We start from the raw sequence: 59887 nt of genomic DNA on the forward strand, positions 1-59887 counted from the left end.
CGGATATATCTAGTTGGATGTCTCTTAAATGGGATCCAACTTTTCGCTGTTCGATACATCTTCTGTTTGCTCCTTGTCCTGTTTTTATTTTCAATGGTTGATATATCATTATTCCCATGATCCCAGCCTTACTTCCTATCAACTACTGTACTTTGTCAATATTGAAACATGCCTTTTGCTTTATTTTTTTTGTTTCTTGGCTGTGTTGTTATTAGTTTGATTTCTTTTAAGATGTGGAATGCCCGATGTGATATAATTGTTGCTTTAGAAAGATTTGATTAAATAAATTTATTATAAAAATGAATATCATGTGCCTTCTGAATGTTTAAGTCCTTCATTTCTGGTACCCTGAAAAACATTGCTTTCCCCAGACTTAAGTCATGTATCTCCCATAACGCACAATGGTTGATACAGTTACAAGTCTGGAAAATTAACAGAGTCCATCGTTACAGATGTGCTGGCCTTTTTAGTGCTGACATCTGCTCCATTGGGGCTCTACAATATTTACAAGACGTTATTCTTCTTTGGTCATTGATTATATTTAAAATAGTCATTACTTCTCAAGTTTCTGTTAGATCATTGTTTTGGTTTTATCAAATGGGGGGGGGGGTTAAAATACTCAAATTATTGAGGAATATCACAAATCCAATTATCTGTTGGGGCTAGTTAAAATGTTTACAAAGAGAATTCTAATACTTGTTAGCTTACCTACCTAATTTCAATTGGCTCATGATATGTAACATGATTCCCCTGCTCTTCATTTGATTCAAACTGATTATCTTTTTCTTCAGCTACAGGTACAGCCATAACCCGACCAATTGAAGGCCCGGGATTGCTGCAGTCAGTGTAATCATTATGTTAGAGCTCAGCTCAGAATAGCTAGAAAGATTGCCATTTATCAAATGGATCTTGTTGACTTCTCAACTATTTTTTTTCAATATCATAATTTTCCATTCGACGGTTAAGGCAACACAGCTGTCTTCGACTTTTGATTCCGACTACAGAGTTTGGGATTGAATGATGTGAAATATTCTACTTGTTGATTTATCCATTAGCAAAGAAATATTAAATATGACTTGAAATTATTTGATTTCACTTTAATTTATAACTTTTAAAAGTGAATCATGAACTTTACTACCCATCACATTGTAAGTTCAACCGAAATTAACGTTGAGTTACATTTGATTTGTCTAAATTATAATAATTCCTTTCAAGGTTCAAGTGATTTCAGCACGCTGCCAAAGGATTCGAAGCATTCACGAGTATCTGTATTACTTCCTACTCGTTTTTCTATTCCATGTACCCTTCAATGGAGCAGCCAGGATTTTACCCTGTTCGAAAGTTTCAACCAATAAGTCTTGAATGGGTTCATTGGACGATGTATGACTCCTCTGTCAAAAATTTCTAAATCCTGACTATGTTTAGCTTTTAACTTGTTCATTCTTTGGCTATGAGCCACGATCACATTGAATAATACACCGCAAAATAGTCTGTATTTATCTGACGTGCTTGACATGTGAAGTCGCAATTGAGATGACTTGAATACATTTTGCGAAAAACTATATAGCTGATTCCATCAATTACATCAATAAATGTTTTATAAAAGTCTAACAAACTACTTTCCGGTCTTAATTATAAGATCCAATTGACTTATTTGAGGAGGTTAAGGAAGTAAGTTAAATTGGTTATTTATAATAAATAAGTGTTGTCATTCCTAAAATATCCTTGCTAATTAAGTATATTGGCTAAAACTATCATTATTAGAAGGATTATCTTGGAAAAAAATGCATAAATATAAGAGATAAATGGATTGGGGTTTTATAATTAGGACCAATAAAAAGTCAAATGGGGTCTTATAATAAGGACTGGAGGAGTATTATTCTTGCCCGTGATGACATGATTTAAATTAGAAGTATTATAATTATAGACTAAGAATTGAATTGACATTAAGTTCAACTTTAAGGATCAAAACAATTAACCAAAAAATGTGAATCAAAATTATGAAATATATTTAATAAACAATATCAAATCATAAAAAAAAAAAAACTTAACATGTGGATATTTGTCCTATGAATTCAGGAGACAACACCTGGATGTTAGTTGGCATCAATGAAGTGGAATCATGATGGCCATGTCGACGGAGATGCTCCATGAAGCAAGTGAACACATCCTTGTGAATATTGCAATGGTTTCAATAATTAGTCATTTTCTTAGTGGAGATCATGAAAAAGTGGACGGTCTTTGCTGTCGTTCCTTGCTATGTACTTGAAACTACAAACAAAACCAGAACGTGATTCCAATTTCCCAATCGCAGGATTTATTAGACAAATGGAGGCGTACAGTATTCCTGTCAGTTCGTAGCCTGTGACTTTCAGGCATCTCAAACGGTTTAAATCCTTCTGCACTAGGAAAAATATAAAAATGAAAAATAGAACTTTGTTTTTAAGACATGATTGCCTGATTATAATCAATCTAAATTCATCAAGGCCTTTGCCAGCGATGGCAGCATGTGAAGGCGGCGCAGCAAGTCAAGTTTCCAGCAAACCCATGTGAGGTCATGTCTTATGCTGAATCGATGGCAGACATAAATAAGGCTTTCAGTCTCCAATCCATTTAGTTCCTCAAACTGAGTTATTTTCTAAAAATGGGTAAAATTCTTGGGTATTGTTTGGGTTTCTTGTGCCTTTTGATTCCTCTTGCTGCTGCAGATTGGAATATATTGAACCAGAGGACCCGTAATGGGTTGAAGATCAGCTTGAAGAATTATTGTGTGAGTTGGCGAATGAATGTTGAACTGCATAACATTAGAGACTTTGAAGTTGTGCCTGAAGAATGCACATACTTCATTGGGAAATATGTCAGATCCACTCAGTACAGAGTCGATTCAGAAATTGCCACTGAGGAATGCTTGGTTTATCTTAGCACCAGCTGCAATCTGAAGAAAGACTCCAGGGACGCTTGGATTTTTGACATAGATGATACTCTGCTTTCAACAGTTCCTTACTACAAAGAAAACTTATACGGGTAACTTTGATTCAATCTCATCTACTAGTTCTTCTTGGCCACATTACATTAAGTGCTGTTTGTTTGTTGTCATTTTCACTCTAATAGCCTTGGTTTCAAACAGAAAGGCATATACAATAGCATAAACTATGGTATTACACCCCACTTATAAAATGACAATGTGACAGACGGTTCCTTGAGTTCTTAGTCAAGCACTGTGAATGATGGGCTTTCTTGATTAAAAACAGGGGAAATAAATTGAACTTGACATCCCTAGAGGAATGGATGAGCAAAGCCAAGGCTCCCGCTCTTGATCACTCCTTGAAGCTTTTCAATGAACTGAAGTCCAGAGGAGTTCAGATCATTTTGGTTTCTGCAAGGAGAGAGCATCTCAGAGCAGCCACCATTGACAACCTTGTCCGGGTGGTTATCATGGCTGGGCTGGTCTTGTATTGAGGTCAGTACATCCCTTTCCTTCCTTTAGTATATCCCATTGCTACTGTATATGTTCTTACCCTCTTTGATTTCATTTTCTGGCTGGGTGTTTGAATTTTTGCAGAGATTATGCTGATGAATTGGTATCAGTACAGAAATACAAGTCTGATGCGAGGAAAAAACTAATCGGTGAGGGCTATCGCATTTGGGGCATTGTTGGGACCAATACAGCAGCATTGAAGGGCTTCCAAGCGCTGGAGGAAGGACATTTAAACTGCCAAATCCAATGTACTATGTTGCCTAATATGCTACGTAACATAATAGTATTCTTTTCTACCCTTTTCTGAGTCTCATAAAAGCAGCATCTGATGTGAGAAATAAGCTCCCATTTAAAGGAAACAGAAGCCAGCCAGCTGGGTTTCTTTATGCCTCTTCATTGTAGAATTTGTTGTCTCAAATTGCAGAAACTGAATAAAGTAGGTAAGTTTAACATTGTAGTGGCATTTCACTGATATGAAAAAAACTACATTACATGAACCAGTTACAAATTAAAACGAGTGGTAATACAGGACTGTGAAGTGATGGTATTGAACTATCAGAGCTCATGGATGAGTCGATCTCAAAGCTAATGTTCCAAGATTTTCACATCAGATGCCATGAGTTCACCTTTCATTTACAGCATCAATCGCTAATCAGACCAATCAAACCAAACAGCAGAGTCTACCATATACTCCTAATTGCTTCAACCCAAGTTACCTGCCCGCATTTTGGCACAATATTGAAATAAACTCCCATCATAGCAGCGCCTTACTGCTTCTTTAGAAAGTAAACCTTCACTGTCTCTAGCAAGAAGGTACAGATACCCCCATTCCATTTTAGATACAACCTAAAAACACATTCCATTAGTATGTTTCAGACTTGAGAACTTTCAAGGGCCAAGAAGCTTTCATGTGAGGAATGCTGTCATTTTAGTTCCATATTGCCATTTATATAAAGTAAATCAACTATTAACAAAATACCATATGACAAGGCAATTGAAAAAAAGGTATACATATTTACCAGCCAAAGGGATCAAATGCATTTCGATTTCCCTCGGTCATTTCCCAGAGCTCTCCAAGTGTGAGCTTGTCAGGCACTGTGCGAGCATACTTACTAAACATGTGCTCTAGATTTGCTGGTACGTAGCTGCAGTTTCATTAAGCCATATTGTCAAACGCTCGGTAATCAAATTGCGTGCTTGACATATTGTGACAACTAGCTACTCATAATTGCCTACCGTCCTTCCGTATCATAAACTCCTGCGTCACTCCCATGCTTTATTCTGTGAATGTTGTGTATATATATCGGAAACAAAAGAGAAGGTATCCAACTCTGCAAAATTGCATTTTTCTTACTGTTTATATATTCCATAGGCTTATAGCCATTTGTGCACTCCGAAGTTCAAACTTAAATTGTATGGTAAATGCATATATTACTCTTAAACATGATTACAATTGAAGGAACAATGGAACAAAGTAGGCATGAGGAACTAAATCACCAAGGGAACTTACAGAAGATAGATCAAATTTTAGATCACATTTCTCTGTTTTTTTTTTTTTTCCCTTCTTGTTTTCTAAGATGAGTTGGATGAATGACTTACAGGCTGAGTAGGATAGCTCATAGACAAATTGACGCAAACTGCCATAAGGAAAGAGGCAAAGATGTTAAATCCAACTGCTCGCAGCCTGAACATGTCAAAAACAGATTTTTGAGAATCTATTTTTAACAAGTTAAGCATGACGTTTTCTTTTTTTTTTTGGGGCGGGGGGGAGGACGACCGTGCGCTACCCTTGTAAGTTTAGGACAGTTGAAAAATCATAATGGCTATCAGCAAACAACAACAGCTCTTAAATCTTACCCATGTAAGTTTCCCAAGGGTAAACAATTCCATTGTCATCTCGATCAAAAAAGGCACAGTGCTGCTGAAGAACAGTCAAGTTGTGGTGCCTATGTTGTGGAGTACCATGTGGGTGTCTTGTGTCGGGAGCTGTCAATGCTCTGGGCATGTCTGCCAAACATGGACCCATGAAAAACGAAGTGTTATGTTAGTGAAGGCAGTCTGTTTTTTTCCACAAAATTGAAAAACACAAAAAGGTCTACGAGAAAGATGAGCAATGAAATGAAACTACTTACATGGCTTGGGGAGAAAAGTTCCAAGTCATCTCTGACCCTTCTCTGTGCAGTAACGGGTGCATTGTAAGCCTCAGTTATGAGTGATTCCCTTTCTATCTCTCCTTCCATTATGTTTGAAACTCTTCTTCCTCAAGCTTTCTTTGGCTACAATACTCAGGGCTAGTATATATGCGATACTTTTTGAAGAACATGAACGTTCATTTTAGTTGCAGATAATGGGGTTGAGAAGCAGAGAAGAGAAGGTTCATCTAGATGTACACAAAAGGCAAGAGACAGCAAAGCTCCACAGATTTACGTGGCTTGCATGCGTAATTTTATGATGCATATTTGTTGAATCTTTTACAGTGTTCATGCATGTACATGCTGTCTTTGCTGCTTATGCTCTGAATTCTATTCCCATCCTTTTCACATACCTAGCATGAAACTGACGTTTTTGGAGGTGTCACTGGTTCATGTTTAAGCATTATTATTAGGCCTACAAAAGGAATAACTTTCCCAGATTAATACTTCTTTCTATGAAAGAAATTGTTAGATTGATTAATTCTATATTTTAAATTATTAAGTTAGCAAATTATCCTTTCACTTCTTGGAGTAAGAGTTTGTGCATTTTACGAAATCATTAGCAACTGTTGAAAAGTAAAACTGGGAATATATTGGACAAGAGTCAAGAAACACATAATTTCAGAAAATAATAAACAGTGATATTTTTATACATATAAAGATCAATTGTATTTCTTCACTAAATCTAATTTTTATTTTTTTTGACCAGCACTTCACTGAATCTAATTTTACTTTTAGAACCATCGAAATTCAATTAAAAAAGGCCTCTCGATTAGAATAACTTTTTTCATTATAATAGTTATTAAAAGTATCCCTTTAACTCAAAAATAATACTAAGGCAACTAAAATTACAGGTGATATAGCAGCCTTAAGCATAGTATCTCTCTAAACTTGTAATGAGCTAAGGATCAAAACTCAAGTCATGACAACCAATATTACTTTTTTTTTTGTTGCTAAAGTATAGACATCTTTCTATTGAAAGCAATCATATTCGAGGCATTATCTGGCACTAAATATAGACATCTCTTCAGCTGGAATTCAAATCTAGGTTCATTACGTTGTGAAGGACTAGTTTTTTTTACTAGACTCAATCCTAGTACCAATATTACAATTAGTGCTGGGACATGAATCTTTCTTGATGATATTCCTTAACATCTTTGGGCTATATAGTCATATGCCCAATATGAGGGTTTAGTCTTAGACCCATAAAGAGCCCAAAAGCGGGGGAAGAACAATAATATCTGGTCATTAAACCTCAGATTTGTCAGCCTTTGTTCTCCGCGGAAGGGATGGCGAGCGAAGCAGTAGTTGAAAGTGCTGAAGCTGTGGCCGCGTCGACGGAGGCGGTGGCGCCGGAGACAGGTTCCAAGCATACACTGGATAGAAAGTGGACTTTTTGGTTCGATAATCAAACAAAGTCTAAGCAAGGTGCTGCTTGGGGAAACTCGCTTCGCAAGGTTTACACCTTTGACACCGTCGAGGAGTTCTGGTGGTACGTTTTCCTATCGCGTGATTTTTTTTTTTTTTCATTTCTTTTTATATTTTTTGCGGGAGATTTAGCTGGTCGTTATGGATTCGGAGAATTTCAAGGGCCGCTAGACGAAAGTTTGATGAGATCATAGATCTCCTGAGGTTGTTTTGTTGGGAGAGGCTCTGTTGATCCACCGTCTCGAAGTTTCTGTATGTTTGTTTAGAAAAGTTTTTCATATACAAAGCATGGGATCAAATGATGCTATGGGGTTTTAAGAGATTTCTGTTGTTACTCTTTTGCATCAGATTTGCTAATAACAAGACATTTGTAACGTAATATCCTCCTGTAGTTTGTATGACCAGATATTTAAGCCCAGCAAACTGCCTGGCAATGCGGATTTCCACCTGTTCAAAACTGGAATTGAACCGAAATGGGAAGATCCTGAGTGCGCTAGTGGAGGAAAGTGGACTGCGGCCTGCAGCAGAAAGGCTATCTTGGATACCATGTGGCTTGAAACTGTAATGATATTGCTGGCCATTCTGTTCTTTTGGCAAAATACATGAGAATCTTATATACAGTTTTTTTAATTATTTGATTCTTGTTCTATAGTTAATGGCTTTGATTGGGGAGCAATTTGATGAGGGTGAGGACATATGTGGTGTGGTTGCCAGTGTGCGCCAGAGGCAGGACAAAATTTCATTATGGACAAAGACAGCAGCAAACGAGGCTGCGCAGGTCTGGTTTCTTTCTAACTAATACTTGCAACGTCACTTAAAGTAATTTGTTTATAGTATAGCATCCTTTTATGTTGTAAAATCCATCGATAGTTGAGTTTATGTTGAACTTCTCAGAATGGACGATACCTATAGTCATCTCATAGGAAAAGTAAATGATTTTGCCGCTTTCCCAAGCACTGCCCCGTGTTAGAAATTACATAATTGTTTTATATAAGTTCAACATCGCCCCTGGGGGTTGGGGAGCACACTCTTCTGCCATTTTTATTCATCTTTGCATGTTGGTGGGGAAGTTGTTTTTATTTTATTTTATTTTATTTTTCTGGGTGGGGGTGGGGGAGAGGGGAGCATCTCCTCAGATCCGTCTACGACTATATGCTGGCATGTAAAAGCCATCCTGTCTTCTTCATGTAGTTGACTTGTTATTACTAATGATTTGGGCTTAACCATGATGTCCTCATGGTCTAATGTAATTGCATAAATTGAGAGAGAGTCAAAACCTTTGAATATGGAGCTGGTACTATTTCAAAATCATTTGGGATCTCCATTAAAGAAAATGGAAGATTTGTGATTTTGGAAACTGGAAAGGAGCTCACTATATGCCAACGATGATTTTGCTATAACTGGAATTTGATTTGGTTAATGATGCATTAGTTTTATAGCAGCAATCTTTTAACTCCGGGAAAGACATGCAACTGAATGGGAAAGATTGAGAGTCTTGGGTAGACTCGGTCTATCTTGATTAGATTTGTGAATTTCTCATGTCTTAGGCTCTTAGCATCCTTCTTTCAATCTTTCACCAGGAGACAAGTTTAAGGGTATGGATATAGCGTGCTTGTTTAAATTGAATATGAGATAAATGGACGTGAATTATGTATGTATTAGGACTCGAAGTATGTCTAGTTTAGGAGTGGGTCCCTGATTTTTGTTCCATCCCTTTTCTCCTGCCTAGCAAATTTTACTTGTTCTTGAAAGAATCTAAATTCAAGAGTGAATTATTTGTTACAGCTCTTACTCTTCCCTATACTGTCAGGTTGTCTTCTCAAGGGTGTATGTGTCCGATGTCGTATTCCAAATTTTATCAATAACTCTACAGTGCATTTATGATTGAACGGCCTGTTTATATTTGTTTATGTGTCTTTTAATATCAATTGATAACGTAGTGTCCCTGCGGATTCAACGAGTTCCAGAATTGTATTGATTCTGTTCTGACTAGTTACATCTCTTCTTTGCCAAAGTCAGTGATATGTTTTGTTCATCCGATTGTGAAGTTAGTTTACCAAAACTCATCACGTCACTTTTGATGTGAGATTGTTACGGTTTTGAAATGTGTGCAGATGAGCATTGGGAGGAAATGGAAGGAGATCATTGACGTCAATGATAAGATCCATTACAGCGCTCATGTATATTTCTGCTCTACTCTTTTTTTTTTTTTTCCAGATTGACTATCAAATAATATTATCCGTAATTTAATTTTCTCTACATGGTGTAGGATGATTCGAAGAGGGATAGATCAGCAAAGAGTCGATACAGTGTGTGATCTCTTAGTGGATCGTTCCTTGCTTTTATGCCAGTCTTTTAACCTATTTGTGCCATGTGTATTAGAGCATAGATTTTTGGTTCAAACATTAGTTTCCTTTGTTTTTTTTCCCTTGCTCTCTTCTGGATGTATTACCAAAAGAATATTGATTTTTGTAGCACTATAGAATGTTTTGCATCAACATGGACCGCGATTTGTACTGATTCTGTGCAGTTTTTCTTGTTCATCCCCCCCCCCCCCAAACAAAAAGTTTGAAGAATCACTCAAGCTCCTTCTGAACTGATGCAAATGAGTACATCGGTGAAGGGAAACAGAACGGGAGTTCATTTTGAGGCCAAATTCTAGATGCATGGTGTGTTTGGTTTCATATTGAACTATGGTTTTTGGTTATTTTACTCTTAAAATCAGACTAACATATAAATCTGCGTTAGCAATCAAGTCAACCTGATGAGTCAGAAAAACCGTTATATATGTACTAGTTCTGATTTTTAATATAAAAATTAGTTGATTAATTTGAATAAATTAAAAAAATTAATTAAATTAATTATTTGTGATAAATAAGTGTTGTTTTTCTTAAAGTATTTTTATTAATGAAGTATATTTGTTAAAAGTATCATTATTATAAGAATTATCTTGGAAAAAAATTAATAAATATAAGAAACAAAATGGATTGAGGTTTTACATTTAGGATTAAAATAAATATTAAACAAACTCTTATATTAAGGAGTGGAGTTATTTCTTTTATTGCTTGTAATTTTATGTCAATTCAATGAGACGATGAATAAATATCAGAGGGATAAAGGTCAAATAAAGTGGATGCCATTTATTGGATGGCAATAGATGAAGGGCCTTATTAATTTGATCTTTTGTATATAAAGAACAGAATAAGACAAGTATAATTGAAGAATGAAGGTTGCATGAGTGGAGATGAGTTCCTAGTTTACATTCTCATGTGAAAAGGTGACATTTATGAAGTTCAAACTTCAACTCTTCACCCCATGAAGATGATGATTACAATTTGCTAAATCCTTTATGCAAGGAATCCAAGCCTTTCTCCATTCTTCTTGGCCAACCTAATCAGTCCTTGTCTCTGTTTTGCATCTGCTCCTATTGATTTGCAGAACTCCGTTATTACCTGACACACAATTCAAACCATATTAGCAAATTCTGCATCTCGTCTCCTCCCTACCACTCAGTTTTTGCCACCTTCTCTGCCTAAAATTCAGCATGACCAGATTTTAAAAACACTAGCTGCTTCAAACAAAATTGTTGAAAAACCACATTGTTACGTGCTCAAAATCACACTATAGTGCAGCCATGAAAGGATTCTTTGAAGTTGGGGGGCTTTTTACACTTTCTAACGCAGTGGTACCTGAGTTTGCATGCAATTTTAATTAGTTCACTTGTCTTCGTCTAATCATGGACACAGAATTCCCCTCAGACTTCAGAACTAATTAGCTGAACATTTCCCTTCTAAAAGCTTTGTCTATCTCATGCTCAATTTTCCAAACAAAAGCAATAAAGGTTCAAATGAAACTTGAAAATTGTAGTTTCCAGTCAGTCCAAATCAAACGTACTCTCAATATGCATATGATATGAACACAAATCAATACAAAACATATTCCACCAGCTTCTTTTCTCCCAAATTTCAAAATATATCCTTAAAATTTAGAGACCGAGCAACTAAGCAGCAACATGTGAAAGAATTGAGGCATACCTGAGAGTGCAAAGCAATGGCTTTGCCTCGAAGCTGGTTGAATCGCTTCTTGCCAATGATATTGCGGGTGAGGACCACAACAGGGGCAAACAGACCCTTCCCTTCATTGACGTTCTTCATCATGGGCTGGCACCTCACTGCCTTCCCGCCCCCAAATCGAACTTGTGAAGGCACCGATTTCACCAACACGCTGTAATCCTCACCCGCCATTGAAGAAGCTCCCCAACTTCCATAGAAGGAAGACCCAATCGCAGGAATTGCAGAAGCCATTTCGGAAACCAAACCTCTCTCGGTGAAGATGCTAGTTGTTGTTGATTTTAGAGGTGGAGATAGATGGGTGCTTGGTGATGGGTTTTATTAGCTTTGTGTGAAAGATGGGGGTTTTGGGTGTAAATTTTTGTGCCAGTGGTTCATATCTTGGAGGGTAGTGTGGTGGAGAAGAAGGAAACGTTAGGAACCACACAATCTGGTGGCTTTGATTTTTAGCTATGGTTTTTGTTAGTCCAAGATTCTAGAGCAACTCATGAATGCATTGGATTCAACCCAATTTTGTGAGTGTGGTCCCTGTGGCTTACTCTCAGAATATCTTGATCTCGAGTTCTAATGGGTAGTCTGTCGCTCGTGGGCCCAACTTCATCACCACCACCACCGTTGGATGAATCCATCTGGCATCATTCCGACCCTCGCTTTGAAGGATGAAAATTACAGAGAGAAAAATAACCATCAAATTCAATGTCTTTGAATTTGGGGTTAAATATGTGGACTTCTTTCTAGTCCAAATACATTGGAGCGAACCCAAGCACAGGTGGTGATGGTTAAGGGACGGTGGGCAGTGTAGCAACCCTTTTTTTCTTATCCAGGCAAGCATGTATCACCATTCCGCGAGGCATTAGCAACCTTAAATTTGGTGTGCACGTGCTTCTTCCGACCACCAGCAGTCCAACATGTCGGCGTTGCAGTCTCATTTGTCAACCTCGGCTATGTTCTTTCTTTGGTCCTTTTGTCTTGGAGATCATAATTATATCCTACCCTCCCTGGTACTAGTTATAAGACTTATATTAAAAACTATAAATAACGTCATAATTATGATTAAAAGTAGTAGATGGGAGATTGCTAACATTCCGCACGCGTAATGCTTTCTATGCCCCATTCTTGTGTTTTTTATTCTTGCACATTGTGGTATCTGTTTACGTGCACAAGCTCAATAAACCAGTTCAGCGTTTAGACGTAATAGCACTTCGGAAAACACAGACTTGTATTATTAAAAATATGGCTTCACGAACTTTATTATTATTAATATCTTTATTAATTTGTAAAGTTCCAAGTGTTAGGTGTAACTAAGCATGCTTTTTTTAATGTATTGGAGTAAGTTTGAGGATATTTATTTGATATATAAATATAAGAGGAGAATTACGAAGAGATTTTAATAAAAAAATAATTATTAAAAAATCTCAATAACAATCCAAACAAGTTTTAAAATAAAAAAAATAATAATTTCTGAAACTTATTTTGTTTTTTTTTGTAATTCTCAAACTTCATTCTGACGCCGACGTGTCAGTCAGCCACGGTATTCTGTGTGGTCGACGCCGAGTTTTCCTTTTCCTCTGATTCCAGACGGCCACAAGCAAATGTCAACGTGAAGCAGAACGGAACAGAGACGAAGGCTGGCAAGCCTAACTGATGGCATCGGTGGCGACCCATTTCTCAGGTTTCCTCTTCTTATTCCCCGTTGGTATACGCCGCTTGCTATTTTCTTCCTCCCTTTACCTGAAAAGCCCGTCCAATTTCCGATCCAAACTATGGTATTTCTCTCACCCCGCATGGAAGAACATTGATCTCTATTTCCTCCTTGTAGCCCTCCCTATCGCTTCCTTCTCTGAGTTTGTCATCTTCTTATCTTTTTCCGGTCACCCCACCTACCGATTTGCGTTTTCCCTGCAATCCATTGCACTTTTGATATTCTGGGTCCTGATCCTTCTCATTTTAGCTCAGGAGTATTTGGGCTCATCTCTGGTGAATGAGAGTTTTGTTTTCATTTTCGGATCCATTTGCTTTCTCGTGGAGTATTCAGTGTTCGGTAAAGGAATTGGGGGTCTTGGTGGAGTCGTCTACGGATTCTTGGGTGCATTAACTCTCGTTTGCGTAGGTGCTTGCCTGTACTTGTCAGTTAAGCCAACTGCCTTTTTTGCCGATTTTTTGCTCTCTTCGGGATTGATTTTTAAGGGTACATGGCTGCTGCAAGCTGGATTTTCTTTGTACACTGATGCTTTTATGTTGAAGGGGTGTAAAAAGATTTCACTTTCTTCACCATCTCTCGAGAATGTCGATGTTCATTGTGATCTTGATGAGGATAGTCTGAGGGGTATCACATTGATGCATTTCATCTTCACTGTGCATGCCACTGTGGTGCTGGTTTTGAGTCTTGGACTATTTGGGTTGCTAGCAAGTAACCGAAAATTGAGATGTGTGGAGGCAAGGGGACCGTTGCTAACTGAGCTTGAATCGCCACAAATGCTTATGCATGCTCTTCCTGGCCAGGAGATGGAATAAAATTTGTCATTTTTTTTATAAGGAAAAAACTGTGCAGTTTGACTCTATTTACTTTCCTGACTAGTAGGCAATTGGTTACAAGTCTGTTGTTGGCAAATAGCAGGTTTTCAAAGCAATACAGTTTGATAGATATTTAACATTCTTGAATGTTATAGAATTTGTAGTATATTTAGCGGGTTTATCTTTACCTGTATCTTGCACACTGAGTAGTTTATGGCTATGGTTCACAGTTGAGGAAGTTCCATTCAAGAAATCCAAGACAAGAATTCGATACGTCCCTGAACATAAGATGACCTTATAATGCCTTCTGCTTTTGTTGATCGAGATTGTTTCTACCTATTTCTCTGTTCTGAAATAAATGCCTTGCTGGTTTGGTGCGAAGCACATGCATCAATAGCTCTCTTGTACTTCACAGACAAACCAGAACTATAAGTTAGGATGAGTTTTTACATGATCATCGTTGACATGCAATTGTGATGTTTCTCAAAAAAATTTGAGCTCGTTGGCAGAGGAATCTATGTTCTATAATTGTTACAAGGATGCAAGTAATGGTTGTATCTCAGTTTTATGCCTTTATCCATTGAGCGTACTATGCATTTAAGTTATGTGTTTATGTTATCTGCCTAAGAACCTCTGCTGAATTTTTTATTAAAAAGAGCTTGGTAAAATCGAAATTGGAAAGAAACAATCATTAATGCATATGCACATTTTCTTGTATCGGTGCTATCAAGCTAAGAGGCACTCCCTTGCCTCAATAGAAGCAGAACTAATAGGTGTAGTTTTTGTCTTTTGATATCAAATGACAGCACTAACAATATTTTATTGTTAGTCATAGGAGCTGGTAACACATGAATTTAGACTGGCCATAACATTTTCTCTTGCTGGCATGGTGTTATGGCTCATATGTTTAAATTGAACGGCATCATTCTTTATGTGGATATTCTGGTATTGCAGCTTGATTGAAAAAGGCATGCTTAGCGATCTTAAGATGGCAATGGCTGTAACGTACCAAAAGGTGCAAGCTTCGTCTGCACTGGGAAAGTATATTAAAGTTTCTACAAGGTGAACATATTAATGTTATTGCTTTTCTCCCTTGCAAATACACGAGGCATGGAGAAAGCTTTTGCCTTCTGTAGCTGTAGGTTGTTGCATGTTTTGAAATATCTGGAGAATTTAAGCGGGATATTATCAGGGGCTTTGCTTGTTGTCTTTCTCCATAGTGAAGTTATGTTGAGCAATTTATGCAGATTCATTGACAGTGGATGAAATTGAAGAGGCTACTTGTTCCGCTTCGATGCTCTCATCAAGCCAGAGGAATTTATGCTCATTTGTTTATGTGAAATTCATTTATCTTTGGGTGTCTTAGCCCTCACTGTCCAGTGGAACAGATCCTGTTTGAAACTTCATTATGACAACATTAACATAGGATGTGCCTATCAATGGTACTGTTCATGCGCCGATTGAACAGTTTATGAGGCAGGTAATGCAGTTTCTAGTTAAATGGTGGAAGTTGGTGTGGATTAATTGCCAAGCCATTTGAATTAGGTTGAGTATATGATTCTCATTAATAGTTATCCTATTAATTTTGTCTCCTTTAGCTCTCTGCTTGTTCACTTTATATTAGGACGCGGAGAAAGAAAAGGAGAAAAAGGATGAGGGAAGAATCTGAAACCCATTTTGCAGCCAACGCTACTGATTATTAGCCTCCCCTTTGGTGTGTCATAAATTATTACGGGGAACTATTATTAGATGCCAAGAAAAAGATTTAATCACACAAAAATCTGTGAACAACCATAGAGTTTGTAATAATAGGTTTTAGTGTAGGAAATAACATTCACTTGTCGTTAAAACTTTTTAGTAATTAAATTTTTAAAAATTTATAGTAATTTTCCCGATGATTATTACGTACTTTAATTGTTGAGTCACAGAATCTGATAATGAAGTTGAGCCTCAAAGCCAGTTTTTTTTTTTTTGTTTTTGTTTTGGGGAATGACTGGGAAATATAATTAATCAGAGAAAAAAATCATTAATCATATCTGATCCTTTTACCGTATAAAAAATTTAGGAAAAAATCATTATGAAATCCTAAAGAAAGAAGGGTCATCGTGTAAATTTGTATTGAAAGTTTTTACTTAAAAGTGCTAGGAATCTGAAAATAAATTTTTATGTAAATAAGTTTAAAATCGTGACAATAGTTTCAAAGCCAATGTTAATTGTTAATATTTTTAATAATAGAGGATAACATTATCATGATTTTAAATTTTTAAGACAAACTTGCACCTCAAAAAAGCTTTTGAATACTCAATGTTTTTTAGTGTAAATTTTTGTGGCAAATTTACACCTTAAATAAAAAAAATAATCATTAAATTTTAATAACAATTAAGCAAGATGAACTTATTATTTACATGTTGGAGGATTTTTTTTTGTTTTTGTTTTTTGGGAATGTCTGGGAAATATATTTAATCAGAGAAATAATCATTAATCTGATTCTTTTACCGTATAAAAAATTTAGGAAAAAATTCATTATGAAATCCTAAAGGAAGAAGGGTCACCATATAAATTTGTCTTGAAGGTTTTTACTTAAAAGTGCTAGGAATCTGAAGTTTTTTTTTTTTTTTATGTGAATAAGTTTAAAATTGTGACAATATTACCCTCACAGTTAAAAGACTAATGTTAATTGTTAATATTTTTAATAATAGTCATAATTTTAAATTTTTAAGACAACTTGCACCCAAAAAAACTTTTGAATACCCAATGTTTATGAGTGAAAATTTCCATGACAAATTTACACCTTAAATTTTAATAACAATTAAGCAAGATGAACTTATTATTTGCATGTTGGAGGATATTTTTTTTAGTTACACTTCTTTCACAATAGCATATGATGATTTTCCCAAAAATTTACTAACTTTAATGACTACGGAGATGGAATAATTACGGAATGCATTGATGAGGGAGAATACAGAGTGCACTGAATCTGTCCCGCAACGGGGCGTTGGCGTCCACATTCAGTGGATTGGGTTTGGGCTCAGTGGATTCTCTCCTCTCAAGTAAAGACAAAGTCTTTTGTTTTTGTGGAAAAAAATAATATTCATTCGCTTTTTTTTCCCCCCTATCTTTTTCCCTTTAATTTAAACATTCACATCCATTGCACGCGCGCGCACACACAAACATCAATTTTTGTCCGTCTGCGTCAATTATCAATAATTATTATAGTAGATCATAAAAATAAAAAAATATAATTATATTAAATAATTAAAAATAATTAATCAATCATTAAATTACATTCTTTTTTTTTTTTTTTGAAAAAATGCCGTTCTCACGGGGTATTAGTGTTGCCAATGATTCCAGTGTTTAAAAAATACATTGTTGACACATCTGAAACTATTTTAAATTTAAAATATCTTTTAAGAAAAAAAAAATGAGATCCTCAATATAATCAATAGTCTTGTAAATTCCTGGTTGCAATTAATTAATATTAGCTAACAGAATTAAAAAAATGGCTGAAGGAAAATCTAATTTTATATAAGTTACTTGAGTGTTAGATGACTAAGGGTCCGTTTGAAACAATTTATAAGTAGTTTATAAGTTACTTTTTAATAATAATTTACAGAATACGAGATAAATACGTTAAAAAAATTTATTTTGATTTACGTAAAACGTATTTATAGATGGTAAATTAGTTAATGTACGAATAATATAATTGATAGGCGAGCGACCTAAATGGGAGGGCAACAATCACATCAATACCCGCCGTTGTCCGAAGGGAGATTGGTTCAGGCCCAAAAAAGAAGTGAGATTGGCGGCCAAGTGCAATATTTTAATTATGTTATTATATCTTAATTATGGAAATATTTCTTATTTTAAAAGCATATGTTTCTGTTTAGACTATCGACATTATTTTATTTATTTCTTTCAACAAAAAAATCTTACTTATTAATCTAACCTCATCGTATGAAATCTCTAATTTATCTTTTAAATACTATTTCAATATTTATTATAAAAGTCACATATTAAATTAATGTACTCAAAATTATATCATTTTTATAATCTTATAGCATAATTGAATATGTATATATATATATATATTTGCAAGATGTATGACTTTATAATAGGATCAAAATTTAATAATATAACAGAAAATTTGAAAACATATATTAAAATTATTTTTGGCAGAGATAAACAATTAAATGATTGTTAAAATAATAATTAGCATAAAAAGAGACATTTTGATCAAAATAAAATGTTAAAACTATGATTTAGAGATCAATTGATAGTTGAGTAGATAGAAATTAAATCTTTAAGCTGATAAAAATGTTTACGTATCATATATTTTTTATGTAAATTCAGAGTCTCCTTAAATTATTTTAGTCCTGAGATTAATCTCTATAAAGTTGAGAGCGTTAAGTTTAAAATCTCCCTAACAAATGTACTTTTCGGGATTCAAATTTTTGTATTCATCCTTACGAAGTTGATATTGCTTATCATCTCAATCAACAACTCATTAGTTATCTAACATACACTTTGATTTCGAGAAATAATTTTTTTTAAGAATTCTAGTTTTTTTTTTTTTTTAACTTACACTTAGTAAAGGCCTGGTAGTGAAAATGTTGCTCATCACACCCAACAAGTTGAAGATTCTGGCGACCGAGTTGGAGATGTTTGGAGCCTCATTTACTAATCATTAAGTTTTTTTTTCAAATTTATTTCTCAATTTAAAAAATTCTAGAAAAGCTGTAAAAAGTAATTTATGAAGCGGAAAATGTTAAAAAAAATAAATATACAAAAACCCTCAACTTAAAGTGGCTCCAATAATTTATTGATATATTTTAAAAAAATTATAAATAAAAGGCCAAATCTTTTTTTTTGTACACGTAAAAGACCAAATCTTTAATCAACATTTCAAAGTTTTGGGATCTAGATTCAATATCATTTTCTCTTCCTCCATGATTGCCTACAGTGCAACAAGTGGAGGATGTTGGAAGCCTCAATTGGAATTATCTTTACTCAAGTAATTTTTTCACATTTATTTTTCGATCTTTACAAACTTTTAGGAAATTAAGTTAGAAAAATAATGGATAAAGTTGAAAATGTTGAAAAACAGATAAATACCGAACAAATTGCTTATCCGAAAACAACTTTGATGGAGACTTTCAAATTTTTCAATTTAAGTTTAAAGAATGTTCAACTTGCATGCAAATACGGACTTTTTTTTTTTTTTTGTAAATTCAGACTCTCTTTTTTCTTTAGACAAAAAGAAGATATCAATATAAGACCAAAATCATTAATTAGAATTTTAAAATTTGGCCTAATGAATGTTCTCTCCTCTATGCCTGTCTTACACACACCAAAGCCCTAATGAATCGCCATATGCATTCTGAAAATGTTGCTTTTGGAATGCTCCAAAAACGACTTGACCCCACTTATTGCCCCTCCAACAAAAAATCATCAAACTTTACCAATTAATTATCATATGAATTACCAACTACTTTGCTTTAATTATACTACTCTTTGCTACCTTACTATATTTGTACTCAACATGATTGGATATACTTCTATTATATATTCATCTCCTGCCTTGGTATGTATATGAATGATATATTTTTATTGCTCTCAACATTTATGAAAATATTTAAGGTTTTTGAAGACTTTCTCACAAGTCAAATTGTCATGGTTGTAGGATTTATTTAGGTACGATATGAAAAAATCGATGAAAATTCCTATTTAGAAATTTTATTTGTTGGAAGGATCTAAATTTGGCTACCATTAATTTTCATAGATTTAATACTTCCTGTATGTAAAAATTATCAGAAATTTTATTTGTATGCTAATTATCTAGCTTGATTTTGTCACTCTTTATAGCAATTTTTGACTCTGTGATCAATGCCACCTCTGATTTCAGAAAAAGACGAATGGTGAAGGAAGAACAGTTTAGATTCCTCTTCATGTGTGTTGTTAAGAGGTTGCGAGTTTCCTATTAAAAAAAAAATGCCCAAAGGTGTCAATTTTTATTTTGTTGCAACGAGGACATGTCTTCTGGCGTCTGTGACGTGTCAATAATCTGCGGCTTAACGAGATTAACGAACGTGCCCCAATTCCGATTTTTCACACCACCTTATCTTCTCTTCGAATTGCCACCGTTCGATTCGAATAAGGTCTGCCGATTAATTAAATAAATTCTTAATCCTTTAAAGCTCTTCCATTCTTTCATCATTGCCGCCGTCCCTATCTGTTATGCTCTTATTCAATAACCATCACGAGCGTAATTTTTCTTTTTTTTTTTCTGTTAAATGAATAATTCTTTTTTCCCAGCTGGGCGATCGCTTCTGTTCATTTTGCTTTTTTATTAGCTGTTTATGGTTCAATTTCGGTTCTGGTGGGGTGCTACTATGCCATGAAAATATTTTCCCGTCTTTTTCTCCGCAAAAATATAAACTTTTAACTTCCTTTTGACACTCAGTTTTTCTCTCTGAGCTGAAGCCAGTCTGGGATTTTTCTTTTCTTTTTCCCTTTGATGGTTTTCTCCAAGTTCTTCTCTGCTTCAACATACAGCTAAATCATGGGGAAGGCGTTGACCTCTACAAAATGATATCTTTAAACCCCCCCAAACTCTGAATTTCTAGTGATTCAGGATCAGCGACGTGATTTTTAGGCAATTAGGATCTTTCTAAGCCCAAGATTTGCTGATTTGGTCCGCCTTAATCGCGGTGGACCTATCTGGAATAGTGTAGCTGTTAATGGATACGGATGCCAAGGATTCTAACGGCTGCGTCAATAAGCCTGTGGCCTCTGTAGATGCTGAAAGGGTTGAGGATCGAACTAATGGAGAAGATGATAGCGATTCGCATTCATTGTTGCCGCCACGTAGAGGAGGGCTTTCGAGGAAGTCGGATAAAACCCGACGGAAAGTGCAGTGGAACGACAGAAATGGAAACCAACTTGTTGAGGTGTTGGAATTCATACCGAGGTAAATTTCTCCATTAATATGCCCATAAATCAGGTCATAGAGTAACAACAGTTCTTTCGCTGCCACCCCCTCAATTTTGATATCTCCGATTTTATTAGTTCAGTAGCCATAACGTGTCTGTTAATCTGTTGTTTATCGGTTCTTTATCATGGTAGGATGATTTTGATAGCTCTTGCACAGAATAAGCATTTCTCTGCAAAAAAGTTGATCAAGTCTGGAAACTTGTTTGTCATTTCCATGCTCATTGCCGCTGAAGCAAAGTGTGCCTATGGAACATGTTCTGGTTAGAATATAACGTGTGTTCCAAAATGATCATTAGTTATTTGGATTCAAATATTCTAGTTTTAAGAGTACAGGGCATTATCCTCTGGAAAAAAAGAGTGCGAGGCATTACTGCCACTTTTAGTTTGTGTAGGTGTCTGTAAGACTGTAACGGCAAATTGAACTAGGAACAGGAAACTGATTTGGGATGGATTGCCTGATTTAATGCTATCTATTTTGGACAAGATGAGTCACGGTGGCTTTTGATCTGTATCTACTGAATTTGGCTCAGGAAAAGTTCCGTTATCCTTTTCTTCTGTCCCCCCACCCTTTTTCTGTCCCCGCTGCCAATTTCCGTGATACATTACTTTGAACTTGCCTTTTCTTTCCCTCACTCCTTTTTTCTTTAGCTTATTTAGTTATAAACGACTACCATCTGTTTTCTTTTCCTTTTTTAGTATCTACCTCGATTCTCAACTTAGCTATGGCTTACCGTTTGTTTAGATCTCTTGAGAACTACTAGCTTCCCTCTTACCAGCTGCCGTTTATGTCATGTCATACCTTGCCTTGAAAAAAGGAATGATTCTGATCAAGAAAACCTAGAGTCCTCTCACTTCTAACCCCCAAATTTGCGTGGTTAGGATAGTTATCATATGCATAGCATCGTTGTGGTACGTTTGCACTGTCCTTTCTGGTCAGGCTAAAAAAACTTGTACTTTTTGGAGGATACCTTATCATTTGTTAAGTGCGACTTTCTTTTGGGATTTGTGTGATGAGTGCGCCAAAAGAAATTTTAAACGCTTCTCATTTGCTTCTAAGATCTTGAGACTAGTTAAAAAGATACACGGAGTTGGATTGGTTCAGACTTTATGCAGACTTGTAAGGCGTTACCTGGACTTTTAAGCCCAAGGCCTACAGGATTTGCTGCAGATTAATTTCTTGGTGCCTGCACCATTTTGTTCTCAGCTTTTGGAGGCCTTTTTAAGCTCCTTTGTTCTTGTATTTTAGCTCTCAAATATGGTGCTGTTCATGAGTAGGGCCACTTATATTGAGCAATTATCTGACGATTCATTAGCTAACTGAAGCGCTTTTTTTTTTTTTTTTAATGACTACTGAGTCCTGTGCTCTAATAGTAGGAAACCTCGTGTTCAGTGTTTCTTCTCTGAAGAGTCCAACACCATGATGAATCACTGAATTATATATTGTTCTCACTTTTCTTTAATTTTAGGAATGCATGATTGAGGGAAATCCTCTTACTTAGGCCCTGCTATCAAGGAAGCAAAGAAAATAAATTATGTTAAAATAAAACAAAAATGTGAGTTTCATGTCTTGACATGGAAGAGTGCGTGGAAATGTGCTAATTGGCTCAAGTACACTAGAATATGCAGACAACTACAGGTCCGGAGGGTTAATTGGTTTAGGACCTGTTTGGAATAGCATTCAAAAGCACTTATAAGCACGTTTTATTCAAGTCCAGAAAAAACTCCTGTCATATCTTTACCTCGTATTCTGCAAATCATAATTGAAAAGCTACTTATAAGTTATTTTAAACGGGCTCTTAATGTTTGTACCCTAGCTGCCCACTTGTAAGGGAGACGATAGGGTAGAAAAGCTTTATGTCGTGATAGGGTTCCAAAGTATAGCCAAAACCTAAATCACAAAGGATTTAGGGTTGATTTATCTGCCTAATGAGGCATGGAAGAGGACATTTGGATAAAACGCACTTGGGTGCCGTGTTCTGGTCATTCTTTAGTGCTTTTTTATGAAAAAAAGGGGTTACAAGCTGCAGCTGTCAACATCCAGAAACTCACATTCTGTAGAAATTAGAGGAGAAAGTGTTAGTAATTGTAGAGAGAAGTTTTGGTATGAACGTTGGACCCACTTTATATCGTCTTTTCATTGAATCACATAACTATTGGAAGTAGATGATGTACAGTTAAGAGTTCGGACAAAGGTCTTTACACTTTAGGCAGGTTTCAGAAGTTATGGGAGCTGCTCTTAAATACGCTGGTGGAATTAAATGCGTTGAAGCTGTAGTTCTCTTGTATACTGTAACTTGTGCTCAAATAACTTCTCCAAGAAAAAAAAGTAAAACAGAAAAATAAAAGGATAAAGGAATTATAGTATATGAAGTTTTCTTGCTCACCTGGGATGCAACTTTAAAGTATTTGATAATACAGGTTCAACGTGCTAAACAAAATTGAGTATAATTAATAGACCTGAATCTGTGATGTGTTCAAATCTATCTCATATCTGGTCTCCTAATTGTGTCTGCAGTGATGATAGCGACTCAGAGGATGAGGAGTCAGATTCTTGTATTTGTACAATAATGTAGAGATCCTCTGGATAAACTGCCTCGAACATTCTGCTGGTTAATCAAGAAATCATTCTTGCCGCCTCTATTGTTGAAATACACGTGACAGCCACCGGTTCAATGACCAAGATTGGAGGCTTCTCATTCTCAATATTTGGTTCCAGTTCATCTCACTTGGGTTTGAGATGATTTCCAAGGTTGAAGATCGAGTGAGTTCTCACATGCAGATCAAAGTACAGACTTAATTTGCAGCGAGATGATTTTGGACAATGATGACAGTGGTGCGGCTTAAATGTATGTAAAATAAATGAGTTCTTTCATGCTTAGTTATATTTACGGATTCTGCAAGAGTTGTGCACTTCGTTGTGTAAATTATTATATATTTTATTGAAGAGCAACTGCCTTGTAATTATTCCCCTTATCCTAATTGTCAATACGTGGAACAAATCTTCATGATCACTTGTGACATATAATTTATAATTTATCATAGGCGCCATGTGATCAACAAACGTGCCTCCATGAGTGTCTTTTTTGCAATGGAAGCAACTTGGGTTTGCCGAGTTTTCACTAGAAAAAGTGACGCTTGACACATCAGGAAACACAATAGAAAATTTTAGGGGAAGCACTGTTCTGTTTGGTGTTGCTGTTTTAGAATCAAATTTAGATGCATTGTGTGTTGCAGCTGGTTAGTTCTTTCTTACACGGAGCACCTGTGCCAGCAATCTGATTACTGCAAGGCCAGAAATAAAATTTGAGAATTTCTGTAATTGAATTGCTGCATTTGATAGATGTCTCATACAAACACCAAGACATGAATAGACACGGATAACCATCTAATGATCGCAACATTATCATTCACAAAACAAATAAGAGTAAAAGAATCAGACACACAAATAAAAATGAAAAATCACCCCAATTAGCTCAGACTGACAAGCCAAATATTAAGCAGCACAGGAACCAAAATTTGTAGTGTCCTTTCTTTAGTAATGGTCTTCACAAGAAGGTAGAGTAATTTTATTGCCCTGTGCGGTGAGATCCCTCTTGGTCACCGAATAAAGAATTGTTCTGTCAAGTCCATGGAAGTAATATCTCTTAAATCTTTCAACTTGAATGTCATGGCCTTCATTGACAGTGAATTGTGGTCTTAGACGCGTAAGGTGGAATTAACCAGGTTGAAAGACTAGCATCAACTGCAATTTCTGTCACCAGATGCTTGGAAACATTTGATTCCAAGAGATTGAAACCTGGTTCTGAAAGTAGAGTCATGCCTGTCTTTTGTTCAAGCGGAATATTCTCTTTCCTCCTGTGCTTACTTGATGCAACCTGTGCTTTGATGGCTTTCCACTGAGTGATGTTCTCTACAGGTCTCAGTACAGAATGCATGTGATTCTTTACCTTATCTTCTTCCAATGAAGAATTGATTAGCTCTGAGCATTGGTTCTCTACTGGATTTTTATTGCAAACTTCTGACCGATCCTGGTCTTCGCCATCGTCGCTGATACTATAATCCCAACCATCTTCGTCATCAAACTCATCATCCTCGTCGTCATGTGCATCAATGTCAGGTGCCTCATCTTCTATTTCATCCTCCTCGTTGTAGCTGTCTAAGCAGTTGTGATATCTGTGATTTGACGGGTAGTTCAAGGCTGCTGAGTTTTCTCCCAAGATGGAAGAAGATGAGCTACTTTTCTCCATTTTTTCATTATCCTTATTATTTTCTTCCTCCTCATCACTCTCCAAAATCTGATAAGCAGTGGGCTTTGGTTCATATATCTGTACATTCAAATTAAAACTGACTTTCTTCTTGCTTTTGGGTCGGGCCTGCTCCCTACATTCATCTCTAACAAAGCAAAAATACGATAAATAACGAATCACGCACGGAGAGAAATAAAGAAAAGGAAAGAGAAAGTGAATGCTGACCTGAAATTAGAATACGGGATTATAGAGTTGTCTGGGGTGGCAAGATTTACGGTGACAGAGGAATCCAGAGCTACATAGTGCTGCAAAATGACGAAACACAGAAAATCCAGTTGGTTTTTAAGCCACGGATCAACTGAAATGAGGACATGGTTTTAAATCGGAAACAAGATAATCCAGGAAAGAAAGATCATAGCAAGAATAAGAGGAGGAATGATGTGTTTACTTGGTGACCGGGAGCAGCAAGAACCTTGTAGAGAGTCTTTCGACGCTTTCTCTTCTTGGAAAGGCCAAAGCAAGCGAGAAAACAGCCCATCTCTAACGGAAGTGAAGGAGGAAGGCGAACGATGTTGCAGGTTGTTTATAAGAAGAGACGGAGCATCCCAATGGACCCAGTTACAGGCTATCCAAAGAGAGAAAAGGGGGAGAGAGAGAGAGAGAAAGCAAGGCGTGAGAAAAAGTTTGAAGCTTGAAAGCCGTTTGGCTCCAAAGAGGTTCGAAAATGTTAACGTTGGGCAATTAATGATTTTGGTGCAATGCGGTGGGCGCATGAGATTATAATAATAAAATAAGGAAGACGAAGACGAAGACGAGAGAAACGAGAGTAGAGACAAACTGCTTTCGTCTCAGATCTGCAGTTGCAAATTGCGGCGGTGGCTACCGCCAATGTTTCCATACAAAAAGTTGGGGAAAATGACATTTAAAGACCCTGGAATTGATTTATAGGGCCTTATACAATTTCTAGGGTCCTGAATGTTATTTTCTCAAAAATCAAGGGTCAATAAGATAAAATAAATGTCTGTTCGGCCAAAAAAAAAGAAGCCTATATGTAGATATTAAATATTGTGGATTTTTTTTTAAAAAAAAAGGATTGTGCGTGTTCTTTTTTTTCCTAAAAAAATGGGGGAAAGCGTCCCCCTTTCCTATCATCAACCACCTAGTGTATATATTATATGCAGTTATAAAAAAAAATAATTTGATGTTTTATTAAAAATGGTATATATAAATTTATATTTATATTTATATTTTTTTGTTTTTATTATTGACTAGTTTTGTATCAAGTTTAGTGTTATGTTTTAGGTTAATATAATTGATTGATAGAAGTTTTTCCGTTTTGTTTAACAATGTGGAGAAGGGAGCAAAATATCTCCCTTTTTCTTTCAAATCCTTCAAACCAGACGGATGAAGGCAGAATTTGCTGCAAATTCTCTTGATGTGTTTTCTAATGTTTTATTTTAGTTCAGTTTCATGTTCTGACCACAGAAAAAAAAAATGAAGAGGAAGGCAAAAATGTCCAAGATTCAGCATTTGGGTCAGCACGTCTGGTTTTAGGGTCCCTTGACAAGCTTTTCATGTGACATTAGCCTTTTTATACCTTGGATGAGTTTTTTTTTTCCCCAGCATCTTATAATTTTAAAATTATTTTTACGATATACAAAATAAATATGTGGAGGAATTTGTTTTAATTTGTGGAGAAGTGCTTTTCATAAGTATTTTTGGGTTACCCTAAACACCTTCTTAATTCGTTCCATCCGTTTTGATATCTAGATACAAATTGAATTAATAATGTTTTTTTTTTCAAAATGTAATGAAGATTTCTTGATATGGTTTGCATTCTAGAAAATTAAGTCAGGGATAAGAATGATTTTTATAAACTGATAGTTTCTGTACAATTAAAGACAAACGTAATGAACATTGGATCTTAAAATGGAGTAATGTTGAGGGATATTTATAAATGGCATTGTAACGAAGCGGTACTTCATGAAGTAAAGCAACTCTTCAATTAAAAAAACTTGGCCGCATGTTATTTTATAAATAGACATGGCTTTAATAATCTATAATTATTTAAAATATTTTTTCATAAGAAGTAACATCCTCCTTAAACGTAAGAATTTACAACAACATATAATAATCTTTGATAAAGTGGTAGTTATCATGCTTTTAGCTACGACGTTCCGTAGGTGTCTTTGGGAAGTATAATGAGTTTTAGGGGTATTTGGAAGAAACCAAATTATCGTTTGGAGAATAGCTTCTAGAGAATATATTTTTAGGAGAATAGATTTTGTGAAAAAGTGATTCTGATAAAGTGAGAGTGTTTGGATACTTGTTATTAGAATCACTTTTTATATATACAAATTACTCAAAAAACATAAGTTAATATAATAATTATATATTTGAAGGAATAAAATTGTTAATAATATATTTTTTACCAACATAATTAATAATACATAAGATAATATAATTAATAAATAATTAATATGTGTATATACATTTATAAGATATAAGATTAAATATGTTTATAAAAAAAATTAAGGGATGTTAAAATCATATTATTGTTGAGATATATTCTGATAGGCATAATCACACTCTCCAATTTGAGCCAGAAGCAGAATGGATTCTCTTCTTCCGAAATCATGATTTTAGCCCAAACTATGGTTTCAAATAATTTGTGCCTGTTTGGATTATTTTTTTCCCAGACTATGGTTTGAGTCCCCAAACTATGGTTTGGCCTGCAATCCAAATAGACTCTTAGTGTTGTCGTACTCTACACAATTTTAATAAAAATATCTTAATTTATATATATATAAAAAAAAAGACTAAGCGTGATTCAGTCTCGCTACTACTAGGATAGCAAAAGAAAAATTAAATGGTCATCAAGTCACTAAACTTTCTTGATAAAATAATATACTCCTCCTGTCTTAATGTAAGACATAATTTTTGAATTGATATTAGTTTTAAATATAAAACCTATTTCTCATATTTATTATTATTTTTTAAATTACCCATACTCCCTTCATTATAAACAAGTAAGAGAGAGTGGGAAGAATATTAAGAAAAATAATTATGGTATTTTTAGAATAATATGCTTTATTTCTCATAATTAATTAACTTACTTAATCTAACTAATTAGTTAAATATGTCTTAAATTAGGGAATAGAGGAGTATAAATTAACTATTAAGTTTTGACTAGATATTACTAATAAAAATAGTAAAGAGTTGGCTTATAACACATAAGGTTGTGAGTTCGAATGTTATTGATGTGAGTACGTTGTTGGTGGATGATATGTAAATACCTTTGTGAGCGACTGAGTGTTCTTTGAGCATGAAGATATGTCTTGACCCTGATGAGCCGTAAGGATCCAACTCATCTAAACTTTTTTCTCTCACAAAAAAAAGAGAAGAGATTACCAATAAAAACGTTGTGACTCTTTTTTTAATCCAATGGTATTCTTGGGTTTTTGGCAAGAGTTTTAATACTAACATTCCATTTAGACACCCAAATGCGATTATGAAAATTAGCACACTAATTTATGACTTGCATATTTAATGTTTTTTGTGTTTGTCATTGTTCCTAATTTTTAAGCAGATAAACGTTGTCGTGTCATTAATAATTAAACTGACCCATAAGTAGCCAGGACCTGAAAAAGGCCTCATCAAATCAGATCCGTTTATTTTCCACCGTCTCGCCGAAAGGCTAACAAATCTCATCCGTCAAAATCAAATACTTCACACAGTGAAAGCACGCATTCCCCCCTTTTGCACTTGGCAATTGGCATCGAGTCTCTCGCTTGCGCTCCCGTGCCCACTCTCACGAGTCGGCCACAGAAACGGACAAACCCTCTCTTCATCTTTGCTCTCTACTTCCCAATCCCAAACCCAAAATCTTTCCAAAATTCCTGCGATTAATTTCTTCAGAAATTATATTGCAGAGAGAAAGAGGCTTTAGAGTAGCCAGAGGGTGAGCGAGAGCGTAATGGATTCGGATCAAGGGAAACTTTTTATTGGAGGGATATCGTGGGATACGACGGAGGACAAGCTGAAAGATCATTTCAGCAGCTACGGTGATGTTTTGCACGCATCCGTTATGAGAGAGAAGAACACTGGGAAGCCCAGAGGCTTTGGATTCGTTGTCTTCGCGGATCCTTCGATTCTCGATAGGGTTCTCGAGGAGAAGCACGTAATCGATGGCAGAACGGTGAGAGGAAGAGTTAACCCTCCCTTTTCTATATGTGCAACATATGAAACTATGTTTCACCTCATATTCCTCTAACCCTCTTAGGGTCTGAAATCACTATATCAAATTTCTCTAAATCGGGGCCTTTATTGTGGATTTGTTTGTTGTGGGAACTTTTGTCATGTTATTTGCTACTGCTGGTACCAAAATTCTGTTGTTTGTTGCTTGTTGATGACATTTTATCTTTAGTTTTGTCTGTCAAGTGATAATTTCGTTTTCAATTTGAATGATTTTCATCTGTATGTTCCCCCTCGTGGAAGTGTGTTGAGTTATTGGATATGTAAACTATAGTTTATTGGTTATTTCATTCGATGTTGAATTGTTGCTTTTCATCTTAGGTAATTAAATGAAGTAACATTCCAGATTCTCAGCTCTAATAAGATTGTTCATTTTTCTATTGCGCTATTGAATGTTAAACTCTTTCTCTTGTATAGGATTTTCTTGTCATTATTTATCGCTGTTATTACTGACTTTTTAATTTCCAGGTAGATGCCAAGAAGGCCTTCTCCAGAGAGGATCAACAAATTTCAGCCACTTCCAGGGCTGGAAATCCCAACTCTTATAGAAGTTCTGGAAATGGAGGAAATATGAGGACCAAAAAATATTTGTGGGGGTTTGCCTCCGACGTTGACTGAAGAAAAGTTTCGTGAGTATTTTGAGGCTTATGGTCATGTAACTGATGTAGTAGTCATGTATGACCAGAATACTGGACGGCCACGTGGATTTGGGTTTATTTCATTTGACACTGAAGATGCAGTTGACAGGGTTTTGCAGAAGCCATTTCACGATTTAAATGGCAAGCAAGTAGAGGTGAAGCAGGCCCTTCCGAAGGATGCTAATCCTGGTGCGAGCGGCCGAATGGGTACTGGGGGAGGAGGTGGCAGTGGTTATCAGGGGTACGGGGCATCTGGTGGCAATCAAAATGCATATGATGGTCGGATGGATTCTGGTAGGTATGTGCAGCCTCCAAGCACCGGGGTGGATTTCCACCTTATGGTTCTTCTGGATATGGTGCTCCCGGGTACGGTTATGGTCCTGCTAATAATGGCATGGGTTTCACCGGATATGGAAGTTATGGTGGTGCAAGCACAGGGTATGGTGGGCCTGCTGGTGCAACCTATGGGAATCCCAACATCCCTAATGCGGCTTATGCTGGTGGTCTGCCTGGTGCCCCAAGGAGTTCATGGCCTGCTCAAGCTCCCTCTGGTTATGGTTCTATGGCCTATGGGAATGCTGCTGCTTGGGGTGCTCCTGGTGGCAGTGCTGGATCCGGTGGCAGTGGCGGCCCTGGTTCAGCACCTGCAGGTCAATCACCCAGTGGAGCTGCTGGTTATGGGAATCAAGGATATGGTTATGGTGGTTATGGTGGGTATGGTGGAAGCGATAGCTCTTATGGGAACCCTGCCGTATATGGTGCTGTGGGCGGGCGTTCGGGAAGTGCCCCAAACAGCTATGCTGGTGGTCCAGGAGGAAATGAACCACAAGGGAGTGGTGGCAACTACAATGGAAGTGGCTATGGTGATGCTAATGGAAGCTCAGGATATGGAAATGCTGCATGGAGATCTGAAGCTGCGCAACCATCTGGGAATTATGGGACTCCTCAGGTAAATGGTCCTCATGGCGGCCAGCTGGGTTATGGCAGCAGCTATGGTGGTGCGCAGTCACGGCAGGCCCAACAGCAGTGATTTTGACAGATAGATTCTCAACTGAATCGTACAATTTCATCTTTTGGAGCCCTCTTTAAATCCTAAATTATGAGGTCATCAGGAATTCATCTGCCGGCAGCAATTGAGTTGCCCAAGCTCAATGTCAATATACTTTGGGACTGGTTGGGTTGCTTTGAATCCCAGTAGTTTGCAGTTCTGTTTGCCTAGCCTATAATAAGTAGTATTTTTCAAGAGATACTAGATGCTCTTTTCTATTTAATATTTGCTAATGCGTGTAGCTTTAAATATTGCGTGCCCATGATTTTTCTTTCGGTTGATTGGGAATTCAGTTACTGTAGCATTTCACCTGTAGCAGCTTATTGCATACTCATCTATGTTTTTATCTTCTTGTGATTTCATTCTGTTCATAATCTTATGTCTTTCCTTTTGACTAATTATGATCTTAAAATCATAATTAGAAGTAGGAAGAAGATGTGCTCATGGTACATATTGCGTAATGATAATGACTAGTGTCTTACTATGACAATAGTATCACTCTATTAATTGGTTGGATGCACTTAATTATCTCTGTTGTCATCATGTTTTTGTGTTTTGATTTTATTCCATTTAGGGTATCCCTTACTGACTACAGTCAGGAGGCAGGAAATTCTTGTGTAGACTCATGCTTCAATTGTTTTGACAAGTAGAAATAAGGGAGGTTAGCCAAGGTATATACTGATAGCAGTGGACACTCGGGTTGATCACTTCATAATGGGTAGCGATAATGATATTGGTAGTTGAAACTTTGAGGATGGCATAATCATTTCCCCCCGTATTTGCACTTGTGTTGTACAGGAGGAGAGGTGCACGAGTACTGAAGTGGAGCCATGTGTCCACTTCTGGCTGAACACGCACTTCATAATGGGCTTGGTCAGGGGGGCTGAGCATGGTATGAACGTTGTTCAGTCAAATTGTGTCTTTCTGGGACAAAGCAGCTTCACACTTGGGGATTCCAGGCTTGTTCAAGCATGATAAATTTCTTAACCTGCAGTCTGGTTGTGGTTGACGGAAAAGTGAGGTGGAAGGTTCTGCGGTACGTTGACTAAAGCGGTTAGCCATGACTTGTTTCAAAATTTTGTCCTGAATACTAGGTAGCCAGCCAATTGATATTCCAGATGTTAACTTGCGGTTTTTTGTGCTAGAGGACAGTGATAATGACTTGTGATAGAGACTTGGAAGGTTTCACGAGTGGGATTACCTCATTCCTTTTATTTATGATTATCTCTCAGTTTTCCCTTGGGAGAAAACTTACTCAAGGTTTATATTTTTGTTATCAGGTTCACTAATGAGTAACGGAAGTGTGATAAATATGTTGCTTGACATCCCATGATTGGGTGTTTAAAAATTTGTTGCACGTGTTCTTTTTATTAAAGAGCCCTATAGTAGATTGATGGTGTTTGGTTAATGTAAGGAGAAGGAGGTGGTGGATTTTATGGGGGGGAAAAAGTGAGAGGAGGGGAAGAATTTGAATTTTCCTCCAAATCTCCTCATTTGGCAATGGAGGGATAAGAGGGGAGGGAAAATTCATTCCACCTGTTTTTAATCAAACTAGGGTACAAAATCCTTCCAACCAAGCGCAGTATAAGAGGGAGGTGTGTGGCTTCCCCCATCCCTGTTATATGTGAAAGGAGAGTCTGCTACAAATTCTCTTGACGTATTGTAATGTTCTGTTTTAATTCAGTTTCATGTTCTAGCGAGGAAAAATAATTATGGAATCAAAGGATGAAACATTCAGTAAAATTATAACTTACAGATTAAATCTGTGATTCTGATTATTGAGAGTTCATACAATTAAAACCACATAACAGAGCATGTGGTGTGGTCCTGTAAGATTTAGAAAGTGATGAATGGGTTAAATAATGGATGAAGTTAATGCGAGTCTGTGGCTATTGCATCTGTAATTTATGAAGGGAAGGGAGATATAATAGTAGTAGTGGTAGTAATAATGAAGAAGAATAAGAAGAAAGGATTGAGGCTAAGGCATACGCTAAAAGCATGGAGAAAGCTAATATATGAATTAAAAAGGAACTTGACTTTAAAACCAAACTAAATGCTTAATCCAACATTGTATTTAATACTGATGACAATGTATATGAATTGTGTAAGAAAGACAATCTGGAAGTATACAGTCTGTAAGAAAGACAATTTAAAAACATATAGTTTTACAAAAACAGAGATGGTTGGGATTTAGTGAAAAAAGATAGTGGCGAATTAATATTTAAACTTCTCCTTTGAAAGAGTTAGTTACATTTAAGGCTTAATAATATTTTAAATGGAATTGCCGTCTTTGACCCCACTTTGATATGGCGAGCATTGTTAATTTTCTCTTAAAAACTATTTTAAATTGGTATAAATGGGTAAATGTTTAGCTTTTAACCTTGACTTATCGTTAGGTAAAGTTTTTTTTTTGGTCTTCAAAAAAAGTGCGGGGTTTAAAAGATTGTAATTTTAATACAGTTGTTTCATTTTGGCAAACAAAAAAAATTGAGCAAAATTTTTGTCATGAGTTTTTTTGCCAACTTTTCTCAAGAATTAAATTCGAAAGTTATTATTTTTTTAAATTTAAAATTTATCTATCCTTGAGAACCCCTAATAATAAATACTGATAATTGTAAATTTATGCTCTTTTGATGAGCAGTAGATTTACCCTTTGCTTGGATTGAGAGAAAATTAGAGAGAAGAGAAAAACAGAGAGGAAAACATGAGGAAAGACAAGATTTCTCTTGTTTGGATAGGGGAGAAAATGTGGAAGGAAGGAAAAATAGAGGAAAAAATAAAGTGAGCCTCATGCCTTATTCTCTCTCTAAATTTTATCTCCATATATGGAGAAATTTGGAAAGGAAAACAAGATTTCTATGATTGTCCCTCTTCTCTCTTCCTCTTTATATTTATTTTCTTTTATTATATTTAAAAAGTTATTCACTTTTTATTTTTTAATCTTAAAACAATATTTTTATTAAATAATTTGGTTTTAAAACATAATAATCTGAAAATGTATAACCAAATAACTTGATTTTAAATTATTTGATTATGCTAATGTTAGTATAATTTTTCTATTGCAATGTTTAGTTTAATTTAATTTTAAATACGATATATCTTGATAAGAACATTTTAGTCATTTAGATATTTGCTAATTTTTTTTTATTTTTATCTTCTCTCATCCATCCAAGCAAAAAGGATGATAACAACTTTCCTCTACTTTTTCTTTCTCCCTATTTTATCTCTTTCTATTTTCTTTCCATTCAACTTTTCTTCCTATCCAAGAAGAGCCTTAGGGTTATTGGGTCCGGCAAAAAAAAAAAAGGGTCAATGGGAGTAAATGATTTCTGAATTTGGTTCTTAAAAATAAATTTTCCAAAAAAATTATTATGTCGTGAATTAATTTAAGCAATAAGTAGCAACGACATGAAAATAGGCCAGATCAAATCATATCCGTTTATTTTCCACGATCCGCCGGAAAGGCTAACGAATCTCATCCGTCTAAATCGAATACTTCTTATTGTCAAGGCATTCATTGGCCCTTTTCTCACTTGACCATCGAATCTCTCACTCTCCCTCGCTCGCTCACCCCTACTCTCTTGTCGAGCCGGCCACACACAAACCCTCTCATCCTCTTCCACCTCTACTTCCCAATCCCCAAACCAAAATCTTTTCAAAATTGCTGCGATTAATTTCTTCAGAACTTAGCTTGCGGAGAGAAAGCGTGTGGAGAGTACTCAACGGGGGAGAGAGAGCGAAATGGATTCGGATCAAGGGAAGCTTTTTATTGGTGGGATATCGTGGGATACGACGGAGGACAACCTGAAAGATCATTTCAGCAACTATGGTGATGTTTTGCACGCCTCCGTTATGAGAGAGAAGAATACTGGGAAGCCCAGAGGCTTTGGATTCGTTGTGTTCGCGGATCCTTCGATCCTCGATAGGGTTCTCGAGGAGAAGCACGTAATCGATGGCAGAACGGTGAGAGGAGGGTTGACCCTCCCTTTTTCTCTCTGCAATATATGAAATTATGTTTCACCTCCTTTTCCTCTAACCCTTTTTGTGGCTGAAATCAATATAGCAAATTTCTCTATGCTGGGGTCCTTATTGCGGATTTGTTTGTTTTGCGATTGTCGTGGGAACTTTTGTCATGTTATTTGCTGCTGCTGGTACCAAATTTCGGTTGTTGGTTGATGTCATTTTATCTTTAGTTTGTCAGTTTAATGATAATTTCGCTTTCAAATTTAATGATTGTCATAGTTTATGTTAATGTGCCAATTTTGATTCATTTGTTTAGATTCTCTTTATACTAGACGATTTTCTTTTCTGGGTGTTTTTCCCCCCAAACGGGTCACCTATGCATTGGTGGTAATCATTGGTCTAAACTTCTTTGTTGATGGCTCACTATCTATGGTGAAACGGGCCTGAGAGAACACTCGGGAGGTTGGGAGTAGTGCTGCGCAAAACACAAATTACAAGCGCGGACCTTGAGAAAACATAGTTAGCTAGTCGACAATAGTTAATCAACCACTGCTGCTGTGCTGAAGATTACTTGAATTAAGAAGTACATCTGTATGTTTCCCTAGGTGAAAGTGTGTTTAGTTATTGTAAACAGCAGTTTATTGGATTATTACATTGGATATTAAATAGTTCTTTTTCATGTTAAGTGATGAAGCGAATATCTTATTTTATTGGTTTCGAGTAACATTGCAGCTTTTGAACTCTAATAAGATTGTTCATTTTTCTATTTGACTTTCGGATGTTAAACTCTTTTTCTTGTGTATGGTTTTCTTGTCATTATTTATAGGTCTTATTGCTGACCTTTTAATTTCCAGGTAGATGCCAAGAAGGCCTTCTCCAGAGAGGATCAACAAATTTCAGCCACGTCCAGGGCTGGAAATCCCAACTCTTATAGAAATTCTGGAAATGGAGGAAATATGAGGACCAAAAAAATATTTGTTGGTGGGTTGCCTCCGACATTGAGTGAAGAGAAGTTTCGTGAGTATTTTGAGGCTTATGGTCATGTAACTGATGTAGTAGTCATGTATGACCAGAATACTGGACGGCCACGTGGATTTGGGTTTATTTCATTTGACACTGAAGATGCAGTTGACAGGGTTTTGCAGAAGCCATTTCACGATTTAAATGGCAAGCAAGTAGAGGTGAAGCGGGCACTTCCGAAGGATGCTAATCCTGGTGCGAGCGGCCGAATGGGTACTGGGGGAGGAGGTGGCAGTGGTTATCAGGGGTACGGGGCATCTGGTGGCAATCAAAATGCATATGATGGTCGGATGGATTCTGGTAGGTATGTGCAGCCTCCAAGCACCGGGGGTGGATTTCCACCTTATGGTTCTTCTGGATATGGTGCTTCCGGGTACGGTTATGGTCCTGCTAATAATGGCATGGGTTTTGCCGGATATGGAAGTTATGGTGGTGCAAGCACTGGGTATGGTGGACCTGCTGGTGCAACCTATGGGAATCCTGGCATCCCCAATGCTGCTTATGCCAGTGGTCCACCTGGTGCTCCAAGGAGTTCATGGCCTGCTCAAGCTCCCTCTGGTTATGGTTCTATGGGCTATGGGAATGCTGCTGCTTGGGGTGCTACTGGTGGCAGTGCTGGATCTGGCGGCACTGGTGGCCCTGGTTCAGCGCCTGCAGGTCAGTCACCCAGTGGAGCTGCTGGTTATGGGAATCAAGGATATGGTTATGGTGGTTATGGTGGGTATGGTGGAAGTGATAGTCCTTATGGGAACCCTGGTGTATATGGTGCTGTGGGCGGGCGATCAGGAAGTGCCCCAAACAGCTATGCTGGTGGTCCAGGAGGAAATGAACCACAAGGGAGTGGTGGTAACTACAATGGAAGTGGCTATGGTGATGCAAATGGAAGTTCAGGATATGGAAATGCTGCATGGAGATCTGAAGCTGCACAACAATCTGGAAATTATGGGACTCCTCAGTTAAATGGTCCTCATGGAGGGCAAGTTGGATACGGAAGCAACTATGGTGGTGCTCAGTCACGGCAGGCCCAACAGCAGTAATTTTGACAAATAGATTATCAACTGGATCGTTCAATTTCATCTTTTGGACCCCTCTTCAAATCTTGATTTATGAGATCATCATGAATTCTTCTGCCCAGCATCAACCAAGTAGCCCAAGCATAATGTCAATACACTTTGGGACTGGTTGGGTTGCTTGAATCCGAGTAGTTTGCAGTTCTGTTTGCCTAGTCTATAATAAGTAGTATTTTTCAAGAGATACTAGATGCTCTTTTCTATTTAATATTTGCTAATGCGTGTAGCTTTAAATATTGCGTGCTATGATTTTCTTTTAGTTGAATGGGAATTCAGTTACTGTAGCATTTCAGCTGTAGCAGCTTATTGCCTTTATATTGGTCCTATGCGGTTACTCATCTGTGCTTTCTTTCTGTTCATAATCTTTTCATGCCTCTCCTTTTGACTAATTATGTTCATAAATCATAATTAGAAGTAGGAAGAAGATGTGCTCAAGGCATATATTGGGCAGTGATAATGATTAGAGTCTTGCTATGACAGTAATATCATTTTATTAATTGATTGGATGGACTTAATTATCTCCATTGTCGCCTTGTCTCCCTGTTTTGATTTTATTCTATTTAGGGCACTCCTTACTGACTACAGTGAGGAGGCAGGAAATTCTTGTGTAGACTCATGCATCCATTGTTTTGACAAGTAGAAATAAGGAGATTAGGCAAGGTATTTACTGATAGCAGTGGACACTCAGGTTGATCACGTCGTAATGGGTTGCGATAATGGTAGTGGTAGTTGAAACTTCGAGGATGGCATAATCATTTCCCCCTGTATTTGCACTTGTGTTGTACAGGAGGAGAGGTGCACGAGTACTGAAGTGTAGCCAAGTGTCCACTTATGTCTGAACACGAACTTCATAATGGGCTTGGTCAGGGTGGTTGATCAGCATGCTATGAACGTTGTTCAGTCAAATCGTGTTTTTCTGGGGCAAAGCGGCTTCACACTTGGGGATTCCAGGCTTGTTCAAGTATGATAAAGTTCTTGACCTACTGTCTGGTTTGTGGTGTTTGACGGAAAGTGAGGTGGATGGTGTGCAGTAGTGGACTAAAGCAGTTAGCCATGACTTGTTCCAAATCTTTGCCTGAATGCTACTAGGTGACCAACCAATTGATATACCCGATGTTAACTTGTGGTTTCATGTGCTAGAGGACTTTAGAGACTTGTTCATAATAGCGTTGGCATGTTTTTAATGGAAGTGGATTGCTAACAGACTAATTTCTTCTGATGTAAATTCTGTTTTGATGTTTGACTGTGATAATGGCTTGTGATAGAGACGTAGAAGATTCCGAGTGGGATTACCTCGTTCCTTTGATAATATGGCTATCTTTTAGTTCTTGTCCTCAGCTTTTTATTTTTTGCTTCACTTCTATAAGGTAGATTCCCATTGGTTTGTGAGGCACGTTAATTTTCCGTGGTACAGGTTGATGTGGGGGTCGTAACTGCATCTTTCTCATGTGCCCACTTCTTAACATGTCTCAGGAACTAGACACAGTTTACCATATATTTTAGGGAGAATTACAATGAAGTTTTGAGAAAGAAAAATAATTATAAAACAAGTTTCAAAAGTTGTTATTATTGTGGAACTTATAGGCTGTTTAGATTGTTATTAAAACTTTTTAGTAATTATTTTCCTTCCTTGAGACCTTATTGTAATTCTTCTCATGTTTTATAGAATTTAAGTAGAGTCTCTGTTTATAATTCATGACCAAGGCAGTACTTCAAATTGTAATGATTTGGTTGGTGGATTAGCAATTAGACAGGCAATTAACCCATTCATTATCATGGCTATAAAGTTTTGTATTCTGGCGATTGGAATTGTTAAATTTGTTGAGGCTGGCATGTAGTTATATGTTGGCATCTGATTGTTTTTCTGCGGTTTTTCTGTTTATATTTTTGGCCTGTGGCCTTCATTGTCTATTTCATTTTTCAAATGTCACATATCCACATGATGGTAATTGACAATTATGTCAATTGAGCCTTAAGGAGGCGTGGTTTTCATTTCATTTCATCTACATACAAGGTCATGTGTCTTATTTTCTTTAAAAAAAATTATTATTGAATTATAAATAAAAAAAAGATGGACATATAATTATATGTAATTGAAAAACTTGATATAACAGATATAAAAAGTTTGATGCAAGTATTTTCACATATGCGTGCTCTAGGATGTTTGACTTGTGACTAAGGGCTTGCATGAGTCGATGCTGGAGATCTGTTTGGTTTGGAATACGGAATGGAATTGAAATGGAGATTGAAAAAATTGATTTCAAAAGCAGAAAATAATTTTATGCCTTTCTTATTGTGAAAGTGAAATTACACTTTTCAATACTGATGTATTATTGATAGGAAAAAAACTGTGATAATCTTAGGTATATCGAAAGTGGGAAAAAAGAGGGGGGATCTTATTCACAAGATAGCAAACGGGGACGTGGATGAACAGTGTAAAAATGAAATTACACTTTTCTTATACGTGCTCAATTAATATTGTTTCGCAGATCGAGAGAAATGAAGACCCCACAAAAAATAAATAATAAAAAGATGATCAATAAATCTATAGTCTCCCCAAACAAACAAATATCTCCTGATCAGACACATGCCATAATAAAGAAATTAAAGCTATTGAAAAGAATGTCGAATGGGTTGACAGCACAAAATAGAAGGCTAGATACAATTCACTCTGCAAATGTAATAAATGAAAATTTTATCGAATATGAGAGCCATGGAAGTTCAATGATTCAGCTAGCTCTAACTTTGCTTGAACGCGAAGATTTTGCTTCACTGAGAATCAAATCAAGATGAGGGCCAACTTTTGTACGGATCTCTGAACGCACTAGTGTTCCCAGGGCGTGAAAAGACCACCTACACCAAATTGTACGCAATAGTTCAAACTCACAATATGCTATTTTTGGATCTATCAACGGATTAACAAAACGGATCTCAAGTTGAAACATAGCCACTGATAAAAATACAGTCCGCAACACAAGCTAGAACCCATGCCCATGTTACATAGAACGGAGGCAGCATGTTCACTGTGCCAGAAGAATTCAAGATATGCCAGGAATATATGCCGAATCCTCCATTCTTCAAGGAAGGGCTTTAGAAACAAAAATATAGTGGTAATGATGACTGTCATAAGGTGAAATCTTTTGAGTTGAAAATAAGAGAAGACTTTCACAGAAAGCTAATTCATAGAGACTGAAAGGGATATTAAAAACTCAGAGGAGACCATTGAGATTGAGTTCTACTTGTACTTTGGACTCCGGTGCGGCTAAAAGGTTTATGTTGTGTTAACCAAAAACATACTTTCCAGATAGTTATTGGTCTGGGACTGTGAGATTCAACATGCTGCTATTGAAGTGTTCATCTAATCTGAGATAGGTGTGTAAGGTATTTCAATACAACCTTGTGGAAAATGTGGTGACAAATGATGCTCTAATGAGCAAGATCCTAAAATTATTCTTGGTACTGCTAAACCCAAGTCTTCGCCAGAAAACGGACACATTAACACATATGACCACGTTAGATCATGCCAAGTGATTTTAAAGCATCAAATTAGCTACTTCAAACATTTATAGTAACTCTTTAGGTATACCTGATAATTCCCGAGTGTATGAGACTTAAAACCTGCTGCACTGTAATCAAAGTAGTACTCCCATGTCCGAATGAACTTCTCATTAAATCCAAGAGCCAGGATTTCACTACCACCATAAAAGGGGCAAAATCCCAGAATCAGTGGTAACCAAAATCTGTAGTTTAGTATGGAGAACTAGTTTATGAATTAAGAACATACTTCTGCCTTTTCATGAAGTTCTTCCTCCACCACCTTAGCGTTTGGTAGTAATGAATTCCTATATTTTCTATGTGCTCCACACTACATTTGAGAATATCTGTTTTAGTAAAAGAAGAATGAAAGCTATGCTTTACTGTAGAATTCCGCAACAAAGCATGTAATTTATACCAGAATCTAGATGCAGCTGCCATAGCTGATGTTATTCGGCTCAGAGAGGGTAAGCAACCGCCTGGAAAAATATACTCCTTTATAAAATCTGAACTGCGTCTGTACTCATCATAACGCTCATCCGGTATTGATATGAACTAAAGAGAAAGATAAACATCCGCAACAGTCAGCAGCAATTTAAATACTGCAAGGAATCTAGTTTTGACGGTTAACTGGGGAAAATACCAGCATATTTCATATTCTATGTTACCTGCAGAACAAAAAGTCCATCTTTAGCCAATATTGATTCACAACAACCAAAGAACTCTTCCATATATTCATGACCAACAGCTTCTATCATCTCACTGAAATATGGCAATACAGATCATGAAAAATGCTGAGAGTACTGCCATACGGATATGATTCTTTTGAAATTCAGAGAAAAGAACTCACCAAGATATAATCCTATCAAATTTGCATGTCTTGGGTAATTGGCGATAATCACACAGAAGAAATTTGATATTGTCCTGGAAGCATGAATAACTAGTATTATATCTGAAGTTACTAAAGATTTTTCAATGTCATAAGCACGATACATCTAATATCTCTTTAGCACGAGGAGAAACCTAAATTTCACATGAGCAGTGTAGCAAAGAGATAAAATATTGAGGCTCATTCTGTAAAATCCATAACTCTAATGAGGATTTCAGTAGACGCGGACCTAGTTAATAAGTGTACATTATAAACTAGACCTTGTATTTAGAACTGGAGGTAGTGGTTTAATACCTGAAGCCCAGCATCTCTAACTCTCTTTTCTGCTAATTTCAGTTGCTCCTTGGACAATGTTATGCCAGTGTAACTGCAACCAGTTCGTTTGACAACTTCAATGGCTAAGCTGCCCCATCCGCATCCTATCTCAAGAATTTCATGTTTTTTTCCTATTCTTGCCTGTTTATTTATTTGAAGAGGAAAATATTAATGGAGATATCCTCCAGTATAACCATTAAAATATTGAAGTAACTTCTTAGAAACTCACTTTTTCAATCAGAAGCGAGATTTTTCTCATCTGTGCACCTTTTAGGTCTTCGTTTTCATTCTATGAGATAATATAAGAAAGTTAAAAAAAAAAAAAAAAAAACCGTTCAATGCTGCTTCAAAAGTTATATGAGATTGGGCACAAGAATCAGGAAGTCAATATCCTAACCTTAAACACAGCACATGAGTAAGTCATCGTTTCATCCAAGAAAAGAGCGAAGAGTTCATTGCTCTATAAACAGACCGAGAGAGAAATGTAAGCTTTCAGGCATAATCATCAGTCGACAATATATGATAGATGGAAAAAGAAGCTGACATCAGTAGAGAAGGGTTTTTTAAGAGTACAAGTAACATCACATCATCGCAATTTATGTCAAAAATATTTTCATTTATATGCCTTAGGTCATGCAAAACTCGTTATATGTTCTCACCTTTTTCTGAATGAATCAAATGATATAAATTTGTGCTTATCATTGAATACGTGCAATTTTGCACGTTACAATTTTATATCAGATCTTTCTCCAAAATAAAGAAAAAAATATTATACCAGATCATAATGCCTAGAGATGTTCCTTCGAGCCTGTGTAAGATTATTTTTCCTTGAAACATGCTCAATGAAGAACTTTGCAGACGCTATGCAAGATGTGAATAAAACCGGTGTCCACCAACCCCTAAAGCCATCAAAATCAGAAAGTTTGATATAAAATGTGAGTAATACTTCATTGTAGGCTTCAATATCTTCCATATGCAGCATACCTATTCTTTAACTTTGAGTTGTAGCATCTGAATCTCTGTTCGCTATGAGAATCTGCATTGAAAATCAGGGTTAATTGAAGACCAAAAAGGACATTTGTGTTTAATCAAGACATAAGTTTACCTACCAAAAAGAAGTTTAAAAGGCCCTCGTCTTGATCAACGAATGAAAAGTCCCCGTTGATGTATGCATCTGCAAGGCCTAAATCAGCTTGTGTCATAACCTGAAACACACATCAATAGTATCAGTTTTTCTTTTTTTCTAACCAACTGCAAGTGATTTATTTTTCACTGACAAGGAAAAGCATACATCATAAATTCTAAACTCATAATAAGACCAACCATTGATAGTTCATAAATAAGTAAATACCTTCCAGTAGAAACGAGGAGTGTAGACCCTGATAACACTTTTTAATAGGCTCCCTTTCCCTTGTCCCTCAAAGGTGAACATTGTCCCTCCTTCCTCTAATAAACTGTAACACCTCAAGGCACAAGGTATTGAAAAACTTCTCTATAATTGCAGAGTGTTAAATATTAAAAGCATGCATGTACATTGAGGATATGTTTATCTTGAGAATTCACTGAAAAAAATTATACAGTCTTGGAAGAGAACTCACATTAAACACCCAGCAGAGATATATGATTTCAGGAATCTGGTCACAAAAAGTCGAGCGCCCAGTTCTGTCCAAGAAGGTACCATGTGTTTTGGGTTGCTTATAAGGGGATAACATCTTCCAAGAACCCCATGTGCTGCAGTCATGCCAGCCTAAAAGTTAAACTTAATGTTCAGTCATCTTTATTTCCATCCAACAAAAATGATGACATGTTGCCAAGTAGTAATATATGTATAGCAGTAAATGGTGATTTAGATTTCCAATTCAGAATTCAAAGAGTTTGGCTGCCTTAAATCCTATTTTAACAGTCAGCCAACAGTCAAACATATCATGGCTTTTTCTCTTTCAAAGTTAGCTCTTACTACCTTTAATCCATCCTCATGAAATCCATAACCTGAAACAAAAGGACAGAGTATATTTTGGTCAGGGGTAATTTGAACTGGATCAAAATTCTAGGAAGAAATATGATTACTGCGCCTTGTACAATTGTCGGTAAAGTACATATATGTGTGTATGTAAAGTTAATTTCATCGGGAGCATTACATGCTGATTTGCTCATTTTACCGATTCAGTCAGCTATTAGTACTTCACTTTCTTTAAAAAATGCTTCTATGCTTCACTTTCTTCATAAAATGGTTTTACATATAAATGCAGTTACACAGATCAAGAAAATGAGTCACATGGACTAAGCAAACTATAATCAGCAGACATCTGTTGTGGTTGAAGAACACAAAAATGAGTGCTCAATGGCAAGTTCATGAGCACTGATATTGAAATAAAAATGAAGAATCTTCCAACACAATAAGCAGGAACCTACCTAGGTAGGCGCCACAGAACCAGATTCTTCTTTTCCCTTGAATGAGATCTAATTCAGATGAAGCTTTTGACGCAGCGACAGAAGGGAGTGGATGGCCAGTTGACCACTTAAGCAACGCATTTTGTGGCGTGTGATCAGGATTCAGAGTTACAAGAAATGGTAGACTTGTTTCTCCCAAGTTCTAAAAGCCCACATATTTCACATTACATCATGATCATTTACAAGGAAGAATAAATGACTGCTTAAGAAACTGTTTCTTCCCCTAAGAGCATAAAATCCGCTGACCTGAAGAATATTGAGCCAGTATGTCACGCACACTCTATTGCTAGTATCTCCCAAGAAATTCCAGGCACTCCATGCTGCTGGGTTTTTGGGCATTAAATTTTTATCACGATGAAGAAAAATATCACTGCCAATACAGAGTAAAAAATATAATTGTGCGATTGAACTTATTTGCATATACTCAACATCTCAATTTAGCACCTTTTATTTTGAACAACAATATCCAAGTACACATAAACATCCAAGCATAGACTTCTTGACCCGAATAACTCGTGTTATCTGTTTAATATTATACACCAACTCCTAAAAACGAATTTTGAGAGTTCTATTTCTATTGCGATAAAATAAGCATGTTTGGTCTACTCCCAAAAGTCCGTTTGACTTCTGTTTGAGATGGACTTTTGCAATCTTGCAAATGTAGCGTTTTGGAAACATAAGCAGTTTCCCAAACATGTATAGTTCAAAGAATACGCTGAGTGATAGATGCACATACATGATCTGATCTGTATTATTTGAATCAAAGATAAATAGAAAGACTATGAAGATGAATTAACCTGTACTCGTACTGAAAAGCTCCAAGGATTCTCCTCTCATCAAATGTTGCTTGGTCACCCAATATCTTCAAAGTATCAGGGGCATGTACGGCCATTATGCATCCATCATAGATTTCTTGCGTACCATCATTGCATAGCACAACGCATCCTGCAATTATGTTTCTCAAACTTGTTAAAATACCATTATTGAGTTAATACAACTGTAGATGTAGTACTTGTAAAAATAAAAAGTCCCTGGGAGACCATTCAAATTGAAATCATCAAGAACTTCCATATGGGAAGGGTATTTTCTAGCTTTAAACCGCCGAAAGTTTGTACTGCATGCATTTCCCTAGCCTTTTAACTTATATATACTGCCTCCGGTTTTAATTATAAAACCTCATTTGTAGACTATAAATGAGGTCTTATAATTAAGATCGGAAGTAGTATTATATAAGGTCACTTGATCACAATAATTTCCATGAAAGGAAAAGTTTTAGGCATACAAACTCACGAACGAAAGTTATTGAATTTGTCATGGAAAGGGGTAAAAACTGAAACCGTTAAAAAAAAAAAAAAGGTTTGGTATTTCTGACCTTTTTCAGAGGTTGAAACTGATATTACTTCAGAGTTGGTTACTATTTGGCAACCTCTATTTTGAAGCTCCTCTTTGACCTGATTTTTCCAAAATCAAGAATCAATACCAGATTTTTTTTCTTTTGTTTCGTGGGGGAAAATGCTTAAAATCATAATGAGTAGACATTGCACCTTTCTAACGTAGTTGTGTGAGCGCCCTTTGACAGTAAGCCATTGGGGCCGGCCAAAGAGCTGAAGGGAGAAGCAAGCGACTTAGGAAGTAACATGTGAAACTTTAGATCTTAAAACTAGAGCAAGAATTGATGATATAAATAAACATCGGAAAAAGGTGATTTACAGTAGGACTACCTGAAGTAGATGATGGTTGCGACAGAATGAGAGAACTGAGAAAGCAGAAAAGCTCATAACTCCTTGAGAGGGGCAGGACCAAATCGAACCACAGATTGGAATCTGAAACAGGTACTCACTTGTTTAACTCAAAGAAACTTACACAGTAGAAAGATAACAGTAGTCAACAGGGAGTAACTTATCATACAAGGTAAGCTTTTTGGAACAGTTCAGAGTAACCCCTTGAGCTGACGAACTGGCCCAAAGTCTCATTGCGATCAATATCTGGGTTATTCTCAAGCATATCAAGATAGCTGCAATATTTGCAAGAGGAAACCATTGTTAGTTAGTGAGTGTACGTGCAAGCTTTTGGAGGGAAGAAGTGAGGAGGTGAGTACTAGCCTTAGAACATCATGCTTGAAGCTGACGATTTCACGAATCATTTGCCAGAAGTAAGGGTTGAGGATGTTTGTTTTCTGGGCAAATAAGCCGGAGAAACCGTTTCGGCTGCCCCATTCGCAACCTCGGCCTTTGTCAAGGCTCACAGCAAACGACATGTCTGATAGTTCCATGTCAACTCCCAAACTCTCGAATAACTCCATCATGTTTGGATACGTCACCTGTTTTCCATTCACTTAACACACTTTTTAACTTACTCTTCAGTCTTCACAAATACTATTATTCTATTCTCAAATAACTCATCTTCTAAAAACACATGCAAATCAATCACCAATTATTTCATACACTCCTTTTGCGATTCAATGCCTTTGCCTGATTAATTGTAGTTGACTCGTTTTTGTGATCATGAATCCTTTATATAAATTATGACTCCGACACTTTTTTTTAACTGAAACTTTTTTTGAAAAAAAATTGTTTTACAGTTTTCTTTTCTGTGCCATCAACAATTCGAAATTAGTCATCAGACCTGTATAACACACAAATACATATATATATATATATATATATATATATTAATTGGTTGTTGGCAGATTACAATAGAATAGTGATTTATGTAGCTGGACTTATATGATAGGTTCTAACGAAGGAGGTAAATAAAGTAGAATTAAATTTATATGATATTTTAATTAATAATAAAATAAGAAATGTACAAATAAGTACTCTTTTGGTCCTTAATATAAGAACTATTTAATTAATTTGATTAGATTAAGGAAGTTAGGTAGGTTAGTTAATTATAATAAATATGACATGTTTTTTCTAAAACACCATAATCATCTTTTTTAATATTCTCCCTCCCTCTTCTACTTGATTATAGTTGAGACAGTATTTATAGGGGTAATTTAGAAAAAAATTGATAAATATGAGAAATATATTTTATATTTAGAATCAAAATGAACTCAACAATTAAGTCCTATATTAAAAATCAGAGGAGTATAAGATAAAAAAAGAACGAACTGCAAATATCCATTGCCATGAAAGTGCATGGGTACAAGTAATTACGCCAAATAAGAGAAACTGCAATTGTGCATATATCAATAAAATAAATAACACGTGAAAAATGAATAATATAAAAATGTGAGTTTCTTGCAAGCTTTTCGTGGTTCTGGTTTTAGACCGCTGAGAAGAAAACAAAAACTCATAATAAAAATGTTTAAATGTCTTGCATATATTATCAAATATACTGTGGGTATCACATTGAATGTGTATCCGTGTGAAAGTGTTTATTTTTATAAAAATATCGATGTTTGATGGATAAAACAATGATACTTTGTTAAAAAAATTCCTAATACTTAAAGGATTTAATTGAATTTAATTCGACAATATGCCAAAAGAATAATCAATATTAGTGTACCATATAAACTAAATCTCCTGGGGAGAATTACTAGAAGATCTCAAGAAAAAAATTTAATTACCAAAAAGTCTCATTAACAAGTAACCAGTTTGAATCTATTGTCATTTCCTATTCTAAAACTCAGTATTATTTACTCTTCATTTGTCAATAGACTTTAACATAATTAAATTCTTTTCTTATGACCTAATTGTAATTCTCCCAATCTTCTATCCCCACCCCACCTCCAAAAAAAATACTATCATTTTTATTTATTATTTTTTAAATGACATCAGTAAAAAATTGAGTAATAATCTATTATTCGAATAAAATACACCAATAGATCTTCCTTTCTTTTTAACTTTGTCATGCATATTTCACTCAAAATATTATTTCATTACAGTTACAAATATTTGAAAACGATTTTATCAAAGTTGCTATTAAATATTTATTTTCTCTATATCCACAGAGAAAATATTTTTCCCCCACAAGAGAACAGCATTAAAAATCAGCTCCAGCATGCCCAGCTAATAAAATCATGAAGCTGCCTTCTCTTCAAAATTTTATGTTTTCGTAGAATCCTTCCGATGAGAATTAATGTCGTATGTTGAAGAAAATTCTCGTAAGTGTCCAGCACAATCGTCGTCGAGGACGTTATTAAATTAATTCATAATTTTTTCTGTTTTAAATTGTGTGGATGATTATGCAACCCTGTCTGCTAGCTACTAATATAATGCTTCTTGTATCTTCTTTCGCCTGCAGGTGAATTTTGACCCTTTATCAACAAACCAGAAGGAATCAGTTTCAGTGCTCATCTCTTTGATGAGCCCCTTAAATTCTTCAGATTTGGACCGTCTATATCTAATTTGAACGATCCAGATTTAAATTTTTTAATTAATTATTTTTTAAATAGAGAAAACTATTTTTTGAAAGAATGATAGTTAAGAAATCATCACTATTTTAAATTCTATACATAATAAAATAATTATTTTGAATAAATAAAAATAGAAAAGAAATCAAATTTGAACCATCCAAATGAGATATAGATGATTCAGATCTGATAAGTTTATAATGCTTATAAAAAAGATGAGTACCGAGACTGGTTTCCATACTAGAGAGACAGGGGATAAGGGAAAAGAGTTGCATTGTCGTGAGTATTAATTATTAAATTAGCAATTGTGGAATGGTCATGGTGGGACAGACAGGGGATGAATATGATTATGACGACAAAGGAATCAATTCAGTTATATATTACATAAAGGGCTAAACATAGTCCTACGAAATCCTGGCTAAGTCATTAATTATTAAGTCCATACATTGAATACTCGAAGCTAGCCATACAAATATTCAGCCATATCTACTTGGTTCTACATGCAACAAAAGCTTGACTTTTTATTTTAATTTCCTCATAAAGTTTGCTCTATATACTCTTTCCGTCCTAAACTTAACACTCATTTTACGGTGTAAATTACACTATAAAATAAGTCTTAATAAAGTATATTTTAAACCTTGCCGGCTCATACCTGCTTCCAGCTTCATTTCTTTTTTCTTTCTTGAAAAAACTTCAAAATCTCTTGACACTAATTATCAGCATCTTAATACTTAATTATTTTGATTACCTATTAATTAATGTATCCGAATTATAAACCAATTTCTTTGTCATTGCTCACAACGTGGGAAACAGAGTTATGCAGAAGACGAAGGAGAAGGAGAAGACGAAGGAGAGATTAACATTCAAATTGAAATGAGTATCAAATCAGCAAAATAATTATTCAGCTGTTATTTCATTTTATCCACCTCCATCATTAATGTGCCTTTAATTCTCTTCCCCTAATTTTCACCCAAAAAGCAAAGACTCGAACTCGTGAGCTTATCTTTCTGGAACATATCCTTTCTCTCTTTTCCTTTATAGTCCTTTTGATAAATGTCATTGATACACACCCACAATTTGAACTCCGAAACTATTTCAGAGAGTTGAATAGGAATCAAGCAATGGAGGTGAAAGAATAGACGAACATGTGTGAGTGGTATAAAATTCAAAGAAAATCCCATTATCTATTTGAAATTCCGTTCAAAACAGAAGCCCACGGTAGTATAATCTATATATATGAGCCGACACCAAAACGGAGAAGTAAAAAGGTTGGGGTTATCAAAGAGGAATAAGACGGTGTTTGGAACACTATATAATCACTTTTCAAAAATACTTTTCTACAAATCAAGATAAACCCTTCTAAACATTCATTTAGAAACACTTTTGAAAGCATAGTTTTGTTTTTATCCAAATACTTCCTGAATATAACATGAGATAATGTGAGAGATAATGTGAGTGAGTTGCAGATAATGCAGGTAATGAATCTTCAAAAAATTAGGTGTTCGAGCAGTATTTAGAAGCAGGAGGAGGATATAGGTAGTGCGAACAAAATGCTCCAGTTTTGGATAATGTAACCGGGAATCACCATATCAGAATCGAAAAGCAGGAGAATTTAAAGAGTAGAAGTGAAAAGGCATTTGATGATGAATTACCCGATTGAAGACCATGAAGCCCAAGTCAAGATCAAAGCCATCAGCATTGACAGTCCTGGAATGGCCTCCCAAGTAGTCTTCTTTCTCATGAACCACCACTTGAACTCCTGCTTTTGCCAGTTCATATGCACAGACCAGACCACTAATCCCCGCACCGACCACTCCCACTCTCTTCATCCTTGCCTCTCCCTTCTTCTGCAGAACCAGAGGTTGGATTCGGATATCAATATGGATATGTTTATGTATATACCTCGGCTTAATTTAATGACAATGATGGCGAAGGAGGCGGCTTAAAGGACATAATAAATGGAGACGTGGAAGAGAAATGTCCACTAAATTGAAGGGAGGGCTCTGACTGACTGATCCGAGAGGTTGCAGAGCAAATCAGTGAGGGGTTATTTAAGTTAATGACAGGTACTTGTAAGTAAAGTGTGTTTCCGCTCAGACGAAAAAGATAAGCAAAACAAGGCCTCTGCGAACCCTCTCTATCCAAACCAAACTGAACCTTTTCTCTGCTTTCCTCAATACCCATACATGCTACACCTGGCCATTCTCGTGCCTCTTGATCTTTTCCGTTATTTATTTTTACTAGTATTTCCCATGTTCACTGTCTTTCTAATTTTCTTTTCCTCTGCAAGTCCAGGTCATTTATTTGGTGCTTGTCTCAGATTGGCAGGAAGTCAAGTGGGAGGAAAAGTTAGCCAGTGTTGTGGGGTTAGCTATCCTTGGCTGGATTCGGAATCCAGGACACTGCCATTTCTTAGAGGAGGGTCACAGCCTTCACTTCCATTTGAATTTATGGGAATAAAATTCATTTCATGTACTTATTTTACATTTTATAAAATTATTTTTAAAAAGCTAATTCAAATATTTGTAAAACAAAAATACGCGACAGTTGCCATAATATTGCGGTGTTTGAATTACCTAAAAATATTTTTAAAAACTATTTTCATATAAATTGATATAAAATTTTTTATATATATTTATTTCATGGATTATAAATTTACTTTTTAAATTATGATTTGATTTCACCCATACATTCTTTTTAATATATAATCACCTTCTGTACGAGACTATCTTAAACATAACTCTTTTTAAACATGTTTTCCGCTTTTACACGAGGTCAAATTTGAAACCTCATACTCCTTTGATTCTTAATATATAAGACCTACTTAACTAATTTGGTTAGATTAAGAAAATTAGGTAAGGTAGTTAATTATAAGAAATGTGACATGTTTTTCTTAAAATACCATAATTATTTTTTTTAATATTATATTTTTTTCTTCTACTTGATTATGGTTGAGAGAGTATATATAAAGATAATTTTAAAAAAATTAATAAATATAAAAAATAAGTCTTATATTTAAAATTAAAATCAACTAAATAATTAAGTGAATATAAAAGAATAGCATCGCCTGTTGTCAATTCAACATCGACACATGTTATCGCTACTTCTGCACAATCAAGTATATGTCCGCAACACGTTAGACACGTTGTAAAAGTACCAGAGTTATTAATTTATATTTGATTTTCTTTTTTAAGTTGTGAAGATCGGATCAGAAACGTATGGTCATTTTCTGCATTTGTGGTAATGTGGGGTATCACCATCACATGACCATGATGTGACGCCGAGAGGGCATATGTTTGCGGAGCCACTGGGACCACGACTCCATCACTATTTTTTTTATTACTACTCTTCCTGTCAGACCGAATAGGATATATCCGTTAAGGACTAAAACTTTCTGAAATTTCACTACAGGATCAAGAGACCAAATTGAAATTAAAATTTAGAGTGAGATTACAATAATACCCCTCCCTTTTTATTTTATTAAAAAATAAATATTTATCAGAGTTACTGTTCCGGCCACTGGAAGTCAGAGGTCCGGCCACCGGAGCTCAGGTGGCCGCCACCGGGGTCCGACCACCTGTGGCCGGAACAGTAACTCTGGCCAGACCTCTGGTGGCTGAAGTTTTTTTTGTTTAAAACAAAGTGACCAAGGGAGGGTTTGAACCGATGACTCCTTGGCACACCAAAAGACTTATAACCACCAAGCCAAGCAACCGATTCAATCATAAGATGCAAATAAAAATATATATAACAAAACAAACGCAACTGTCTAAATATAAGTGAACAAGTGAAATTAGACGATTTACAAGAGGAATTCAGCAATTTGCAACAAAAATTAGGCAATTTACAAATAACATAATAGAAGTCATAACCCAAAATACAAGTATTTAAGTGCAAATGAGCAAGTAAAATTTGAAGATTTACAACAAAATTTTACGGATTTACAACCCAAATTTAGTAAACACGAGAATTCACAACCCAAAATGTAAGTGTTTGAATGTAAGTGAACAAGTGAAATTGGACGATTTACAAGTGAAATTCAGTAATTTACAACAAAAATTAGGAAATTTACAAATAATATAATGGAACTCACAATCCCAAATACAAGTGTTTAAGTGTAAATGAGCAAATGAAATTTGAAGATTTACAACAAAATTTTATAGATTTGCAAGTGAAATTCGACAATTTGTTTTAAACAAAAAAAAAAAACTCCGACTACCAAAGGTCCGGTTGGAGTTACTGTTCCGGTCACAGGTGGTCGGACCCTGGCAGCGGCCACCTGAGCTCCGGTGGCCGAACCTCCGACCTCCGGTGGCCGGAACAGTAACTCCGGTAAATATTTATTTTTTAATAAAATAAAAGGGAGGGGTATTATTATAATTTCACACTAAATTTTAATTTCAATTTGGTTATTTGGTCATGCAGTAAAATTTCAGAAAGTTTTGATTCTTGACTGATATAAATTGTCTTTTGCGGTCCTTTACTGAAAGTTTCCCTATAAATTAAACCGTTCTGTGCGCGTGGTCAGCAAATCTTTTCTTCGCAATGAGGACATGGCAATCACACGTCACAAAGATTATATTATTTAATTTAATAATTAATTAGAAAACAGAAGCGTGAGTCAAGTGAATTGGGATAGAAAGATAGAAAGAAAGTAGTTTCAAAACCCTATAGAACGCAAGGCGTACATGTACTTATGTGCTCGTTTTAATCTAATTCTATTAGAGTTGAATAGCATACAAGAGACCCAGATGAACATGATGGGGTATAACAGTTATTGTTACCAGACACGGTGAATGATAGTATATTACGTTTTTAGCTGGACACTAATTAATACTCTTCCTGTTTTAAATATAAGATCTTTATACACAATAAATATAAAATTTTTATACTATTGTGTATAAGGGTTTTATGTTTAGGACTGAAAGAATATAATAATCACAGGGAACCTAATTTTTTAGTCAGCTCTAACTTTTTAGTAACTGGAGCTTATTTAGTGAAACTCTGTTTTTCAGGTTTCTACTATTAAATATATTTATCCCTCAAACAAAGTAAGTCAGTCCCTCATGACTTATGCATGTGACATCAACTTTGACAAACGTAGCAAAGCGACGATTATTCGGCATCCGAATCAAATTTCAAAGATAAGATCATAACTAATTTAAACTTTCAGTTATTAATTGTTCACATAATTATACATATAAAAAGTCGGGAGAATTATAACGTGGTTTTAAGGGGGAAAAAAAGGTAAAAAGTCACTGTCAAATATCCACATTTGGATGATTTGTTTTTTGCTTTTTCTTTCGGGTTTTAAAGATGGCATTACACAATAAAAAAAAGGAAATGAATAAGAAAAGAAAGGCCTTCCCTTTCACTGAAAACTTGCCACCGAATGCTCACCTCATGGGACCAGAGCGGCAAGAGGGAGACAAGAGTGACGTGATGAAGATACGGACGGTCACATGCTGTGTAAGTGCTTGATTGGGGGGCTCTCCTACGTGGATAACCCTCTCGTATGTCCCCGTCAGTTTAACTTAAAAGATGTTTGGATAGAAATCAAACTATAGTTTTAAAAGTATTTTTACGGCATACAAAATAAATATGTGAAAGAATTTATCTTGTTTTGTGAAAAATATTTCTAAAAAACACTTTTAGATGTTTTCAAATGCCTCTTAATCTGCCTCCCTTTCCTCTTTTCCAAAACATTCCATTACTTTTCAAATAACCAACAGTTTCATCCCTCCAGTTTGTTTGTTCCCGTTACTTATTTCATTGATCCTTAAAATTTAATTTTCATTAATAAAGTCTCTAAAATTTCATGCTGAATGATCCCTTTGAATTAACCCACTGTGTTACATCTGTTCACGACTTTGATTTCTTCCATTCCCACAAAACATGGTCCGCACACTACCAAATATCCACCTCAGGCCCCAAGCCTCCGCAATGTGCACCACAAGAAAACGAGCTTCGGCCTTTTGAAAATTACAGTACCTACTCCACCATATGAATTGAATCCCCAGAAATATATATATCTCTTTATTAAATATAATCTTGTTTAAGCTACGGTTGAATATGGACAATTTTCTCTACAGAAATTCACTCTCGTCTAGATGGGTTGATCCTCGATCCTATTTGGGCTTAAAGCCTTGTGGATTTGGCTACAGAAGCAGGCCATTATTACCCTTTTATTCACATGCTTTTACTGTAAGCCCATTCCACTGACCTTGGGTTTGTTTTGGAGCCCGTTTATTATTTTTCTAATGTGATCCTCATCAGAAAATCACATAGGATGGGAGGCTCATATAAAAATCAAGGTTTGAATATTTATTGGAGAGATGCTCAGATTTATATCTGACAATACTTTAAATATAATTGTAGGAGGATATCTATACAGAACAAATAAAAAATTTCTTTTTTTTTCCCAATAAGAAATTTCCGATAAATTGTCTTTGCTTTATACGTTAACCTACAATCTAGTGCAGTTATGTAGAGGACACAAACAAATTAAATAATGTATAAGTGTTGTTTGATCCGTTCGGGGCAGATATTTAAAATTAAACCACATTCTAAAAAAAGATACTTCGTCACCCGACGTTAACGTGTTCAGTCAACGTTTTCTCTGCTATATTTTTAGACAAGCTTGAAAATATCATCATTAAATTAAATAAATTGCACCATAATGTCAATATATTTATACTAGTATTAATTAATTACAAAAATTAATAAACATGATTAAAATAATGTCAAATTTGTGCATCTAATTTGGATTGCTACATCGTTTTCTTCGCTCTTACAGCGTTGGCAAATCCATCATCACCCATCTCTGTCTGACCTCACACGAAGTTGCTGTCATCTAACTAACACAACGGTCATATTACACCCTTCCCTTTTCCCATTATCTCCCTCTAGCCCTTTTTTCCTTCTTTAAGGTGAGATGCTCTTCTTCCCTCTCCTGCCGGAACTCTAACGTCCATCGTTTTGCCGCCCTCTTCCGTCTTGGGTTTCTGACCCGCCTCCTCTCTGCTCTCTGCCGCATGGGTCAGCATGCCCGCCGCGAATCTTACCCTTCTTCCTCCGTCTCTTCCCGTTTAGATCATATGCGGCACCACCCTCGTCGGCTCGAGTTTCCCGAGAAGGACAATGACGTCGTCTGCCCGTTCGGCAACCTCGAAGGCCTCGACCAGGATGACATCAGGGAAACCGCCTACGAGATCTTCTTCACCGCATGTCGATCGTCACCGGGCTTTGGGGGAGGACGGAACGCTCTCACCTTTCATTCTAGCCACGAGAATGGGGATGGTGGCGGGTCCAAGCCGAACCAGGTGGTGAGTCACCCGACCAGCCGGGTGAAGCGGGCCCTCGGGTTGAAGATGTTGAAGAGGTCGCCGTCGAGGAGGATGGTGGCGGGAGGGAGCAGCGGAGTGTCATCGACACCGTCTTCACCGGTGGGGCAGGGCGGAGGTAGCCCTTTGGCGTACTCGGCGCCTCTGAGACCGAGGCGGCCAATGACATCAGCGGAGATCATGAGACAGCAGATGCGGGTGACAGAGCAAAGCGATAACCGCCTGAGGAAGACCCTCATGAGAACCCTGGTTGGCCAAGTACGTACGTACAGAAGCAATCAAATTAACATGCAAATTAAGAAACACATTTCTCTACAACATAATTAAACATAACGATACTTTTCTTTCACCTGAGATGTCTGATCCATCAACGTAAGTGTTTATGTTAATTAGACGTGCTTGAATGAAAACAAAAAAACAAAAGGAAAAAAAAACCCCGTTAAACGACGTCGTTTCTTGTCTTTCACGGATTGTTCGCAAATGAAAGGGAAAAGGGGGAATATTTCATGCATGGCTTTAGCTTTGCATAGAAGAGAATCATCACCATTAGGAGAAAAAAAATAATGTTCATTTCCTCAGTGTTTAGGTCTTGCAGAAAGAGTCATTGTCATAATCGTCAATTAAAAACAAGGACAATCTATCCTCAATTATGATTGAAGGGAATGTGGGTTAAGTTTTAAAGATCATTGCATATGGCTGGTATGGCAGATGGGAAGGAGAGCAGAGACGATAATCCTACCTTTGGAACTGTTGAGGCAGCTGAAGCCATCAGAATTCAACGACTCGAACGAGTACCACATGTGGCAGAAGAGACAGCTCAAGATCATGGAAGCTGGTCTCCTTCTTCACCCTTCCATCCCTCTCGAGAAGAACAACACATTCGCCATGCGTCTCAGGGACATCATCAAATCCGGCAACTCAAAGCCCCTCGACACCGGAAAGAACTCCGACACCATGCGAACCCTCTGCAACTCCGTCGTCTCCTTGTCCTGGCGCAGCGCCAACGGCACTCCCACCGACGTCTGTCACTGGGTCGACGGCTATCCCGTCAACATGTATATCTACACCTCCCTCCTCCAAGCCATCTTCGACATTCGCGATGAAACCCTGGTCCTGGACGAGGTCGACGAGCTCCTCGAGCTCATGAAGAAGACGTGGTCCACGCTTGGGATTTCCAGGCCCATTCACAACGTGTGCTTCACCTGGGTGTTGTTTCTGCAATACGTAGAGACGGGGCAGGTAGAGTCGGATCTTCTGAGTGCGGCTTACGCGATGTTGATTGAGGTGGCGGCTGACGCCAGGAAGGAGAAAGAGGCGTTGTATGTGAAGATATTAACGTCGGTGTTGGGATCGCTGCTGGAGTGGGCGGAGAAGAAGTTGGTGAATTACCATGAGTATTACGTGAGAGGGACGGTTGGGCAGATCGAGAACCTTCTTCCACTGGTTTTGTTGGCTTCCAAGATTCTGGGCGAAGACGTCACCATCTCTGAAGGGGAAGGCCCTGACATTACCATTGTGGATTCCTCCGGTGATCGGATTGAGTATTACATTCGTTCTTCCCTCAAAAACGCTTTTGACAAGGTTCGTTGATATTCCCACCGCTAGAACTCGTCATCATCCATCTTCATTCTCTGTATCAGCTTCATCCTTCCTTGCTTTATATGAATGCAGATGATAGATGCGGAGAACGAAAAAGCAGCTGAATCTGAGATAAAGGAGGAGATGAGTCAAATTCTGGTTCGGCTAGCCCAGAAGACTGAAGAACTGGCAATGAAGGAGAGGGAAAGTTTCAGCCCAGTGATGAGTAAATGGCAGCCAACGGCCGGCGCTGTGGCTGCCATGACGCTGCACAACTGCTACGGACATGTGCTGAGGCAGTACCTGGGTGGAGTCATCTCCCTCACCACTGAAATGGTTGAGGTGTTGCAGAGAGCTGGAAGGCTTGAAAAGCTTTTGGTCCAAATGGTGGTTGAGGAATCTACAGAATGTGACGATGGTGGCAAAACCGTTGTGAGAGAGATGGTTCCGTATGAAGTCGATTCGGTCGTCCTGAACTTCTTGAGAAGATGGATTGACGAATCACTCGACAGAGGGAAGGAGTATTTCCTTAGAGCAAAAGAAATTGAAGTAAGTTTTGGCTTCGTGCATCGTTGTCATTTATTATGAGAACAGGATATTGTGGTTTGTAATTTCATGTTTCTTCTGATGCAGACATGGAATCCCAAGTCCAAATCCGAGCAACATGCACTATCAGCTGTGGAATTGATGAACTTGGCAAAGGCAACAGTGGAAGAGTTCTTTAAGATCCCAATAGGAATTACAGAAGATTTGGTTCTAGACCTTGCTGAGGGAGTGGAAAGTATCGTCCAGAACTACACCTCATTTGTTGCAGCATGCGGTAAGACCTTACCACTCATTTCCAATACTGTCAAATATTTCAAAACTTAAAACTTTTTCTCTTCTGTGATTCAGGTTCAAAGCAGAGCTACATTCCGTCACTTCCACCGCTAACTAGATGCAACAGAGACTCCAAGTTCCTGAAGCTGTGGAGGAAAGCGGCCCCTTGCAGCATGACATCAGAAGAACAAAGCATGAATGAAACAAATGAAGGTCATCATCCGAGGCCATCAACGAGTCGTGGCACGCAACGCCTTTACGTTCGTCTCAATACCTTACACTACATGCTTTCATGCATCCAATCCCTTGACAAATCCCTGTCGCTGAAATCAGGAGTAGTTCCTTCCAGCCACCATCGGTTAGGAAGTAGAGGAGGGAGGCCACCAAGTACTAGTGGCTCAGCCTACTTTGACATAGTGGCAACTTCCATTCAAGCAGCCTGCCACTATGTCTCAGAAGTTGCGGCCTATCGTTTGATCTTCCTTGACTCAAGCTCTGTCTTCTACGATGGTCTTTATCTTGGAGATGTGGCCAACTCTCGGATTCGCCCTGCATTGAGAACTCTCAAGCAAAACCTCGCAGTGATGACTGCAATCCTCACAGATAGAGCTCAAGCCTTGGCAATGAAGGAAGTCATGAAGGCCTCATTTGAGTCATTCCTTATGGTTCTTCTTGCTGGTGGAAGCTCCCGTGTGTTCAACCGGTCGGATCACCAGATGATCCAAGAGGATTTTGAGAGCTTGAAGAAGGTTTTCTGCACTTGTGGAGAAGGACTAATAGCAGAGGAAGTGGTGCAGAGAGAGGCTGAGGTGGTGGAGGGAGTCATAGACTTAATGGGTCAAAGTACTGATCAATTGGTAGAAGATTTCAGCATTATAACCTGTGAGACAAGTGGGATAGGAGTGATGGGAATTGGCCAGAAGTTGCCAATGCCTCCAACCACAGGAAGGTGGAATAGATCAGACCCCAACACAATACTGAGGGTATTGTGCCACAGAAATGACGGAGCTGCAAATCAATTCTTGAAGAGGACATTCCAATTGGCAAAGAGAAGGTGAGATAAAATGTGACAAGTTCAAGCACAGAAATCCAATGTTGCAATGCGTTGCTCTGTTGGCGCAGAATTCCCGCCTTGCAAGGGAAAAACAAGAGCATGACAGAACTGTGGGGGAGGAGTAGAGTGTTAAAAACTGAGTGAAATTTTCTGGAACGGAAGGTAATTACGTGGCCTCGGTTTACGAAAGATGAGTAATTTAAACTAATCACAAAGAGATATATGTGCTTGATCTGCTCATTCTTTATGTAAATTATGCCTACCTAATAGTTTTTCGTTGTGGAATTGAGAACTTTTGGGGTTCAGAAAGCACTGTACCTTTACTGCAAAATAAGGGCTGAATCGTATTTGTACTCAAAACAATTTATTGTTGTAATTTTTTTTTTTGCAGAACAGAAAGGGAGAAGGAAAAGAATAGCATATTTCTCTTGTACATTTGATTATTAATCTAATAGGAGCTCGTAGCTAGGATGCTACCAACAGTTTTGCCACAATTAGTGCGCAATGTGCAGGAAACAATATTTATCCTGACCATAATTGCTGTCTGTCAAATTTGAAAAAGGAAAATCCAAACTGAACAACATTTTGAAAATTTATTGTGAAACAGAAGAGCTCCCTGGAAAATTGGCTTAAAT

At 36.7% G+C, this 59887-nt stretch overlaps 8 protein-coding genes, 1 long non-coding RNA gene and 3 pseudogenes across 11 annotated transcripts; 8 read left to right on the forward strand and 4 right to left on the reverse strand.

The window, feature by feature from the left end:
- Positions 1-2644: 2644 nt before the first annotated feature.
- LOC114727024 (stem 28 kDa glycoprotein-like) lies at positions 2645-3742 on the forward strand (annotated as a pseudogene).
- Positions 3743-4063: 321 nt separating this feature from the next.
- LOC114727045 (peroxygenase-like) lies at positions 4064-5718 on the reverse strand (annotated as a pseudogene).
- Positions 5719-6922: 1204 nt separating this feature from the next.
- Positions 6923-9621, forward strand: LOC114727025 (eukaryotic translation initiation factor-like). Its single transcript, XM_028913732.1, has 5 exons — positions 6923-7162; positions 7491-7659; positions 7751-7876; positions 9213-9278; positions 9368-9621. The coding sequence occupies exons 1-5, from the start codon at positions 6960-6962 to the stop codon at positions 9413-9415; spliced, it is 612 nt and encodes a 203-aa protein (XP_028769565.1). The 5' UTR covers positions 6923-6959; the 3' UTR covers positions 9416-9621.
- Positions 9622-10255: 634 nt separating this feature from the next.
- On the reverse strand, positions 10256-11502 carry LOC114727048 (protein PROTON GRADIENT REGULATION 5, chloroplastic-like). Its single transcript, XM_028913762.1, has 2 exons — positions 11133-11502; positions 10256-10550 (listed from the first exon to the last, which is right to left on the reverse strand). The coding sequence occupies exons 1-2, from the start codon at positions 11400-11402 to the stop codon at positions 10446-10448; spliced, it is 375 nt and encodes a 124-aa protein (XP_028769595.1). The 5' UTR covers positions 11403-11502; the 3' UTR covers positions 10256-10445.
- Positions 11503-12812: 1310 nt separating this feature from the next.
- LOC114727031 (uncharacterized) lies at positions 12813-13682 on the forward strand. Its single transcript, XM_028913736.1, has one exon. The coding sequence runs from the start codon at positions 12813-12815 to the stop codon at positions 13680-13682; it is 870 nt and encodes a 289-aa protein (XP_028769569.1).
- Positions 13683-14215: 533 nt separating this feature from the next.
- On the forward strand, positions 14216-15279 carry LOC114727037 (uncharacterized). The gene is made up of 2 exons (XR_003738552.1): positions 14216-14744; positions 14930-15279. It is a non-coding gene; the product is annotated as an uncharacterized LOC114727037 (long non-coding RNA).
- Positions 15280-20020: 4741 nt separating this feature from the next.
- On the forward strand, positions 20021-23713 carry LOC114727030 (uncharacterized). Its single transcript, XM_028913735.1, has 2 exons — positions 20021-20649; positions 23188-23713. The coding sequence occupies exons 1-2, from the start codon at positions 20420-20422 to the stop codon at positions 23243-23245; spliced, it is 288 nt and encodes a 95-aa protein (XP_028769568.1). The 5' UTR covers positions 20021-20419; the 3' UTR covers positions 23246-23713.
- A 256-nt stretch (positions 23714-23969) lies between these two features.
- On the reverse strand, positions 23970-25596 carry LOC114727050 (protein bfr2-like). Of its 2 annotated transcripts, none has more exons than XM_028913773.1 (3): positions 25368-25596; positions 25145-25224; positions 23970-25052 (listed from the first exon to the last, which is right to left on the reverse strand). In XM_028913773.1, exons 1-3 carry the CDS (start codon positions 25455-25457, stop codon positions 24347-24349), a joined length of 876 nt encoding a protein of 291 aa, XP_028769606.1. In that variant the 5' UTR covers positions 25458-25596; the 3' UTR covers positions 23970-24346. The 2 variants fall into 2 exon arrangements, with proteins under 2 accessions (XP_028769606.1, XP_028769605.1); XM_028913772.1 differs by having other exon boundaries at positions 23970-25064.
- Positions 25597-28710: 3114 nt separating this feature from the next.
- Positions 28711-32207, forward strand: LOC114727026 (heterogeneous nuclear ribonucleoprotein 1-like; annotated as a pseudogene).
- A 2205-nt stretch (positions 32208-34412) lies between these two features.
- LOC114727027 (heterogeneous nuclear ribonucleoprotein 1) lies at positions 34413-38223 on the forward strand. 2 transcript variants are annotated; one of them, XR_003738551.1, is made up of 3 exons: positions 34413-34822; positions 35677-37023; positions 37700-38223. XR_003738551.1 is itself a non-coding variant. In XM_028913733.1 (2 exons), exons 1-2 carry the CDS (start codon positions 34601-34603, stop codon positions 36877-36879), a joined length of 1425 nt encoding a protein of 474 aa, XP_028769566.1. In that variant the 5' UTR covers positions 34413-34600; the 3' UTR covers positions 36880-37250. The 2 variants fall into 2 exon arrangements, 1 of the variants encoding a protein (XP_028769566.1); XM_028913733.1 differs by lacking the exon at positions 37700-38223 and having other exon boundaries at positions 35677-37250.
- A 1209-nt stretch (positions 38224-39432) lies between these two features.
- LOC114727032 (uncharacterized) lies at positions 39433-50371 on the reverse strand (the record flags this gene model as incomplete). The annotated part of the gene is made up of 24 exons (XM_028913737.1): positions 39433-39765; positions 40499-40604; positions 40697-40777; positions 40865-41001; positions 41115-41208; positions 41297-41370; positions 41630-41791; positions 41880-41939; positions 42048-42110; positions 42426-42570; positions 42652-42686; positions 42760-42855; positions 43002-43104; positions 43249-43397; positions 43611-43639; positions 44063-44243; positions 44348-44471; positions 44899-45046; positions 45474-45552; positions 45646-45705; positions 45823-45924; positions 46010-46115; positions 46204-46421; positions 50111-50371. Coding segments are annotated over 24 exons (2682 nt in total), but the record flags the coding sequence as incomplete, so codon positions are not given.
- Positions 50372-53801: 3430 nt separating this feature from the next.
- LOC114727033 (protein unc-13 homolog) lies at positions 53802-59256 on the forward strand. The gene is made up of 6 exons (XM_028913739.1): positions 53802-53927; positions 55388-56059; positions 56510-57382; positions 57473-57928; positions 58013-58199; positions 58274-59256. Exons 1-6 carry the CDS (start codon positions 53802-53804, stop codon positions 59254-59256), a joined length of 3297 nt encoding a protein of 1098 aa, XP_028769572.1.
- Positions 59257-59887: the final 631 nt, after the last annotated feature.

This window comes from Neltuma alba, unplaced genomic scaffold (assembly GCF_004799145.2).
Source record: "Neltuma alba isolate B1F8T4 unplaced genomic scaffold, ASM479914v2 tig00012431_pilon, whole genome shotgun sequence".
NCBI classification, from domain to species: domain Eukaryota; kingdom Viridiplantae; phylum Streptophyta; class Magnoliopsida; order Fabales; family Fabaceae; genus Neltuma; species Neltuma alba.

Excerpts from the sequence above, each read along its gene's own strand:
- LOC114727025 (XM_028913732.1), top strand. The coding sequence starts at position 6,960 with ATGGCGAGCGAAGCAGTAGTTGAAAGTGCTGAAGCTGTGGCCGCGTCG. Across the intron at positions 7,877-9,212 it reads CAGCAAACGAGGCTGCGCAG|ATGAGCATTGGGAGGAAATG; the intron begins GTCTGGTTTCTT and ends AAATGTGTGCAG. Across the intron at positions 9,279-9,367 it reads AGATCCATTACAGCGCTCAT|GATGATTCGAAGAGGGATAG; the intron begins GTATATTTCTGC and ends TACATGGTGTAG.
- LOC114727031 (XM_028913736.1), top strand. The coding sequence starts at position 12,813 with ATGGCATCGGTGGCGACCCATTTCTCAGGTTTCCTCTTCTTATTCCCC.
- LOC114727030 (XM_028913735.1), top strand. The coding sequence starts at position 20,420 with ATGGATACGGATGCCAAGGATTCTAACGGCTGCGTCAATAAGCCTGTG. Across the intron at positions 20,650-23,187 it reads GTGTTGGAATTCATACCGAG|TGATGATAGCGACTCAGAGG; the intron begins GTAAATTTCTCC and ends TTGTGTCTGCAG.
- LOC114727027 (XM_028913733.1), top strand. The coding sequence starts at position 34,601 with ATGGATTCGGATCAAGGGAAGCTTTTTATTGGTGGGATATCGTGGGAT. Across the intron at positions 34,823-35,676 it reads ACGTAATCGATGGCAGAACG|GTAGATGCCAAGAAGGCCTT; the intron begins GTGAGAGGAGGG and ends TTTAATTTCCAG.
- LOC114727048 (XM_028913762.1), bottom strand. The coding sequence starts at position 11,402 with ATGGCTTCTGCAATTCCTGCGATTGGGTCTTCCTTCTATGGAAGTTGG. Across the intron at positions 10,551-11,132 it reads CCATTGCTTTGCACTCTCAG|GTAATAACGGAGTTCTGCAA; the intron begins GTATGCCTCAAT and ends ATTGTGTGTCAG.
- LOC114727050 (XM_028913772.1), bottom strand. The coding sequence starts at position 25,457 with ATGGGCTGTTTTCTCGCTTGCTTTGGCCTTTCCAAGAAGAGAAAGCGT. Across the intron at positions 25,225-25,367 it reads TTGCTGCTCCCGGTCACCAA|CACTATGTAGCTCTGGATTC; the intron begins GTAAACACATCA and ends GTCATTTTGCAG. Across the intron at positions 25,065-25,144 it reads ATCCCGTATTCTAATTTCAG|AGATGAATGTAGGGAGCAGG; the intron begins GTCAGCATTCAC and ends TTGCTTTGTTAG.
- LOC114727033 (XM_028913739.1), top strand. The coding sequence starts at position 53,802 with ATGAATAAGAAAAGAAAGGCCTTCCCTTTCACTGAAAACTTGCCACCG. Across the intron at positions 53,928-55,387 it reads TACGGACGGTCACATGCTGT|GTGAGATGCTCTTCTTCCCT; the intron begins GTAAGTGCTTGA and ends TCCTTCTTTAAG. Across the intron at positions 57,929-58,012 it reads TTAGAGCAAAAGAAATTGAA|ACATGGAATCCCAAGTCCAA; the intron begins GTAAGTTTTGGC and ends CTTCTGATGCAG.